We start from the raw sequence: 67,810 nt of genomic DNA, 5'->3' as shown, positions 1-67,810 counted from the left end.
GCCAAAAATAGTTGATCTCTTCTTCGGGGCTTAAATTAAAATAACTACCCCATTTACATTTCCAAATTTGATGTTTATTGTTCCATACACGACAAAAACTCTTAAATAAACAGCTACAAGTCACCACACCAGTTCAATTGTTCGGGATAATTATGTTAGTTTGATGATTTTGTAATTTATAATTTATTATTCATGTGTTATATATATATAAATTTATTTTTGAAAAATTTTAATCTTTGTATCATTTTTGGGTTTTTCTTTTATAAATTAAAAAATTATAAAATTTGTACTAATTATTCCGTTAACAAAATACATTTAATAACAAATACATCATCTAAACATATCAAAAAAACCATTTAAAAGGGTTACAACGTTTTACAATTTGGTGAAGTCAAAGAGAGAAAGGGGGGCTGTCACTAAAATGATAATTATTTAATTAAATTAATTAAAAAAAGGATTTTGAGGAGGGGGAAGGAAATTAATTTGCACATGAAAAAAAAAATGGGGAAAGAAATCGTGCAAGCCAAACATGTCCTTGTAAGATGCGGTACAAGTCTAAAAGAGACTGTTGTCTTTGAAGATGATTTACTCCACTTAACATTTTGTCCATGGAACATTTGGGCAGCGACCAGTGCCTGGGGGGGTGGCCTCTTTATGAAATGACATGTTTACCCTTGGAGTTGCGTGCCTCTACCTTCTTGTAGGGGAAAGGGTTGTTTTGACTCTTCCCAGCTCCTATTAGGAGGGCCATCTATGTAACAACCCAAAATTATTATGGCTTTCAATTTCTCACGAGATAAATGTACGTATCTATGGCAAGGGAAAATGAAATTGAGAAATTGGATGGTGGGCCCGGAATTTGCAGAAAGTAAAAATTTGGGAATTAGGGTTTTCATCATGCCCAAATGAGTGGTTGGAATCAAGGTATTAAGAGACAACCTTATGATTTGGGGAATAGTGTATAAGATCTTGTGTTGTGTATGTTTTCATCCGAAAAGAGAACTTATTACATGAACAGTCTCTTTTTTATATTATAAATTTATTTTTTAAAATTTTTATGTTAAAAAATATATAATATTTATATTATATTTTTTAAAAAAATTTAATGTAAAATCTATCAAAGTTAAAATTTTTATCTTAATTTCTGAAAAAATAAAAAAGAAACAAAAAAAGGACTATTAATTTTAGCACGAATTACCATTTAAATTGGATCAATATAAGTAAGTATACGTTTCCCGAAACCATATAACACTTTGATATCTTAATTAAAATTTTTGACATTAGATAATATATAGGACATTTATACAATAATAAATTATACAAATTTGTGAGCTTTTTCCTTTTGAATTTAGTGAATATAGGAATGGTGAAAGGGAGGAGGAGCTAGGCAGGGTTGAGTTTTGAGTTAAAAAGAAGGGTGCGTGTGGGTGTGGGTGTGGGTGTGGGTGTGGGCGTGGGGTTAGAAAGGTAAGTATGAGTTGTTGAGTTTGAGGGACAAATGCACACGTTAAAGTATTATAACACATAAAATCTTCCCTCTTTTTTTTTTTTCTGGTTTTTTTTTTCTCGTCCCAGAGAAAACAAAGGGGGAAAAGAGAAAAGAAAGATAGAAAGAAGAAAGATAGAAAGCAAGAAAGGAAAGGAAAAGAAAGGAAAGGAAGGGAAAGGAGTAGTAGTAAAAAGGAATCAAGTCCCTCAAAACTTAATTTACTTTTTCTTTCTCATCTTTTTTTTTTAGCCCTTTCTCGCCCTAGTACCCTACCCCCACACGTCCACAAATGAATACTACTCTCTCTCTCTCTCTCTTCGTCTCTATAGTCTCCCTCAAGTGTCATTTTCTCACATATACTTCACACAAAAGAAACAACCATTCACTTCATACCTTGTCATTTCTTTCTTTCTCTCTCACTTCTCTCTCTCAATCTCCAATCTCTGCAACTACTCCCTTCCCAAAAGAAAAGAAAACTTGATCAAACCCCATCTCAGAGAAAACCCCAGAATTTTTTCACCTGAAAGGTACCTTCAAATCCTTTGCCCTGGATCACCCCTTCTCTTCGAAGCTTCATATACATATATTATATATAAATAAGACCTAATCCTTTTCGTGGATATATACTTCTTATCACATCATCAGTACGAGGAGAGCACGCAAGAGTAAGGAGGAGAAGGAAGGAAGAAAGGGACCGAAGGATATAAGCAGAGGGGGGCCTTCGAACAAAAGGTGTTTGTCTGGCTGTTAAAGATGGAGCTATTCCCAGCACAACCAGATTTTCCTTGCAAATCAGCCCACCAAACAGCAAACCTTCATCTACATGGAGGAGAACAGAAGAGGATATGGATTTGGGGTTCTGGAAGAGAGCTCTCGACTCGAGAAACTGGTGTCTTCAATGGCGAAACCTGATAACTGCTTCGAGCTCTCTTTGTCGAATCCGAGGGTTCCAGAATCCAACTCCAACACCATTCACCTTCTCCAAACGGTGGCGCCAATTGCAATGGTAATCTTTTCCACTTATCACCAAAACAGTTCCCTCACCATCACAACCAGCTGCAGCACCCGGTACTGTATCAACCCCAGCAGCAGCAACAAGGGCTAGGACAAGAGCTTGGTTTCTTGAGACCCATAAGGGGAATTCCTGTCTACCAAAACCCTCCTCCACCCACTCCTTTCCCATTTGCTCAACAGCCTTTGGATTCATCTTTAGCTTCCTCTCCTTCTTCTTTGGTTACTAACAATACTAGTAACACAAGCTTGAGCCCCTTTCAGTCTCAAGGGTTGATGAGATCAAGATTCATGTCAAGGTTTCCAGCTAAACGAAGCATGAGAGCTCCACGGATGCGGTGGACTACTACACTTCATGCTCGCTTTGTTCACGCTGTTGAGTTATTGGGTGGTCATGAAAGTATGCTTCATTTCTCTTTCTGCCTTCTTTTCTTTCTCTACTATTCACTTTTCGGTCTTTTTTTCCCTTCTTCTTTCACCATTGCTTCCTTTGATTTTCTAGCATCTTTGGGAACAGGGAAAAAAGAAGGATATCATTATGGTTAAGAAAATTGACTTACATATAATCTTTCTCTCTTATATATTTACTCTCTTTTGGGGTTTTAGGAGCTACACCCAAGTCAGTTCTTGAGCTAATGGATGTCAAAGATCTTACCTTAGCACATGTTAAATCCCACTTACAGGTAAAACAAACTTTCTGATCCTCTCTGATATAATCTCAACCTGGTTTTCTAGCTTTTCTACTTGCAGGGGTTTCCTTTAAAAGAAAATAATCTCGAAACTATTTTAGTTTGAAGTTTCTGCAACTCTGGGTTTCATCTCCTTATTTTACATCCTCAACTCAAGCTAATCATAGTACTAGCTTGATGCAGCGTTAATGGCGGTAGTAAGCTGAATTTTGCATATTTAAACAGCCTACATTACCGGAAGCTGTTAATACCATAAATTACAAATTCCAATGTTTCCTTGCAGAGGGTCTCTCAAATCCTCAGCACTTCTTTTTCTACTAGATCTGATGATTCTGCAAGCTAATAAACAGCTTTTTGCTTGGAAGAATGAACCAGCCCATGTAAAAGAAAAACAATTCAATTAAAGAGAGAGAGAAAGAGTAAGACAAAGCCCAAGGAATTCAAAAAAATGAGTCATAGCCAAGCCGAGACAAGTTTTTCACTCGGTTCCATTATTTTTTTCTTTAAAAAACTATTTTCTCTCGCACTCAGGGAGAAAAGTAAAAGGAAAACATAAAACCAAGTACAAAAACACTATCATTTCTCAATGATATCTTTACTCAGTTGGGTTTCTTTTTAACCTCCCTTCCTTAACCATGGTTAAAACTCCTCCTCCGATAGGACCTCCATTTATATTTTACTGCTCCTCAATTCCCGTTTATACATACATAAAAGCTTCTGTGCGGCTGCATAGTGTTATCTGCCTTTTTTTTTTTTTTTACAATTCGTACTTGCATGCACTGTATCTGTATCACACCTTGTCTGTGGTACTGAGAGAACAGTTTATTATTGGTCTACTTTCTGCTTGTTTACTTTATTTCTCCATCTTCTTTTGCTACTCAAAGGGCTAAAAGAATTGATGCTAATTAAATTTATTTACCCTATACTTAGCTACTCTAGCGCCTTCTTATTTGTTCTTAATAATATCTCTTTTTCCATTTTTTTCCCCATGAATTTGCTTGCAGATGTATCGAACGGTGAAGACCACAGACAGAGCAGCTGCATCTTCAGGTTAGTACAGCAATATTCCTTCATCAGGTTGATTTTAAGTAGTATACTGCATATAAACATTGTGTCCAATTACATAAACTTCATTGTTTAAGCAGGACAATCAGATGCTTTTGAAAACGGATCATCTGGGGATACTTCGGAAGATTTGATGTTTGACATTCAAAACCCAAGAAGATCTGAGATATCAGTTCAGCAGGGAAGACCATCATCAAATGCTCATCAAGACAAGGAGTACCATGGCCTCTGGAGCAATTCATCAAGGTTAGTCTGCTGTACTAACAATAACACTACTACTACTACTACTACTACAACTACTACCACTAATGGTTTGGCTTGTTTATCAGGTGTCTGTCCTTTCTGTTTCATTTGTTTCCTTCCTATATATTCCGTTGTTTGGTAACTCAGAAATTTCTTCTTTTTCTAAAATGAAAATAAAAGGACAAACGAATGATACTGGGATCGATGTCACAACAACCACATATACCTAATGTAGTACGATCCTTCAGTTTTGTTTTGATTTATCATCTAGGTTCCCTTTTGTTTGATCGTTTGGCATTGCATTCATGTATAAATGCATTCGTCGGCACAGTCCTCTAATACAAGAATTAGATAACAGTTTATATCTTACAAAGTCGTATTCACATTGGGAACTTTTGCTTTCTTGATGTAGTGCTGCGGTGATAGTGATGAGAATGTTTGTATTAGAAAACTTCCATATTGTTGGTTTATAAATTAAAAGACCCTTTCTCTCTCTCTTTTCTCTCTCTCTCTGTGGCCTTGTCTACGCATTCTTTCTCCACGATCACATGCAAATATATATACAAACATAGTTACATGCAAGAAAATCACAAAAGAGGGGTAGGAAGTGATTTGGATGCTTTGTTCTGTCTGTCGACGGCCATAGTCCCAATACAAACTCAGAAAACTCCATGATGGGGTAATTATAATACCAGTGATGGAGGTCATGATTTCCCATGGGTGGGTGAAGGTAAAAAGGGAGAATCCCGGGATGACAAATCCACCTAAAAAATGGAGATATCTCTTTCCTTTGGATTTTGTGGGCTCAGATATAGGGCAAATAAATGGGACCTACAAATGGAAAACTTAGTGTCAAAGCTAAAACCCTGTGATGGCCCCATTAGTGGAAATCTCGGTATTAAAGCTACACCCTTTGAACCTTCTTTGTTGTGGTCTGTTGTTATGGGTAATGGGCAATCACATGGGGTTTTTTTCTTTCTTTTTTTTCACTTTATTTCAATCAGGGCATAAAATGTAAAGTGTGAGCAACTATAAATAAGACAGCAAAAGATGGCTTTCTTTTCTCAGTTTGCTTTTTTCTTCTGCATGGCTTCCACTGATAGGAAATATTCTCTCATTGTGTTGGTTTCTAACAGGGAAGCTTGGTTGCATGGGAAACCAAAGGATTCTGCTGGAAACTTACCATCTCTCGAGGTACTAATTTCAAACTTTTATTTCCCCAAATAACCTTCACTTTGAAAACTTTTGTCCAACATTCTGATGCTAACAGTGATAGGATTGAACCGAATCAAAGGTAGCAGTAAAAAAAAAGAAGAAAGGAACAAACCACTTTTTTTTTTTCTGCTCTCTTCTTTCTTCTTCGAGCCATGCACCTTTCAAATTGCCATTATTATTTCCTGGAATTATGACCTTTAATTTTGAACAAAGCGAAACAGAAAGCAAAACCCAAAAGCTGGTTTAGTACTAAAACTGATTCACAGAACTCAACCATGTGGGCTGTTTAGGCATTAGCTTGAGAAAAAGAAAGCGTATTGTTTTTTTTGGCTCTTTAAAGAACCCTCTCTCAGGCATCATCATCAATTTTTACTGCACTTTTTTCTTTATTATACCTTAAAACCTAATCCCTTGACCCATCAAGCTCACTCCTTTGACCTTGTAATAGATTCATGGTTGTAGATCAATCAGTTAGTAGGGTCAAAATGATGGAAAAATGCAGCAGAAGAGGTCATAATTTTAATGCTAAAGGAATAATAATGGAGAATAGTCTTGGGAGTAGCACACAGGGGTATGGACTGTAGCAGGCTTTCAAATGCTGTGCTCTAGCTAGCAATGTCTCTTTTCCCATTTTTTTTCTAACATAAATATTCTATTATTCCCTGAGTCAAAGTGTCCTTTGATTCCGCCATATCCTCTCTCTCTCTCTCTCTCTCACGCACACACACAGTTCCCTTGTGGCTACTGCTCATGCTAGTAATAATTTATTGTCTTTGCCTTTATTTTTCTTTTCTGCAGAAGGATATGGATCCAAAGTTCTTGAGTTATGAGAGAATATCAGATGTAAGCTCATCAACCCTTTCTGGGACAAGCCCCAAGAAGCCAAATTTGGAGTTCACCTTGGGGGTGCCACATTGATATAATTAAACATTTATAATTATTATATCTTTGTGTGTTGTACTACTCATTTTGAAATGATTTTATCTCTGAAGAAGAGGAAGGAGGGAGGGAGGGAGGGCAGCCGGTGAAGAGAATCAGGTACCCTCTCGGAAAAATCAGAGAAAAAAAATGGAAAAGAAAGGAAAAGAAAAAGAAAAGGAAAAAGAGAGAGAGAGAGAGAGAGAGCTAAAGAAAGACAAGGAGACAAGAAAGACAGAAAGCAACAAAAGGGAGAAGGGTAGGAGAAAGAAGAAAAAAAAGAAGGCGCACGTCCTTCCTATCAAGCTCTTGTGAGAGATTCAAATCAACATATTATATTCCTACGTAAATATGAAATCTAATTGATTTTGTATGTTTTGCACTTAGAGACAGAGAGCGAGAGAGAAGAAGAAGAAGAAAAAGAGAAAAAGAGAGAGAGTGACCTTTAACTATCTTTTAAAGTATGAAGTGATCCTTGGTAATTGTAACGGAGCACTTTTACATTTATAAAATATTTTTAGCACATTTTTACCAAAGAATGAGTTTTTTCCTTTCGTTTCTTTTCTTTTTGCTCTCTATTCTTTCCTAGGCAATGTCACATGCTTTTGCAACTTTTGTGAACGAAAGGTGAAAAAAAAATATATATATATATATATATATACTAAAAAGGCTCAGAGAATATGAGCTTAGGGGGAAAGGAAATAAAAGGTAAAACTATTACCTTAAAAAATTAATTGGGTAAAATACAAAAAGAAAGAGGAAAATGAAAAGCGAAAAGCTTTCAATTCCCTTTCTAAGAAAAATCACATATCATAAAGAAAAAAAAAATCTTGTTGAAAGCAAAATGAGAAATTAAAAATTAAATAAAAAACCCTTTGTTGATTTTTTAAAATACAGAGTAGAGTAGTATTAAGATAAGTGATCTTTTGAGAAATTCTCGTGTTGTATTCTTTTAGTGTGTGGGCAATTTCGGTGTTGTCTTTCAACAAAGTTCATTGCCTAGAGTATTTCCGACGAGAAATTTTTTATTCAAAATGTTACAAATTATGTTTCTGAAAATTTTTTAGGGTTAGATCATGACGAAATTCTAATCCTTTGAAGGAAAGCAATATTTCTCGTAATCATTGCCCTTTGTCATTGCACCTTAAATTTAAGAATGGATAAAGCTTAGACTTTGATGTTTAGCTTTTCGAAAAGATGATTTGAAGCCTTGTAAGTTGCCAAGAGAATTGCCATGTCTCTGTGCCGAGGGGGAAGCTTCCTTGAAAGTGTAGCTAAAAACATTGTTGTCACAATAAAGGAGAATTAATGCTTTAAAACTGCTTTTAATCCTCTCATGACCATGATCCTGGAATTTTTAGCAGTATGATTCCATATATAGCCTCTGGCATATAAGACAATCCTGCATGTTTTGCATGGAGAATTAATTAATTTATAAATCTTAGAATTTTGGGCAAGCCAAAATTTTCGTATCAAGTTGCAAAAACATAAACCCAAAAAAGATATATTTTTTGAAAAAAAAAATAAATAAAATATTTCATTTCAATCATATATCATATTATATTACGTAATTCAAAATTTAACTATTAGTCACGGGAGTTATCCATATATATAAATTATTATTTCGCCCTTGCTTTAATAAAATATTTTTTGTTCCTATTAGGACTTAACCAGTATCATATGATCAATTTGAAGGAAAAATAAATTTTATAGGTCGGTTTTTTGTGATTTTTCGGGATCGGAAAAAATTATATATAAAAACAAAATAAACTTGCCTTAATTAGGGTTCCTTTTACAAGTATATATTGAAGGACTGGTAAGTCTAAAAGCCGGAAAATGTTGAAATCAACAGGGAGTGAAGAACCCCACAAAGCTCCTTTAAACACAAAAATCAAACAGAATGATTGGAAAAGAGCCGAGAAAAAAGTATATATAGAGAAGGATAGGGAATTTAAGACAAGAACATGTAGTCTTTCTGTGTAAAAAGATTCCTACCAAAAATTTGTTCTCTAGTCAGATGTTTCCTTCTATAAGCACAAAATTTTATGCCTTTGGCTTATACATTATTAGGCTGAATAATTTTGTTTTCCAATTTGCGAAGGAAAGCCCCCTCATGTTATAATGTTAGCTTTATCAAGTTATGATTACCAGGTAGCAGAAGAATGGGTCCAAATTACTTGTTGTTTGGTCACAATCGAGGGTGAAGGACCGCACCATTGACGTGTTAAATGACTAAAGTACCCTTAGAATCGAGCGAGAATATGGTGAGATGGGATTCTTTACCGAGCTAAGTTTGTGGTGAGAGATTAAGGGGTTTTAGGTCAGTTGGGGCAAAGAACCAAAAATTGATTGCGCCCCCCATACCAGTAGGTCCACGAGATGTTGCTAGTAATCTTTCAATCTCCTCCGGAATTTGTCAATCCTAAAACAAGTAAAGGCTTCAAGACTGGCAGCTTTCAGATGTGCAGGATTAGTGCAAGACAAGGTGACATCACTGGAGAAACCATGGTGGAAATTTATGGTAAGTTACATCCACACTTTCATAAGAAAGAATGCATGGTCCAAAAGCTTGAATTGTACAATAATGACATGCTTTTTTCCTTTCAACCATTATTCCCCTTACTACAAAGACCACTCATGGCCTCAATGAGAGCAGACCTTTTGCCAGGTTTTACTATTAGACAAACAAAATTATGTTAAATGAAGCAAACACCATTAGAGTAAACGCTTTGCTTGGATTTTAATTAATTAAAACATCTCCTGAAAAAGGGTAACATGTAAATCAAAAACTCTTGTAAACTCTAGCCTTAAACTTTCAGCTACATGAGCAAATGCCTCAGCCTTTTTGAGGGATATTGCATATAGGCTTACAACTTTTGTCTTGGAGGCAAAAAGAGAAAGGAAAATGGACAAAGTAAATGAAATCTCTCCCCCCTTGGGGAAAATTGGGAATAATTCTTTTGCCTTTGCCTTTGGTAGGTTGGTTGAGGACTTTAAGCTTAGCACAATTGGGTGAGGGAAGAAAAAGTGATTTGATGAAAAGCACCAAAAAAAAAAAAAAAAGAAAGGAAGGTGGGGGAGAGAGGGTGTTAAAATCCAGGAGAACAAAAGAAGGAATAACTTTTCCTTTATTTTTGTTTTCACTTTTTATTTGCTTTGCTGAGGTTTTACACAAAGGGGGGGTTTGGCTAAAGCTTTGCTGAGGCCCCATTGACACACACGAGACACATCCATCTCTGCCACTTGAAAGCCTTATGTATAGCAGCAAAGATGTTAATGGAGCAGACAGATTAACAAATCAAATTAAAGTATAATTATTAATTGATCATAAAAAAAAAATTCAAAACTGAGTAAGAAGAAAGAGACATCATGGGGGACTTAACTTTAACCAGACAACCCATAAGAATCAAATAAAGTCTTGGCCAAATAATATAAAAGCAACCAAAAGTTATTAGGATTTTTAATAAATTTCAACCGTGCAACCTATAAAACATCAATTCATGCTATTTTTACCAAGAAAATTTAAAGTGAATGTCCTCCCACTCACTCTCTACTATATATCTTTCCCCTTCCCACTTGTTTTATATTTTTGGTAGACCCCACATATTTTAACTGCTCTAAATCTAATTAAACACCTGTAGAAGATTTAGAAACCCTAGTAATTATCTTATAAATTACGATTATAACCAAGCTGGCCAGCTCCATCCGATAACCTAAAACTCAAAATTATTACTAATATAATCACTTTGTTCTTAATTATTTATCTATGTAATTAAATTTTATTTATCTGTACTTAATAATTTCAATTTAATGTGTGAAGAAAAAAAGACCTTAAATTCAATTATCTAATGAGCCGAAATTCATAAATGATGTTCATATTATGAATGATGATTAATCCAAGCAACCCCAATGCATGATTAGATTCAAAATTGACTTAATTACTTGAAAGTTTGTTAGTTAAAATTAATAATCAAACTTAAACAATAAGTTTAAACAGGCAGCAACCCTAGGAAACAACTCTGCACAGAGAAAAAAAAAAAAAGAGATTTGATTCAAAGAAAAAGGAAGCAAAAAGCTTTTCATGCAGGCCAATGCCTGCGTAGCATGGAATTTAGCTTTATCTTTTGCTTTTGCATGGACAAGTGAATGACTGAATAACCCACTTGCTTGACATAATATTTCATGGAAAAAAAAGGGGTTTTACTAACAACTAAGAAATTTTGTCAGTCTTTCCTTTTCAAAGTCATATGGGACAATAAATAAACCAGAAGGATGGACCCCCCATTCCCCTTCCCTCTCGTATCTCGGCCCCCCCTCCTCCCAGGCGCCTGCAGTGACTACAATGGCGCGTGACGGGTAGGGAGGGGGGGGGGTGTCTTACACCTTTTGTAGTGGACAGAATGAAACAAAGGAAGAACCGGCTGTCTTAATTTGTAACGTGATGATTGTGCTGTTGCATGCCACGTTGCTATATTACGACTCCTCGCTCCCCTTCCCTTCTCCCTCTCTGCATGGTACCTTTTTAGCAATTATTGCCGTCATGATTACAGCTCTCTCCCCCCCTACTTTTTTTTCACTTTGGGTTTTCCTTTTTTTAAGGGAAAATTATGGATAATTCTTGTTTTACTAATAAAATAACTCAAAATGAGGACATCGAGCTTGACTTTTGAGGCTCGAGCTGGTCTCTTTTCACAAGCCACATTGTTGGCTCGAGGCACGTGCGAGTGACATGTTTAATACTGCTAATTAATGGTTAAGTTGGGAATTTTTTAATTTTTAATTTTTTCATTTTTGTCAATTTGACTACAAGGTTTCATGTGTGTCCAAAGATTTATTAGCACATGGTTCTTTTGACAAACTAATTTCTTGTTTTTTTTTTTTTGTTTTTTGATCAAACGAAAAGAAAGAATATATGCATGCAAGTTAAGATTTTCAAACCGTTAAAGAGATAACGATACGAGAAATTGACATTTAAGTACATAAATTCAATCGATACTTTCAAAATAATTTAATGTTTAGAAAAACGAAGAGTTTAAATACCGTCATTTTTTTTCATTTCTTTAATTTTTAAGTACTGATCAGACAATAAAATTTGTCAAATATTGCATTAATTAGAAGAGTAATTATCTCAGGGTTGAACCTAGTTACGTGTAGCTAGGTTTTTCCATTTTGTTGACTTGTTTTTAATATTTTAAACTCAATGGCTATTTATTGTTTAGGGTTTAGGGTTGATTAAGTGGTCCGGGGTTTGCAAGTGGGATTGTATTTTGTTTTTCTTTCCTATTAATTAAAGAAAAATGAAGAAATTTGGAATTTTTGGGCAAATTGGACTATGCATGATTCTAAAGTACTCCCAATATTGCCGTACCTCACACAAGGAAATTTCAGCATTATGCTGCATTGTGGAAATTGTGTATAAACAGTGTTTTACACCACAAACGACAGCAAAAATTGGAAGCATCTAATGCTTGAAAGACAATTTGCAAGACTTTTTTTAAACACTAATCAACTTGATCGTGGCAAATCAAACAGCAAATCCGTAATTAAAAAGAGATTAATTAAGTTAATTATATGCATAGTTTTCCATAAACATATGGTTCTCATTTTGCTAGCGTTGAATTCTTCCCGACACAATTATGAGGGGAATTGGCAGTGCCATGCTTACAATTATCAAACGTCTCGTGCATTTCACATCAAGTTATATGAAGCACTAAATTATCACTAATCAGAAATCCCACCAATGAAAATTCAAAGAAACCCTCAATTGTGTAGGGGGTACTCTACTTCCATTTTTGCTATGTTTTCCTTTATTTTGTTTTGAAGGGTATTGAAATTTTTATTAGGATAATAACAGGAAAATCGAGATTGAGATAACAATTAAACAGAAACCTTGATTTTACCGACTTATCAATGAGCGAGTTTGTCTCTTTTAATACTAACTTACAAATGTGAGAATCGTTATGGAAATCATTTCTGTAATGCATTTATATACTATAGCAAAGCATTGCAATTCTAAAGATGCATCTCCCTAAAGATTTGGCTAAAGATGATAGAAAGTTCACCTAATGATGTGTCTATAACTTTTGTAAGCTTTGGGATTGGACTCATAGCCATGATTTGATCATCCCACACTTTTTTAATTTCCTCCCCATCATCTCTAATCCGATTGTGATTCTCTGATCAGTGTGAGCCCTCTACAACCATCAATTTAAATAGTCCTTGATTTGATATTTTCCTGAAAATAGTTGAAGTTTCAGTTCATTGATGAGCATTGTGACAGAACCGCTAAGAGCCCTAACGCTGAATGATAATTAGGGTATTAATTAATTCTCTTTTTGGTGGCCATAACTAAATCAAGTTAGGTTATCTTAATTTCAAATGTCAAACTCAAAGAAAAGAGTACCTTGCTTCCGATTTAACTAACTAACTACTCCCTCTTTTTGATTTGAGGTCATGAATAAATGTTGATTAGTGATAAAAAAATTTGACAAAACGGCGAAGACCGATTTCAATTTGAAAAATAAAGAAAGAGTTCAGTGTTGGCGTACTGTCGAACAACAAAATTCGATCTGTAATGCACTCAAAACAATTTGTCTTATATTTTTAGTATGATGGAAACCTTGGATCAGATCCCCCAACAACTTATTCGATCTCAATTTTTTGAGTATTTCAATTCTCTTTTTCAATCATATGGAAGAGAATATAGACGCACACACAAACATAGCCTTAAATCTCGCGTATGTATCTATTCGATTAAACATGTCTCCAAACTCTCTCGTACCAATTATATTGCACCGGCAAGTTTGATATTTAAATGTGTGAACCCAAGAATTAACAATAATGTATACCAAAATTTTCCAACCCTAGATGGCATATGCCACACCTTCACATTTAAGTTGAAAAATATTCACCTTGAAATTGAATGCTTACAACTTTAAGGACCAAAAAACAACTAATATCCTAATAGGAGCATTGAATTAAAAGAGCTGGGTGAACCATTTTAATATAAATATATGTAACTCCTGACAAAAAAGGAAGGAAGAAGAATTAAAGTATCCTACTATTCTTTATTCTTTTCTACAATTCCCTGTTGCTGAGCTGCCTCTACTTCTGAAATGTCTCATATTCTTTACCCCCAACACCCCTCCTCCCATGGCCCCAACTATCACTATACAGGCATAGTACCACAGCATTAAGTTTCAAATTGACCAACACAATAAAGAAATGTATCACAGATTCACACTGTTTGCCGCCCCTACTAGTTGCGTATAACACAGTATAGGGCAGTACCCAATGCCCTAAAACAAAGACCAAATTCAATAAAAATGGTCATAGATGTAAAGGGTGGAAAGAAAAAGCAGACTCACCCACCTAAAAGCATAAATAAGGTAGTAGATGTTTTGAAATTTCAAAGAGAAAGGGTGTGGTGGGAAATAAAGAGAAAGTGTACAAAGACAGAGGAGCAAAGGGAGTAGTGTAGCAGTGGTACAAGTAAAACAATAGACAGAGACTGAGGCTAAAAGCCTTGAGCTACTCAAACCCATCAGCATAGGGAAGAGAGGCCGTATACTGTGCTTGAGGGGGGTGTTTTTATTTTTTTCTTTTTGGGGTTTTCCTTCTTCTTCTTCTTCTTCTTTTTTTTCTGTGGTCAGATCAGATCAGTAAATTCATTCATTCATTCATTCATAGCTGCACTGCACTGCACTCAGCACTGTCATCAGGCACATATATTCACAAAATACACACAGTCCACAGAATGTCAAAAAAATTATTTTATCATCATTACACTATCATTCATTCACTCATTCATCCTCGGTCCACGATCTTTACACGCGTCAACATCAGGTTGCCTTGATGTGGACGAGTAGAGAGGCTGCCAGCCCTCGGATTCATGACGTTTGTTTCTCGAGTGAGGGAGGCGAAAGTGACAAATAAAAGGCTGTGACGCTATGTATTGTATTCCTACTTTTTATTTATTTTTTCTTTTGAAGCACCTTGTTTTCACCTCCGAAACTAATCCCCCTCTCCAAAAGAAATGCTACCAAAAAGGAAAAAAAAAAGAGAAAAAAGAAACAAAGAAAGAAAGAAACCCAAGCTTTTAGCTTGCTTTTTTTTTTCTTTCATGAATAAATGTTTTGCAGTGATTGAGTAGCTCGAGAACTTTGGCATGAAAAAGTTGTAGCCAAGGGCCCATGTTTTGTCACACTGTCACAGCAGGATGCATGGTATATTCATGCAGTAAAAACTTCTTTTATTGCTCTTTGTAGCTTGTTGCTCTCTACAACTTCAATTGTATATCCTTAACCCACCTTCAAGTGTTCCATTTTTTTAACTTTCGTCTCACACAACAAAGTCGGGTTTTAATTACATATCTAAGAGGCAACCTATTTTAAAATTTTTAATTATTTTTTTTCATATTTAGTAATACTATAAAAATGTATAATCTTGGATAGCATAAGAAATTTTTAAAATTATATTTTATTCGTAATGCTGTTAAATTGTAATCAACTAGGGGTTTTGATTAGTACCCCAAATCGACATGGGGGGGTTTTCTTTGTTGGTTACCAAAATATCTCTTCCTTCTGACCATTAACCAAAATAGCAAAAAGGCTAGAATCACTTGGAAATCTCAAAACTTCAAACAAAACAAGTATATCTAAATTTACTTCAACAATATAGCTAGTACCTTCTTCTCATCAACAATGTCATATCAACAAAGTAGTAAAATATGCAATCCCTTACTTTCATACTTTAATTAATTAAAATCGATTCAAAAAGAATGATCTTGGGTTTTTTTCACTAGTGCAATTGACATGAAATTAGTACTCATAAAGCTCAATTTTGAAAAATAAATTTACTTTTTATTCATTTAGAAACGCGTATATCGGTATGAAAATATATTAAAATTAGTATCGTTATTTGCAATTGATGTATGAATAATTATAATTAATAAAATGTAATTCCGATGCAAAAGTCAAAAAATGGTAACAGTAATGAAAGAGTATCAATTATATGGTCAAAACTCGAAACATTGAATCAAAATAATTGACAACAATCCCAAGAGTTTGGTATCCTAATACATTTATTGTAGTTAGAAAATGTAGCTATATGTTAGGCTTAGAGCATATTGGTCCAACAACAACTTTATGTGTCGGATTTTTTTTCCAATTTCATCAAGCATTAAATAATTTTGACTTTTTCTTTGGATGCCAGCAAATGTGTTGTATCTCGAAACTGGAAAATTAGCTGGACTTATAGATATCTATGCTTTTATTATTCCGCACAGAAATTCAGATAATATTTTGTCGTGAAAATTGAAATCTCGAATGAATGATTTAAAAATATAGCATACTTCTCGAACTACAAATGAATTGATTCATAGATTTGGTAAGGATAATATTTTTTGTTAACAGAAATTATTGTTAGTGATTAATTAGATTAATGATGTATAAGCGCGGGAATTTGTGGAATATTAGCCATTGATGCCAATCTTGAAGTATAGTATATATATATATATGTGTGTGTATTGAATAAAATAAATATAAGTGAAAAAAGACAAAAATACAAGGGAAATCATACAAATAAGAAAGTAACAAAATCTCACAACAAAGGAATATCATTCTCTCATAGGAAGTAGGTTTTTTTTCTTACAACACAACGAATAATAAGGCGAGAATCTCGCGGGAGCCAACGGTATCATCATTCTTCTTCATGAGAGAACAAAAGGCATGTAATAATAATACAATACTAATATTCCCATAAAAAGATTTCCTTTTATAAAAATTTATATATACACTTTCACACGTGTCAAAGGAATGCCATGTGGTTGGACCCACACGGCGAGGAAGGTAGGGATACGGTCAAAGACATACGGTCACTGTCAGGACCAATAGGAAGTAGAGAGAGCGGAGAGAGAGGGAAAAAAAAAGGGGCGCGAGGATTGAGGTAAAATCATTTTGCAATCCATTGCTTTATGATTGACGCCTCGCTGACAGCGCTGTCAGCGTAAGCAGAAGAGTCAGCTGCCAGCAGCAGCAGCAGCAGCAGTAGTAGCAGAAAAACAGAAGCAAGAAGCTGACGGGCGGGCAGCGGCAGCAGCAAAAGCTCTGTCGTTTCATTCATCTACTAACGGGCAGGACGGGCAGAATGATGGCGACCATACTTCCACGTTTCGACGTTTGCTAAGGGCAGTCCTGTCTTTGTCTGCCCGGCACTCAAGACGGGCTACTACTATATCCCATGGCTTTGCTCTAACGTTCTTATGAACTAAATATAGATCCCCACCCTCCCCAACAATCTTTGATACAGTCAAGAAACATTTCTTTTCCTATTGTTTCGCCCACTCTTTTTCCCCTTTTTTACTGCCATGAAAACCCATTTTAACTGCTTAACATCAGTAAAAAACAATACCCTTTAAGCTATATTAATGATATGGAATAACAATGTTCTCTTGTCCCATAAAACTCTTTTCGATGTTGTGTATGTACCTAATGTTAGCATTAAAACTCTTTAATTGCTATGTTTTTTGATTTACATGTTCCTCATGCTGACAGCCAAGAGAATATTCTCAAAGGAAATACTATCTACATTTGACAGAGGGTGATATCCTCTTAGCCAGGTAAAGGCAAAAGGCAAAGAAAAAGGGGGTATTATTTTTCGAACTGCATTGATGATACTCACGCCATAAATAAACGACACCAACTTTTACTATGGAGGGATAAATACCAATATACCTACTCGGTCCCTTTTGTTGGCAATAAAGTTTCATTGATTGTAAGGTGCTATTAACCACCAACAAAATCTAAAAATTGGGAAGGTATGAATCAGATGAGAAGAAGGAAGGTTTGGGGTGTGTTTTTGAATAATCTGAGAAGAAGGGGGAAGGGGGAAGGGGGAAGTGAAGACGTCAGGAGAGGGAGGGGAGGGCACTGAAACCTGATTCAGACTGGGAGTTTTTCATTTTATCTTTTTATCCGAAAGTCTGAAATGAATCATTCATTCATAATTAGGTAGCTTTTAATGCATGGTGATGGCATGATGTGACTTAGGGTGAAACATTTTATCTCTGGTGGTCCGGGGGACTACCACAACCACAACACTCTCTCATTGACTCTCCCACCACAGGGACAGGACCATTCTCTCTCTCTCTCTCCCTTTTTTCCTAGTATTTTTGTTATTTTCCCATCTCTTTTTGGAAAAAAGATATTCATTTTGATATCAATAGACTAGCTGCTTGATTCTTTTGGTCTCTGTTTGTTATAGATTTCTTTTCCTTTTAACTGTCCAAGAAAACCTTTATGAGTAAATATGGATATTTGCACCCATCTCTTACAATATGACTCTGAGATTATCTATTTTGCCAAAGACTTTTCTAAACCTAAAAAAGGTGCAAACAAACAAGAGAATCTCTCATAGTTTACCATGAATGTAGATAAATAGCAATTGATTTTTTTTGGCATTCTTTCTTTACAGTTTACTCTCTCCCAAACCAACAAGGCAAATCTGTAAAGGTGCTTGCAGAAAGTTCTCTGTTCCCTTTCCAAAAACAAATGATTTTTTTAGTATACACTACATTCTTGGAAATACTTCTTTCTGAAGATGGCCAGATACTCTCCTGGTCAATAACCAAACCCCAAAACCCAAATGAGGTCTACCCATTTTCTTTCTTGTCCCACTTCCGGTCTTACAGACTGAAGTCCAAAGCAGTTGTTTGGGTTGAAGGTCCAGCCCATGGTTAACATGTTTTTTAGGCAGAACCCCAACCCGGGAACCCAATTTTGATTTGTTGGATTGGGCTTATTACCCCATTAATTTTAATGAAGTGCTGGTAACACTTGTTTGCTCTGTTTCTCTCTCTTCATTTCTAGATCAGATGAAGTAAGCAATGGCTGGTGCACTTGCCAGCGCCAGTGCCACGCTCTGCTTCTCATCGCAAAACCCTATCAAAACCCTTCATTTCTCTACCAAAACACATTCTTTTTACTTCCCAAAACCCAAAGTTTCTGCCTTTGGATGGAACTCTGTGAGACCCATCAGCCCACTCCATGGCTTCTCCTACAACTGTTTCTCCACCATCTCCGCCAACACTACCCACTATGAGGTAAATTTTCTTTGAATGTATTTATAGGCATATTTTAGCGGTCTTTTTTTGGCTCTTTCTTTCTTGTTTTTCTGATAACTAGATAGACTAGGCCAATTAATTTAATTCAGCTTGATATTTGAAATTGTAAAGGTTTTTCTTTGTCCGATGAGGCTTTTGATTTTGGTCTCAATTTTCAATTTTTCCCTTATTTTTTTGGGACTCTGATTGTGTAATAATCCAAATAAGAAACCCAGATTAGAATCTGAAGGTTGTTTACTTGTATAGAGTTGCAATTCGTCACTAGAAAAGCAGATTCTTCTTTTCAGGAAGAGAATGTTATGAATATAGTTATCAATTGAACCAAATAACTATGCCAATGTAATTCTATCAATGCCATTATCTGTTCAGATTCATTTGTTGGATTGAAACTCTGCCCCCATGTATGCTAACACTAAACTTGTGACAATCTCTTGGACTAGAAGGAAACTTTCCCAAGGCCATCCGTCTATACATAATTCATGAATTTGAGAATGTATTCTTTTGATTTTCCAGTCATTTTTATCATTTGTGTTTGTTTTCGGGCCATACTTATTCGATGGAGCATGTTACAGTTCTCCGATGAGTCTTCTGAAGTGGAACTAAGGTTGCAACTGGGCGGCCAAGATGTTCCAAGTGCCAAAGATATATTTGTGGATGTGGATGGTACTTCTCTAACTGTAAACGTACGGCAGGCTGGGTCCTTCATCACACTTATAGAAACTGACAGTCTCTTTGAGAAAATAAAGCCTGCTGAAACAATATGGTTCGTGGCACTGAGTATTAATGAACTTAAATCTATTAAGATTTTTACACGTTTAGATTTACGGTCTTGTCTTGAACAGGTATATAGATGATGATCGACTCGTTATTAACTTAAAAAAGCAGGACCCGGAATTGAAATGGCCAGATATCGTGGAGTCATGGGAGTCCTTATCAGCTGGTTTTATGCAACTCCTTACAGGAACTTCAATTTACATTGTTGGGGATTCCACTGAAATTAACCAAAAAGTAGCTCGCGAACTTGCTGTTGCTCTTGGGTATTTGATCTACATTTCACCAATCCCAGTTCTCTCTTTTTTGCCTCTTGTTTCTTGTTACATACCTGTTGATTCTTCTTCTTGATACTTGACTTTCTCATTACATGTGTTGTTACTTGTTATTGTGAATCTTCATCTTTCTTACATGTTGTCCTAATTTCAGCCGATAGAAAAAGAATAGTTCTTGTTCCTCAAGTTCATGACCTTCATTGACATAGTCGTAATCTAGGTTAAGTCATTAAAAGCCAGAATTGTATCATACCTAACTATATTGTAACTTGATTTGCTTATAGATTATTACAAACCAACTTTGATTTAATGTGTCCTCTGATGATTTGATTGGTTGAAATGATTTCAGGTACACACCACTTGATACAAAAGAGTTGTTAGAAACTTTCACCAAGCAAACTGTTGATTCATGTGAGTACAATTTTTTTCCCTTTTCAGTGAATGTCAATTACTAGTGGCTGCCCCTGGCCCAAAGATATACACATTACTGGACCTCAATGTCCTCCCTTGCTTTCTGTCGTACGTAGTTACATACATTCATTCCTTGTCTATAGTACTATAAGTCAATATATTTTCCTCCAGAAGCACCTCAAGTCTGTTTTACAATTTACTTTGGATGATGTCACGCTTATATATGTATGTATATATATTTGGGGGTGTGTGTGTGTGTGCGCGCATGTGTAATGAGTCACATTGTATCGACTCTTAAATCTGTGTACCATTGAATCACTAGTTGTCATTCTTGATATTGCCTCGTGCATTATAGCCAGTACAAATCCTCATCAGAGATGAACTCTTGCACACCTTTTTCCGTAATGAATTTCCTAGGCACTTGCCTTGACATTCTACATCATAAGGCAAAAGAGATGCACTATGATCTACTTCATATCTTGTCAATGTCATATGACTTAAAGAGCCAGTGCTCACAAACTCGGAGAGATTTCTGTTAAACAGCTTGCAGCTATTAATTGGTGTGATTTTTCCAGGGGTGCTGGCCGAAGGTTCTGACTCTGTGGCTGAAGCAGAAAGTGCTATATTGGAAAGCTTAAGTAGGTAAGGCATATGCCTTATATTACTTATTTTAATTTGCTTGTCACCAAATACATATTGTCATGCCTTCCTTTTGCTTGCTTGTTCTGGCAGTCATGTCCGGGCCGTTGTTGCAACATTAGGAGGGTCACATGGAGCTGCTGGAAGGGCGGATAAATGGAGGCATCTTTATTCAGGGTTTACTGTCTGGTTGTCACAAACTGAAGCTATAGGTACAGTTTTGTTTGCCCTTTATCCATTAATTAATTTTAGACAAGCTACTCTTATCTGTATTTCTCTTGATGATAAGTTGTTTCCAACAACTTTGGGACCAATAGATTTGCACATGAATATACTAGGTGTAAGAATCCCTTAACTTTGTGCAACCGTAATGTCAACAACCCAGGCTTCACTTTAAGCTATCATGATATATGCTTTGGGTGCATTAAAATACATTCCATGTATATCATTTTAGCTGGTGATCCTTACTTATAACTGTAAATAGTCCTTTAGTTATTCTGCGACCAAGTAGTAGATGCTCCACGAGTCAGGATAAAGTGCCTGCATACCTAATTTCAGGTTAAAGGTACAGATAAAAAGCAGCTATTAAAATGATTTTCAGTTAACTCCCGAAATCCCAATGCAGATGAGGATTCTGCAAAGGAGGAAGCCACAAGGCCTGTTCAAGACGGGGGTCTTGGCTACTCCAATGCAGATGTGGCTGTGAAGCTCCAGGGTTGGGATGCTGACCATGCCAAAAGCGTAGCGCAAGCATCCTTAAGTGCCCTCAAACAGTTAATTCTATCGGACAAGAAACTTCCAGGTATTGCCCTTCATGTGTAGGTAAGAGGAAACAGATGTATAAACAGACATTACCAGGTTAGGGGGGTGAGGAAAGGGAAGGTGTTAATGTGAAATTGCAGTAGGGCATTCAATTCTAACCAACCTGTTAACTCGCTATTGTTTTTGTCTGCTTTGTGTTTGAAGGTAAGAAGAGCCTCTATATAAGGTTAGGATGTCGTGGGGATTGGCCAAACATCAAGCCACCAGGGTGTGATCCATCAACTCCAACTGATGGACTACCTGCTACATGGGAAAATTGATTATTGTACAGCTAGAAATGCGATTTGTGTCTGGAAATTTACTGCTTGATTTCTTTTTGTAAAGCTACCTAGTTCAAGCAGAAAATTTTCTTATAACTTTCTCTACATTTAGCACATTTGAGGTTGGGATTCGAACACAGACATAAACGCACCTTCAAACACTTCATTCAACTTATGACCAATTCCTCAATTACACAGTAAGGGATATTCTTCTTCGTGTTCGCAATTGTCACCACTTAGCCGCAACAGCTGGTAAAAGAAACTGAAAATAGGTTTCTTGTTTCTTTTCAGTGGATTGGGGTGGGGTAGATTTGGTTTGAATTTTGAAGCTTCTCCGCCCTCTTCAGTTTTTGAATAGAAATATGGGAAACTCAACAAGCGCCGGGTATCAAGTATTGATTACAACGGTCCACATTAGGAACAAGTACCGTAAAAACAAAGTACCGTAAAAACAAAGTACCATAAAAACAAGTTCAGAGTGAAATCCTTCTCGCTACTTGAGAAAATTACCTAACAATTACACGATGATAACAAAAACCTAAGCCCTACAGTACCTTCATGTCGACACATTTTAACCGACAGTCCCCGCACATCACCAAACTGAAGGCCTCCGCAAGGATACAAACGCAGCAGGCTACCAACATATAAAATGATAATTCAGAGGCTGCCAGGACCCTTCATGTTCTGCTTCGCCACCTGCAAGTCCTGCCTAGATGGTATCTGCAAATCACCAGAAAAACCGGATTAGTATATGGTTAAATCATACCAACCTATTCTAGTGCTATTGCATTGCAAAGCCATTAAATCATGCCACAAAGGTTTTAACTCATACCTTGCATTGCAGAGATGTTATTGTTGACCTCAGCAAATTATCTCCAACTATCAACCTCAACTTCTTCACAAAGTCATCACGACTTATCTTCTTTGCCTGATGAAGCATCCAAAAAAAGATAACACAGAAGAATCAGAAAACTTTAATAACAACAGAGGGAAACTAACAATTAAACATATTATTGAACATACCCTGAATAGTTCATAATGATTAGTAACTTGGTCCATATCTACACGACGAATTTTAGTTGAAATAGCAGCAAACAACATCGGGAAAGGCATCCAGGGGGATTTAGGGGTCTTTGAAGTGTTTGAACCCAGGCTAGTATCATTTTCTTGGGATCCCCCTGAATCTGAAGTTTGGTGAGTAATACTCCCCTAAATGACAAAAGAATCACCAGTTAACATAAGCAAATCTCACCTAAAAAAGTAATATCAAAACCCACACATATATCCCAAGTACAAAGGTTATCTGAGTTGCTGTACAGCAGAAAACATGGGCATAAAGATTGTCTCATGATGCAGAAACTGATAAATTACTCAGTTCCATTCTAAATTTCTTCTAAATGTGCGCCTTTCCCTCCACCAGTTTTGCTGACATAAGTCAAAATTATTTATATCATATAGATACTATAGAAACATGTCACACTGAATCACACAAAATAATTTGTTGCATCTACCGCTCCAGAATGCAGATTTCAAAGCGTTAAGAATCTGATTGCTCAAATAGCAACCACCTAATGAACACTGTTGCAGGACGAAACAGCAGACCACATATATTACTCACCAATTCACCAGCAGATGACACTACTGGAAAACGACCCTGAAGTCCTTGCAAAGATGCAGTGATGCCTGAAACAGCACGATTAGTCTCACTTCCAATCAAATGCCCTGTCGGAACAACATAAAGTTGAAGAGCTAAAGAACTGAAAATATTTCAAAAAAGGAAATATATGATAGCCATACAGAATTTGCAGAAGACACAGCCAACTAACTCATTGAACCAGTAGTTGGAGTGATGAGTGATCTCTTGAATGAAAAAACAAAAAGCCCCACCAAGAGGAGATATCAACGCATCATGGAAGAAGCCTTGTTTCTTAAATTAACAAACTTAAAACTTTTGCCATCCAAGTTTGAAATGAAGATTGGACCGTTGAGGTCGTTTAGTTGATTGGCAACCATCAAAATTTACTCGCCATGTTCCATGGGTTGCGTAGAGTATCCAATTTGATGTTAGATAAAAGAAATTAAGAATGAATATATTCATCAAATAAACATTTTAAAGGAGAAATGTACCACCTTTAGCAATGGAGGAGAGCTTGAAACTAACAACAAATTCTGGATGTATGTGAGTGTTGATATTCATGTTCCAGATTATATAGTACTTTGGATGCTGAAGATCATCCACTCCACTATCAACATCCTCACTGCTAGGAAGACATTGTGTACTTTCACGGCAAAGAAGCTCCATCTTTCCCATTATTACACGACATAATACCATGTATTGTATTCCATTTTCGTCAACATCACAATACTTTGCGCTGCACAAATAAGTAGTAAGTGTTCAGTCCTGAAAATCACCACAGTATGGAAAATAAACTTGAATATTTTATATGAGATGAATAAGGAAACGTTTATCTGGTTGGGATTCTTAAACACGTGGCAGATAAAGGAATCAGTGAAGAAAGTAGACAACCACTACCCAGTAGCAATTAGTGCTTAAAATATTGACGAGATCAATGACAAAAAAGAAAAGAAAGTAACTTTTTTTTCACAAGAGTAAGAAGTATGCATTCAGAGTGAGCCTGACAAGAACATGAATAAAAAGTTCAACAAAAATATTTTCCCTAAATTTCAATAGAGAAAACTATTTATGTGGAACATAAGATAATGTACTTTTGGGACACTTCCAACAAAGAGCAGAAGAAAAAGACAGTAACAAAACAGTTCTATTCACTACATTCTAAGCACCTAAACAGACAAGTGTCATTATAAGGCAAAAATGTGACTGATAACTTGTTCATTTGCCGTGAATTGGAAAAAAGTTCATGTTTACTTACTCTATTTCTGAAAAGTAGGTAGCTCAAACCCTTTTGTAATCACAAGGGCCTAAGCATTTATCTTTGGAGGGCAAGAAGAAAGGAACTTCTCTTGATATACAAAAAATTACTCAATTAACAAAATTACAATAGAAGCCTTGCAGATTTTCTTCGCAGAAAATTTAAAAAAAAAAAAGCAAAAGAACTTGCATATTCGAAAGTATTCACACAGAAAACACTGAAACAAATCTCCAACCTGGCATTAGCTAATTTGGCTGCAGCAAGATGAACACCAGCGCCATATAAATGTGGAATTGCAGACAGCTCAGAAAGCCCAACCCCATGCATCCTGATGGTAGACAGTGCATCTTTTGACAAAGCAAGCCAAGCATATTGAACATTTGCACTCCCCCGATACTTCTCCAAAATTTGAACCTGCTTCTGGAAACACTCAAATCGGTATTGCTTTGATGCACTGAAGCAGGTTTCCACAGCAAGAATATCCACACCTCCACAATGCTGCATACCCATAAGAAACATCTTCTTAACCAACTGTTCCTCCAACTCTACACCTGCAAACTCCTTTTCAGGTACTAAGTTTGTCCTATCCTCCAAAGCTTTGCCGGGTTTGCCATCAGCATTCCTGTCGCAACTGTCCTCAACTTCTACAGCACAATGGCTGGATGCAGGTTTCTGAGCAATTTGAAAATGTCTATCAAAAGAACTTGACTCCCCACTACATTCCTTCAACTTTGATTGCTCAACACCATTAATGTCAATCTCAAGCTGTAGCTTGATCTCAGGGGGGGCATACGATTCACTAAACATGGATTCTTTATCATTCTCAAATTCATGCTCACAGCACTGGTATGGCTCATCCTCACCAGCAAATGTTTCTGGGAAGAAACAGCCACCTGCTTCATCAATCCAAGCAATCGGATGTTTCAAGCCAGTTTTACAGTCCAGTCGAAACATATGCAAAAAATCAAGCAAAAAAGATTGACCATCCTTCTCAAGCTGAATAGCTGGTGTCTTTGCGTCAAGATCTTTCCTAATTGAGGAAATGTGATCCTTGGGAAAATCGTTCCATTCACCATTTTCAAAGAACATTATGCGCTTTGGAATGCCTGTTTTCCTAAAATTTGAATAGCAAAGCAGCAAAGATCTTTTGGAAGGATAACCACAACTCACAACTTTTCCATTGCAATCCTCTAATCTCCTCCGCTTGCCATGTTTCTCGGGTGATAAATTCAAACTGGGCAATTGTGGTAATATCACATGCGAAGCTCCAGGAAAATATGTTGCTTGCTGCACTGCCCGTTTTCTCTTCATGCCATGAAGAACCCCAGGTTTACTATCCAATACCATGGCGTTCTGTGCTTCCATTTCTACCTAGATCAATCCCTACCAACAACTTTAAAACCAAAACTTCTAGCGTAAAAACGAATATGAAATCTAGTCACTACCAATCTGAAAGAAACTGCCCCCTAAAAGTTGACATGCAAATCCTGTAAAACAAAAAAAAAAAAAAGAAGTCAGGACATTAATAGACACAGATATAAGTTAAACATAACTAACAAAACTTCAGACTTAACAGAACCAACTAGTCAAACAAGTGGCTCAAAGCATATCAAACCATACTTATTAGAATCACTGTGCCGCAAGAGGAACGCATACCTAGAACTGCAGTTAGTGTCGATCCTGTACATGCTCATGTTGCACATGTTCCTCTTCATTTTTTTTTTACAAGGTTAATTCACAGAAGAGAGAGCCACTTCCTTATTTACTCTACAGCATTAAGAAGCCCTGCCTCCTATTGCATCAAATAACAGCACCTAAAAATATTGTGGCAAACAAATTTCAAAATTATGGTTCAACAATTCTCTGGATTCTTGTTTTCTTTAATAAGTTCAAATGAATAAAAAATGTACAGATTTCTTCAATTTTTTCCCCTTTTCTTTCTTTCCTTCTTTTGAGTTTCTGAGCAACAAATTTTACAGATCAAACGCCACGTTGACCTTCAATAAATCACACGAATTTTCACTAAAACCACAATCCTTACTCGGATCGGAGTAAATATTATTAATCACATAAATCTTGAGACACCAAACAGCGTTGACCTGAAAAAATGAACAAATTTTTTTAAAAAAAATAACTACGAAAATCTGTAAATCAACAAAATGAAACCCCGTTGACCTCAAACCGCAAAATGAAACAAGCAAAATTTATTCCGAAAATTTAAATCTTACGATGAATCCTGCCGAGAAATCAGAGTAAAAAAAATCAACAAAACCAAAGAAATCAACATTCAGAAAAACCGGTAAATTCTCGCAAATACTTTCAGTCTCGAGATCAAAAAAAATTAAAATGGAAAAATAAAATAGAAAATCAACCTTAAAACATATTTTCTCCAAATTAACAAACTAAATATTTTCTTTAAAACTAAGCCAAAATATCTATAAATAATATTTCAGGAATTCTTGTAATTTCACGTAAAAACGGCGAGATCAGGAAAATTAAAAAGAAAATAGAAAACTCAACCCAAATTAACAAACTAAATTGCTTTCTTGGCTCAAAAAACTGAGTCAAACAACGAAAATTAGGAATTTAAGAAATCTTGTAATTTCTCGCAAAATCTAAGAGTATCCTTCTTGATCCTCCAAAAAAACAAAATATTCACAGAAATCAACCTTCAAAAAAATTAATTATCCAACAAAATCAAATGAACGCCCAGCAGAAGCCAAGATCTGACCCGATCTAAGCGATCCGGACTCAAAAATTAAATCCAACCAAAAAAAAAACCCACAGAAACCTAAAACTAAAAGAAAATGAAAGATATTACCTGAGGATGAGATAAATTTGTAGTGATTCTTTTATGATATGAGAGGGTTTTTCATTTATTTTTATTTGTTTTAATTCTCCTTTTTATTTTTTGGGAGAAAGATAGTTTGAGAGAAGAGGGAGGGGGATAGAGAGCGAGAGAGAGAAAAAAGAAAAAAAAAAAGAGAAATTTCGAAAACCCTAAGCTCAAAATGAGATACGACGCCGTTAATAAGAATGAACCTGTCTCTTATCCCCCAGCGTTGACGGCGTTTCCAGAGTCGGCGGTCTTTGCACCTTTCTGTCTCTCATTGCTTCCCCGTGAATTCTTTTTTTTCTCTCTCTCTCTCTCTCTCTATCACCCTTACTTGGACGAAAAGCAAGGGCAGATCCAACCATCCAACGTTAATCGCGGGGGATTGATAAAGTTACCAGCTGTCTGTCACCGTGTCGATTTTGATTGGACCTTCGGTTTGGTTGACGCAGAAACTACACACGGGAGGAAAGACATTTGATCAGTTTGGGTTGAAAAGGGTCATTTTCGACATTCAAAAAAAATCTCCTAAAGGCGGTTGTTAGAAACATTGTTCTAATTCTTATTACATTGTCATAAGCATGTCAGCATGTCATGTTTATGTAACTTATTAATATTTATAATATATGTTATCACATGATCAACTTATTTGTTAAATAAATTAGAGTAAATTTTATATGATATAATATTTAATAAATTTATTTAAACACTGTTAATACAAATCTATTTAATAAACATCATAAATAAATTAAATTAATCTTATTAATCAAATTAACATAATTACATCAAAATTTCAGAAAAAAACATAATTACATCATAAATTAAACTTATTTAAAAAATGAATACAATAACCTTAAATTCAAACTCACCCCAAGAATATTCAAGAATTATCGAGTTTAATTAAGAAGGGTAATTTTGCAAAATCAAAAACTTCAGTGGGGTACAATCGGGAAATCAGAGAACATACTGTTGACTTGATATGATTTTGTTTGGTATGCAGGAGTGGAATAATTGAGAGGGTGGGACCCAATTGCTAAAGAAGATAAAGTTCGTGAGGTTCGCGTCAATCTTTAATATTTGGGTGCGTGAGAGCACACCAGCACAAGGCTTGTCTCTTAGCCAAAGTGGGGCCCTTTTGTGTAAATACCAACTAAGTGTTTATTTGTTGTTATGGTACTATCCTTATTGGTACTTAAATTATTTGGTAGCAGTGGGAAACTTCCTCAACCTAAAGAATGCAGAAATGTTTTGCACATCAACTGCCGGATTGAGACTTGGTAAATGGAAACTCCCTTTAACGCTACTTGCTGGAGAAGGTGATAGTAGTACTACAACTTCAACTACATTATTTCTAAGTCATTAAAAAAAACGAGACACGATGACCCGTTGCTGAATATCAATATTTGATTGATTTAGTCAGTTTGATTTTAAAATTTTAAATTTTGAATTAATTGAATTCGTGTGAAAAGCAATTGGAATAATTGATTTGATTAATTATAAAATAACTTATATTTGAGAACATTATTAATGGTTGATTTTTTTATTGATTTAATTGTAAATTATAAAAATCTAAATCCGACTCAAATTATCTAAATTCAATAAGATTCCATGAATTGTTTTGTTTTGAGCCGATTAATGCTCACCCTGATTATTAGTGGTACTTAATTTATAAAATTAAATCTCTTTTATTACATTTTTTTTCATTTAAATAAGTCTCATTAATTAGGTTTTTTTTCTCAAAAATTTGAAGAACTAGACCAAGATCACTAAAACTCTTGATTCTTTATTTGTTTATTGAAAATTTAAAATAAGAAAAATACTTTTGATACTTTGGAACATATTTAAAAATAAAAAAAGGGGTTATTTTAAGAGAATAATGATTTGGAACCGGTTGGGTTTGGTCTTAACAATCCAAGGCCAACAAAAACTGGGCCGAGCTTGCATTCCTATGTGGAAACCCAAGCCATAAACAAGGCTGCGGTTGGTGTACGCCTCTGTGGGAAACATTTCCATGTTTGGCTGGCGGCAGCAGGTTCCGGGAATCGGTAAGAAAGTAGTGAGAAAAGTAAAAAGGCATCTGATTCGATCAAAACGTTAAAATTCCAACACCCAAACACTGTCTGCTTGGATCCTAGTGCTATGAGAATAACCTTAATATCAGTATATTTTCTTTACCGTCCCCAAATTCAGACTTCCCCTATTAAGTTCTGTTTTTCTATCTGCCTTTGGAATCTGAATTTGCATCAAATTTAAAGAATTTTTAAGTTATTGGGATTCATCCGCACCAAATTTTTATTCTCGTTGAACTCAGTTTAAGATACTTACGTTATCTTTTAATAGACATCTTATAAGAAATAGCATCTAAATATATTCAATTTAATAACCAAGAATTCATGTAGAAAAATCGTTCTTATCAAAAACGTGCACCAAAGATGAATTTTGGGTTGTATTGGAAAAAATTAGAATGAATTTGAGTTATTGACTAGTAAATTACTATCTATTAATTTGCAGATTGAATTACTCGGAAGATGAAGAATAGATACTGTGTTTTTAATTGATTTATTGAATTTGATTAGGTAAAGATGTAGAAGGAGGCTTTCTTTTCCTGATTGGAAGATTCCATGGACAATATTCAGCATCAATAACTTGTTGGCCAAGTAGATGACTTCTGCGCCGGCCATGACTAGGAATGAGCATATGATTTTATAAAGCTACCAAAGAAAGTATGAATGTTGGTTTGAAATAATCGAAGAATAAGCTATTTTCTTCAAGTGTCTCGATATGCCTTTTGATTTTAGGAAATGGGCGTGGGGTCTGATTCAATCGCTTATCTTTTTTTGCTTTTTTTGTTTTTTTAAATTTCTGGGATCTTTCTTAGAGCATTGGGCCTGAAGATTTATAGAAACTCCCTCCACTCTAAAGTAACTCTTGCAAAAGGGTATTCATACTACAGCTAGATTATGACTCTGCTTTGATCTTTTCAAGGTTATCAATTCAATAACATGACCAAGTTTTCTGTCCTTATTCCTCTTTTGATTGGGACAAAAAAACAAAAGCATACCAGGTCCTGCTAAAGAAAGACTTTGTGTTATTCATTCAGGAAAGCATGGCAAGAGAAGCGAAAGAGATGTACATATATATATTGTTATTGAAGGGAAAGGGACAGAGGGAAGCAGCACAACCCAAAAATCTGTGGGTGCAGGCATATGATTGATTGGTCCAGTCTTTCCTCCCCTTTTAAAAGCGAAAGTGAAGCTGTGACTTTTCTTTGCCGCAGAGCCAATAAACAAGGCGTTCTCCTTTTCCACTTGACCTTAATTTATGGTCTTGGTCTTCCAACTCTTTCTTTGTAGGAAGAAGAAGCTTTCTAAGAAAAACAAATATCACCAAGCTCCATGCTAATTGTCACAAAGCAGTCAATTATGTAGTAAAAGATGTACCACTAAGCCTCTTGATGCATAAAATCCTTAAGTTTACTTAGTCCCAACACAGTCATCGAGCTCTTCATTCAACCTACCGTTATGCTTCATTTAAATTTAAATGATATAAATATATGCACATCAAAAGATATTTAAGATAATCAAGATGGTTGCTTTCACTTTTAATCTGTGTTGTGCTCAAGTACACTCGTTATATTAGTCACCAATGCCTCTTCATAAGTTACATAACTTACTCGAACATAATAATGAATAAATTATTATTATTATTCTTATTTTTATTAATTATTTATAAACTATTACCTCGAACTCAAAGAGATAATTATTTTTCTATTTAGTATTTTAACTTGAAAATGCCATCTGTGGCCCTAAATCGGAAAATGGCATCGCTGCATTGGGCTAATGGCCGGGTTCAGACTGGAGCCCTCCGGTGTTCGGGCTTTCTTTAACATGTTATAGTGTGCTTGCTTTGGGGTTTAGGCCCAAATGAAACAAAACTGGGGAAGGGTTTTAGTTTTAGTCCCCGTCTGGCTGTCCCTCCACTGGTTCTAGGAACCGGGGAAATCCTTCGACAGAGGAAGAAAACATGGGCAAAGAAGGTGATCTTTGGGACGACTCTGCCCTCGTCGACGCCTTCGACAGCGCTATGTCCAAATACAAGGTTCCCTTCTCTCTTCTTGACGTTTGATTTTGTTTGGGTTTTCTCAGTTTTCAGCTGCAATCAAACTTTTTTAAGTGTGTAATTGGATTTTGTTTAATTGTTATTTGCATTTTTGTTCTGCAGAGGATGCATGGCAAGAAAACCAGTGAGGCAAATGTCTCTGTTGTTGTTGATCAATGCGGTGATGAAGCTATGAAGTAAGCCTTTCTTTCCCGGTTTTTAGAGGTTATGAATATTAGTATACCTTTGTCTCAGAAATGCAAGTTTTGTGTAATTTTCAGAAACTGTTGTTGAATGAATATGCTGTTGACGATGGGATTTTTTTGTTTTAAGGAAACTGTCATGGTTTCTATTGCTGATTGAATGAATCGTTTATATGAAGTTCGATTTTGATGATTTTCAGATATGTTGTTTGAGGGTAGAATCTTGTCATCTGCATTTTCTTTCTGCTTCTTTACTGTTATTCAAGTTTTCTTGTTTCATTGTTGGCCTGAGACTTGAATATTAAGTTTTTACTTTCACTTCTTCTGCTTCATGAAGACACAGGGATGCAGGAGAGAACAGCAATGCTACATCAGATACTGGAACAGAGTCGGCTGAGGCAAAGGATCTTCAACCAGATGAAGAAAATGATAACATAAATTCGCAGATGCCTGAACCTTATATAGAGTCATCAAATAATCTGCCAATGCAGGATAAGGAAGATGGCCATAAAGGCTATTCAGATGTGCAAGGTACAGAAGACTATAACCAATTGCTTAGCCAGTATTACGAGGTTGAAGAGAAGAGACAAAAGCTTCTGCAGCAGATGCAGCAATTTGGTAGCTGGAATTACCAACATCCTGCTGAGGGTTCTAGTGCAGCTGCGCAATGGGGTACCTCTTGTACTTCTCAGGAATATCCAATTCATACAAGTCAAGCTTCACACTCAACTGTCATCTGTTCGTGTTGCCCATATGTATGTCAATCTTTGGTGACTCCATGCACATCATATCCTTGCTGTTCCTTGGGTGGGACATGTGTTGGTAAAGCTAGCACTAACCCAAATAGTGCAGTGGCTCGCGGAACCTTATCCACAGCCATAGACTGTGACATTGTCAAAACAGCTATGGGAGCTGCAGAAAGAGCAATATCCTCCATGACGAATAAAGCTTCTGTTAATCCTAATATAAATGAGGGTAAGTATGGCTTTTCCCAACTGTTCTTAGGAGTTATCAGGCAATTGTCTATTGTTTGAAGCAGATTTTTATGCTTGTCAATTTATCATCGTTACAACTAAACATGTAATTGATAATATTATGCCTATAACTTTTGCCTGATTTGATGATCATACTCTGCTTGTAATATTCTTTGATTATGTGAAATTTTTGCTTAGCACATTTTAATGTCCTTGTTCAAATTTCTGATTGATTTACGTTTTCCTTGAGTGCAGACAACAAGGAGAAGAAAGACGGTGAAGGGGAAACGAATCAAAGTACTACCTGTGAAACTGATCTCACTGTACTTTTAAATGCATGGTATTCTGCAGGCTTTTACACGGGGAAGTAAGTAATTCCGTTATGCCCCTTTTTCTAATGATTATGGTAAATGAGCATCTATGAAAATATATCTTTAAGCTGAGCCAGCCTTTTCCTAATCTAGTGCTGATTGAGGGCTCACAAGGATCAGGCATATATAAATTTGTCTTGATGGGCTACCATAAATATTTGTGATAAAAAGCTAGAGGCTAATTCATTAAGTATCAGACATCCAGTCTAATGTGATCTCTAAGAGAGTATTGCCTTATTGGTTATTTTCATATGTATATTCCTGCTGGATGTTTCATCCATTTCTTTCATGTGAGTTATGCCTACACATTGCCTTTCATGAGACTGTATTAAGTAACTTCTGCTATCGATATATCTCCGCAAGTATGCCTTTAAATTTGTATATCAAATAATGAAGTTTTATTGAACGCTCCTGATCATGGGAGTTTGACATTGAGGTGCAGGTATCTTATGGAGCAGAGTATTGCAAGGAAACGGCAGTGATAAGCATTCTTCTGCAATGAGGAACAGAGCTGTTCCAAGTTTTGCTCATATAAAAACAAATAATCTGGCGTGTTGCAAGTTTTATAGACTGTATTTTGACATGGCTTACAGTGACAAAGTCACCCAATCACCGGTTGCTTTGTATCTCATTCAGCTCTTGCTGTATAATTGCTTAAAATCTAAATATATCAAGTTTTTATTTGTCGAGAGATAGCTGTTTCCCTTCCTCTAGGGCAAGGAAGGGTTGCTGTAAAACCTTTTATGGTTAATTGCTTCTTTTTATTACTTCAGGACCTTTGGGGTTTGCTGCCTTATATTTTAAAAAATATTTTTCATGAATAAATTTGAAACACTTTACAACAGCTTAACTTTGTAATTAGTCAATTTGAACGATCAAGGACAACATGAAGGATGTTAAAACAAGTATCATTTGTTATCCAGGTCCTGTATATAGGTTACTAACAACTAGTTTCATATATTTAAGTGATTCAAGCTTTCACTTTTGCAGCAGCTTCCTTGATTTGTTCAATTGTGAAAATGCCGAAGAAGTCGTCATCTTTTACTGCATTTATGACTGCGTATGCAACATCATCTACACTAACAGGCGGAGCCAAGAGCAGATCAAATGCTGGAAGAGAACTTAAAGGCTTGGTGAAGTTCTCTGTAGCGCTAAGAATTCTCTCCAGTGGCTCCCCAACCAGATCCAGCGGAAGCTCAAAACCATCCACTCTCCTCTTTCCATATATGATACCTGGCCTTAGGACAACACCTGAAGTCCGAAGTAAAAAAAAGTTAAAAGACACTTAGTAGAGAAGGATGAGTACGTTAAAAAGAGGAGAAGCAGAGGGTGTTTGATGGTAAAACAGGATCAGTTGAAAGGGTTAAAGTTCAACAAAAGAATCCACACATGGCATTAGGTACATGATGTGCATTTGAACAGGTATCGATCATCACTCTTCTTTGGTAATTCTCGCTTAGATGCTAGTGAGTTAGCTAGTCTCCCCTTTTCCCTTGCCTTAGTGGGACTAAGGCTTGTTCATCCTGAAGTGACTTTTGACATAACTGACCTCCCCTACCATTGTTCGCAAGAAATCTCTTTCTTGCTACTAGTTTTAAATCGTTAGACAGGCATCTAAAATATCTTCCCAAACATGAGAAAGAGCCAATAAGGTTAGTCATTATAGATTACCAGAGTTTGGATATTTCGAAAGAACTTCTGATTCAGCTTTCCTCTTTCCTGTGAAGTATCCAGATGATAGTAAAAATGATGGTAGGTTGTAATCATGCACTGAGATTAAGATAAACTTGGGAATCCCTGCAAGGAAAAGGGAAGATATTACAGAGGATATACTCCCTGCCAAAATCCTTTAGCAAGAATTCAAGTTAAGGATTTAAACGACCATAAGTTGATCGTTAATAATCCTTACCAAAATCCTTCGTAGCATTTACAGCTGTGACATTAGCCTCGCCGTTAATTCTTTTCATCTGTTCCTCACTGCCAAAACCTCCAAGAGTCGAAACCACAGCTGTAGCCCCAACAAGTATTTCATCCCAGTTTGCATAGAAAACATCTCCTGTGTAACAACTAGATAATTCCTTATATTGCATTCAGAGACAAATGAGGATAAGTGAACTAAGACTAAGATGAGCCGAACAGCAAAGAAAGATTTTACATAGACCAAAATCTAACATCCTGTGGAGTGGCAATAGTCTACTCAAAGGGTAATAGGACCAATGCACAACCTATGCAGCAACAATGGAGACATATAGCTCTCTCTTTTCAGTTGAGAGATGCAACATTTCGAGAGATGTTACATCTTGAACTTCTAAACAAGAACGTGGCTAACTGGTTATCAACAATCACGCCATCCTTGCTATATTAGCTATCCATTCCAAAAGGAAGAAAAGTTCTAAAAGCAAATTCAGAACCTGACATTCAATGTTATGGCAAATTCTAAGTCTACAAGCAAGAGAGTTTCTCCACTCTATTGTTGTAAGACTATCTGCATTACAGAACTTTAATAAAGATGGATCTATTCAAAGGAGAACAAAACATGCCTGATATCCAATTAACCTGATTCACCCATGAACCTGGGTAAGTAGGGCGCCCTGACCTGAAAGAAATAATCAAAAAGTTCAAGTTTCTAAACAAATTATTAAGCTCTTAATCACTCACAAAAAAGGCAACATAAGCAAGTCAAATCAGTTGGATAACTTTCAGACCTGCTAAGGCTTATAACCTCTATGCCCTTGGATACCGCAGCCTTGCATATCGCAGAACCAACAAAACCACTGCCTCCTAAGACAACAACCTAAAAAGGAAACCATGTTGGTGAGCAATCTGTGGTTATTAACAACCCAAACACGCAGAGTTCAAACGATAATACCTTTTCGCTCTTGACATCAGCCACGACATCTATGGTAGGGGATCTTGAGTCATCTTTGATTCCTGCTTCTGCATATCTACAATTCACACCAAACTTGCACAAGCTGCAATCATATTGAACACAGAGAAAAACCCAATGTCACACTGTCGAATTCGACTTCCAAGTAACTAAGAAAGTGGACAAAAGATTTCAATTTCCACCCAAAACAAAAAGAAAAAGAAACATTCCTCAATTGACAAGCCGAAACAAGGCAAAAATTTTGTAAAAGCAAGAAATTGAAAAACAGATGTATTTGCTTCGACATGCATAAATTCGGATTGATAAAGGAAATTACATGAATAATTATCCGTTTTATTGGGGAAAAAAAGACTACACATAAATACTAATATATCAATTTTAGTGTTTAGGAAGAAAAAAAAAAAATTGTGTGGAGAAGAAAGGAGAGGACCGGTTCTGAGGAAGTGAGTTGGGCCGAGTTGGAAAGGAAGCGGTGGTGAGAGAAGAGAGAGGAGCTGTAACGGCAAGGAAGGCCCGAAACGACGTCATTTTGCCGCGAAAGGAAATGAGGCAATCAGCGTCACCGGTGAGGCGGTAATCTCGGAGAAGACGTTGCTGGCAATCAAATGGGCCGTCGCGCGATGTACATGTGGCATCAAACTCCTACCGTCTACAGGCTTTAAAGTTTTTGATGCCTCAATTTACCATTCAATCCTGTTTTTTATTTGCAAACCTCTATTTTTCTGAAAAAAAATGAAAATGCTAGTTTTTTTTTAAATGGACTAATTTAGTGGCTGCTAAACATTTCTTTCCATTTTTCTTTAAAAAAAATCTAAAATTTTTAAACTTTCAGTTTTTTTAATTTAAAAAAAGAATAAATTTTTTGAAAATTACTATAATTAAAGAAAAAAAATTAATTATTAATAATTGATTAATTTAATTTTGATTTCTAATTTTATCACTTATGACGTGAATTAATGAGTTTATATGTCATGTGGATAAAAAAAAAATAATTGATATTAAAAATTCGTTTTATTTTAAAAAAATAATTTATTTTAATTAAAATAAATTAAAATTTTTATTAAATAATAAATATAATACAAAGTTCTTGTAAACTTTATATCTTTAATATTTTATTTTGTTTGTTGCAACAAAATAACAGATACTCAACACATTGTGCTCCGTGCATTTGGGATGGTTGAGATTAGGAGGTTCATTTGTGACCGTTGATTCGTGAAGGGTTTAAAAATAAAAAAGAAGCCCTTCGAACTTTATCGATCCGACGGGGTTGTCGAGTCAGGGTTTTTTCGTTCCCTCGAATCTCTCTCTTTCCCGCTTTTTTCTTCCGTCTCTCAGCTCACTCGCCTCCCTAATGGAACGACTGTTATGGTTCGAAGAAGAAACGATCGCGGCTTATAATGAAGAACTTTCATCATCATCATCATCATCATCCAACGGCTACAAATTGGTGCCGTGGTTAAACTGGGCCGAGTGGGAATCCGTGAGAAAATCTCTCTTCTCCTCTTCTCCGGCCATGATTTCCTCTGCTCTCTCAAGAGTAATACCATCTCCTCTATTTGTTTTCCTCTTTTCATTTTTTTGTTTACCGGAAAATCTTTTAACGTTCCCGTAATGTTTTCTATGTTAGGTATCGGCGTGGCGTAGCCGAGGTTGTTTACCGGTTGTGATTGATGTCACTGCTTCAATCATTGAAATTCAGCAGACCGACCCTTTCTTCCGGTAACCACGATTTCTAGTACTATTTAGTTTACATTTAAGATTTCCCCCTTTTTTCCCCGAAGTAGTTATGTTTTCCTTCTAACTGTAGAGGCGACAAATCGAAGGATGATTTGCATTCGGAACAAATGCTAGCTATGTTGTATTGTATGGCAATCTTGAGGTAATTTTCTTTTCTAGTAATTGGGAAAATCTTGGGAGTGAAAAATGGAAGAGTAGTAAAACAGTTAGTTTATGTCTAAAGGTTTTACCTTTCCTAGTTTTATGCTTGTCATGTTTTTTGTGTTGTCTTTTAAGGCTTGTTAACTGTGTGGTTGAGAAGACACGCAAGAGAACAGGGATTTCCATTGCTGATGCAGCTGACGCAATCGGTATTCCACGTAAGCTGATTGATGTTCGTCATGGTAAGCAGCTTTAATCGTTTTGCAGTTCATAAGTTATTTTCTTTGATGTAGACTTAGAACTCAGATTGCTTTGTTTCTTGATGTTGGTTTGATTGCAGAGGGTTCTCACCGGGAACTCCCAGCACTGGCTGTTGTTCGGGATTCCTCAATTGTGGTAAGCTCTTGATTTATTTTCTTATTCTCTTCATCATCCTTATCTTACAAGCTGTTATTTTTCTTTTTCAAGTTTATGAATTTTCGTTTAATCCTTTCTAATTTTAGGCACTTAATTGGCTGAAATCCTATTATTGGGAACCTCAGAAGGAGCAAATTCCATTTCAAAGAGATGGAGCTATTAATATTAGAAAAGAAATCAAATCCAAACTCCGTGAATTGGATTTCTGCATAAAAGCTCAGCAGAGTCCTGAACTTGGATCTTTCCTCGTCAAAGGAAAAGGTGCTTGTGAAGTTTTTCCCTTCTCTTCAATAGTTGTGGAGAAGTCAACATTAGAGCTTTTGTCTCTTCTTTCAGTTGTGATTATAACCCAATAGTTTGATGCTAAAAATTTGATTTTTTTTTCTGTAACTAATATAAGTGTAAACAATATATTTCCATGGATTATTTATCAGACAATCTTTCTGACTTGCATCAAATATGGCATGGTTTGGATTATATGTGTTGGGCCACATTATCTGGTGCCATTTCGTAATCTTTTCCTTTTTAACCTTTAGGGTCTGTTCTTCTTTAAATAGCATGCATCATTATTTCTTAACAGGTAGCAGGCAGTTCAATCACCTTTGCGGCCGTAGTAAATTTTTCTCACTTATGGCAGGCAAGGTCCATTCATCCCAATCTGGAGGTAAGATATCCTCCCTGATTGTTTTTGTTTGGTACATGTGGGGATGAGTGGGAATACTTAACATGTTGGGATACTGTTACATTTGATATGAATGCTCTATCCAAAAAAATATGAAGGGTGTATATTGTATGCAGAATTTACAGGTTTTCTCTCTTTTAGTGTTCTGGCTTGGGATATTGTTGTGGGAAATTTACGAAGAGACATCTGTTCATGTCTATATTAACATTATAAATTTTCTGATATTTCAGGTCTTAAGAAACAGATTGCTAAAATCTTGAAAAGTCTTGTAAGCTTTTATTCTACATCATCCTCAGAAGTAGTATCAGTTTTATTGGAATTCTTGCTGAAGGCTGTAGATTCCTCAAGTTTTCTGGACCTTGCTAAAGATTCCAAAGCAGGCCAAGATAAACATGCTTCATGGGATGATTGGGAGCTTGTGATAACAAAATTCTCAAAGAAGGAACCAGACTTGCTTTTGGCCCTTCTTCAGAGGGTTCTTGATATGATTGGGACAAAGGAAGCATTGAAATATCAAACGGGTAAATATGTAGTTATTGACTTGGTTGTACCTCCTTTTGAATTTACTCTAGGTCTTTGCACACTGTCTTCTAGCTTAGTGAAAGAGTTCAACCTCGGTCTACCTGTTTTCATTCTCTTTTTTGCCTTTCTCTTTTCCTGATTCTTATTGAGAAGGGCATCTGACATCATCAGACCGTAGCGGGGAGGCTTGCCAAGTAGAACATCTTTCATCTTTGTTTGCATGGCTGGTCAGACATCTTTCGGAATTAAAGCCTGCCAAAGGTTCTGGAGGGAAAAGCATGTCAAATGAAAATTTCAAAGAGCTCCTTCGTAAATGTCTCTTGGTGTCAGCTTTTGGTAACAAGCGTCTCATGGATTCTGCCCTTCATCTTGCACAGCTGGTTGGAAACAGTGTGTTGATGGAGAAACTCAACAAACTTTGGTCACTAGGTTTGTCAAGTACAGTGGACATTGGAGAAAATTCTTCACTCGAGATTTCGAAAACTGTTAGGCAAGAGCAGGAATCTGATAATCAAGCTGCTAAGAAGCTAGAACTGGTTAAACTCCGCCAAATGAAGAGCACATTTGTCAAAACAGCTGTTGATGTTAGAAATTCAAACAGATGGGTTGTGGCAAAATCATGGAACCCATGTCCTCTTGGTATGTTGCCTCGTGCTCTCGGGTCTTCAGGTTGTATGCCAGTGCTTGACTGTCATAACGACTGCCTAAGGGATACAGAATTAGTGGAAGGGAAGGAGAACGGTGAACTTAACCTTTGCAGTGGCAAGAGAAAAGCTAGTGATGATATCCGGTTGCTGGATTTGTCAAGCCCTAAGAAGGTAAAGGAAACAATAGGAAACCGCGAATCGGGTGGTGAAGATGTTTCTTCACCAGACACCTCTGGCCTTCTTATGATGGATGGTCTTTGGAAGAAGGTTGGGCAAACAGAGCTCCAGGCTCTATCATCTGCTGTAAGGATTTTGGTGTAGGAACTGCTTAGTGTTTAGTGTTGCTCTGCTTATATTCAATTGTATTCAAAACTGTGGCTGGAACAGCCATTGCTGTCAATTTTTTCACTTTTTTTTTTGTTTTATTAAATCCTTTTCCAATCCTTCTTTAAAATCCATGCGTACATTATACTGGTTGGCACCAATCTAAGTACCAATAAAATTAAATTCCCAAACTGAAATTAACATGTAATTTTTTTTTATTTTATCTCATTTTTTGGGTTGGATTCAACATCTAAAGTTCAAATTTAATTACTTAACACCATTTGTTAATTGTTATAAATTATCATCAAATTAAATAACTTTTTATATATAATTTCTAAACTCTTCCGGTCTTTTCTTTTTATCTTTTATTTTCGGGATGTATCAAAATAGATTTTTTCTAACACTTGATCTTTTACCTTTTTATATTATAAATTTATTTTTCATATTAACAATTATTAAACACTTATAATATAATAAAATTTCAAATTTTAATAGAAATAAGGGATGAAAGGGCTGAAATAAGACTTAGATTGAAATGAACGATCGAGATTCAATCCTGAGATCCAATCAATGTTGACCCGATACAGTATTAGACTCAGACGACTCGTTAGAGTTAACCAATTTAGCAGTAGGAGACATTTTAGTTAGCGAGAAGTGAGAAAGGAGCCGAAGCAAATCGTGAGAGAAAAAGAAAATGGGGAGATCATCATCAACCAAGGACGCTCAAGCCCTTTTCCATTCTCTTCGCTCTGCTTACGCCGCCACTCCGGTCAATCTCAAGGTCTCTTTCTCTTTCTCTGTCTCTTTCTTCCCTCTCCTATGAAGTACCCGTTATTTCTTGGAATTATCCGAATCTGAATTTCTAATTCTTTCTGTTTTGGGGGTTTTCTGTGAAACAGATCATTGATCTATATGTGGGTTTCGCGGTCTTCACAGCTCTGATTCAGGTACTTCCATTGATTTTGAGAAATCTGTGTTCGTTTTTGTAAAATGGGGTTTTCAATTCTTTGATTTCTTTCTATAATTACATGTTGGTTGGACATCCTGTACTTTGTCATTAGCAGAAGTTTTGATTAGAAATGCAAGTATAGATTGAATGAATTATTGGGTTTATAAGTAATAGTAGTGAAAATTTTCCATGAAAACTAGTTTAGAATAGAATGTGAATAAGACTACTGACTATTTAACCGTTGGATCAAGGTCATGTATCTTTTGATTTTTGCTCTGTTACTCTTAATGCTTCTCCCTCCACCCCTGGTTGCAATCCCATTTTTGTTCGAGTAGTTGTAGCCAAATTTTGTTTAATTTGGTTGCATATATGATCCGCAGGTAGTGTACATGGCTATTGTAGGATCATTTCCTTTCAACTCATTTCTTTCTGGAGTGCTTTCTTGTGTTGGGACAGCAGTCCTTGCTGGTAAGTGGACTTTGTATAACTCTTTGTTAGGTTAAAAGACGTATTCTTACACTAATTCGGATTGGTTTCATTGGATACAGTTTGTCTTCGTATTCAAGTGAACAAAGAAAACAAGGAATTCAAGGTAAGTTTTTTCCATATTTTCTGTCTTGTACTCGGGTAGTTACCGAGGAAGGGGAGAGAGAACCAAAATCTTTTGAAATTCAGATGATTTGAGTAGTTCAAATCTCTCTTACAATGGTTTTGAACTGCCTTAAACCCTACAAAAAGAGTTATTTTTTCTCTTTATTGCCCTGAGGATGAGGTGGGAACTGGGGTGTATACAGGCTTGAGCATCCTCTGCAGGTTAAATCCTTAACCTGATAATGTTCATATCAATTGCAGGATCTGCCACCTGAGCGGGCTTTTGCGGATTTTGTTCTTTGCAACTTGGTGCTCCATTTAGTGATCATGAATTTCCTTGGATAAAATCGTGCCTCCAGGTTTGCTGGACTGCAGTTTTCTCAGTTTCTGGCAATGATTCTGGATATAGCATGAAACTAAGTTCTTTGGTCGTTATTATGAGCCTATGCATACAGCATATGTAATGCGGAACTGTAGTTGATACTTTATGTTTGTCTTTGTCTTAAGGGTTTTGAAATTACTTGGAGGGAAACAGAAGACATTGGAGTGTCAATTTGCTTGTTCTGATTACTTTATGTGTTTATTCTTTGCACAAGGCATTTTAGATTTTGGATCCCTCTACTGATATTAGTTTGCAAGTTCTACACGGAATTTCTAAAAGTAAAATTCAGTTTCAACTTAAGTTCCGCATAAGTTTACCACTCCCTAGCGCTTGAACTTGATCATATCTAGGAATATTATTCTTCTTCTGGGTAAGAAGCAGGGGGAAATTGAAGGCATTCCGCATAAAGTTCCAATTGCTTTGAATTTACTTATCTGGCTAGGGTAATTAGTTGGTGTCAATAATGGCCACAATTGTGGTTAGCATATCGACGGGGATGACAATAGAGAAAGTTGATTGTGGGATCGAAGATGGTGGTGGTGACAGTGGCAACTGCGAGTATGGTTGCAGTGTTGTGCGGTGGAATCAGGAACCAAGTTATCTACTTACATTTACATATTCACGTGATTGAATTGTTGTCCCATTGTGTCAAATCTTATTTGAGCCTCTAGGGAGCTGGAGTCTCGTGAAACTTGACGAGCCGGTTTTCTGATAATGTTGGGTTTAAATAGAAAGATCATGCACTAATTATTGAGTACAAAACAAGGATCATTGCTATTGCAAAGAGTCACCAAGGAACCATTTGATTATCCCTGGAAAAATTCCATAAATACTGCGTGCATTAATCTAAATGAAAGAGTTTCATGGAAGTTCAATTCCTAGTCCGACTGTCACTTACCGCTAAAATGCTCAGTTCGGGCTGGTGAAAGAGTAGTTGTTGCAACTTCAGAACCAGAAAAGCAGCCTATAAAATTGGCCGAAAGGAGCAAACCCGTCAGAAAATTAGGAGCTAGGAGTTGCCTCTGTTTTGGATAAGATTGGGTTCCATGTCAATGACATGGAACGATTGAAGCATTTATGACAAACTTGGCTCTGTATTGAATATCTTCCATGACTCTTTTTGTTTTTTAAATTTTTACCAAAATTAAGGTAAAAATTTTGATTTTAAAGTATTTTACATTAGAATTAATTTTTTATAATATAAATCTTCAATATTTTTAATATAAAATAATAAAAAGTCATGAAAAATATATTTGTAATATCCAAAAAATGACAACGGAAGTATTTTTCATGATGTTAATTAGACTTGACAATAAACAAGGGCTGCTTGGATGGACCCAAAGGCATATGCACATTTCCAAGCTTTAATTGTCTCTTCCTTGGAAAAATAAATAAAAGAGACAAATACAGTGGCTCTTGTCAAATCCAATTTGTAATGTACTACCACTACTACTATTTCTTTGCATTTTTCCTACCATATGCTTTGTTTGTATAATTTTAAATAGTATGGGTCGAGTTAATTTATTTCAACATTTGTCTTCCTTTTCTCTCATCAATGTAATGTCTTGTCCCATAAGTATCCTCACATTTCATTATATAAATATAACATGTTTTAAAGACTATAATTTTGACTTTATCGATGTATTTGAAATTCATTTGACTTTGTCAATGCATTTTAAATTCATTAATTGCACCGAAAAACTCAATAATTTTCATTAAACATGTCGCATGAACATATAGAGAACATGCAAAAATAATTTTCATAGAGATATACACAAAATACGAGCATTCAATGTAATAAAATATCATACATTTTATGCATATAATAGTCTAGATGATCAAATATTTATACCTTATTACCAATTTTTTTCTCAGTAAAAAAGAAAGCATAAACAAAAATTACCCTTTCATAGTTTCATCGACAAAATATATATAAATATATATATTATATATGAAATAAAATACACCAGCCCAACTGAGAGAAAAGGGCTTTTTTCCATAGATAACTCATAATATAAATACGCCGATCTTAAGGTCCTAAAGACCGAATCTTTTCCAATTTTTTTTTTTAAAAAAGGAAAATCTTATAGGATATACTTGGATAATTGAGAACAGAAAAAAATAAAAATAAAAAAGGTTTGTTAACATTGCTGACACGCGTCCCGGTAACCCATCCCCTTGCCAATCCATATCCGTACACGTCAGCAATCTGCATCTATTCCCCTATTCGTCCGCTCTTCGGGCGATGTAAGTCACGTGCTACAAACACCCAAACGGAAAATATATATATATATATATATTTATAAAGGGAAAAAAATGAAATTCCACATTTCCACTTTCAGAGGGAGATAACAGAGGAGAGGAGGATTTTCATATTTTTCCGTTCTTTCTTTTCTTTCACTCAAAATTTCTTTCTCTCTTTTTGCATTCAAGAACCAAGACACTAATGTCTACTTTGCCTCTTCCATTCTTCAGCGGCACTTCCACCAGGGCTCCATTTTCGTTCACACGCAAATCTTCTCCTCCTTCTGCTGCTTTTTCTTCGTCTTCTTCTTCTTTGGTTCCGTTTCAGCGAGTCGAGCTCTTACGATCTACTTCCAGAAGAACGACGAGGAGTTTCTCTTGCGTGTTTTACTCCTTGAAAGCTAAGGCAATGGCTGAGCTCGTTCAAGATAAGGAATCGGGCGTGGCCGCCACTGGTAGTAGTGGAGGCGGGAGGCCGGAGGTTGAGCACTCCCGTACTTTCCTCGAAGCTCGCTCCGAGCAAGGTTCGTTTTCTTTTTTAGCTTTTTTTTTCCTTCCTTTTTCTGATATTTATTAAACAAATGAAGTTTCGAATATTATACTCTGCATATTATGATGCTTTTTTTTTTTTTCTTGTTTATTTGCAAAAAGCGGAAAAAGGTATTTTATGTATATAAGTACAATTGTTTCTTATTCTTTTTTTTTCCCTTCTGAGGAAGGAAAAGGAATTAGTAATTAAAATTATGAGTTGTAAAGAATTAGAAATCGTAGAGATTACGTGATCCGTCAACTGCTTTTAGTATTTAATTAACGCTTTAATGGATTACGTTAGTGCTGATACTGTATCTCTGGTTTTAGATGGTTATATGCAGCTAAAATAATGATTTAATTTGAGCTTGTTTTTATTTAGGATTAACGGTAAATCTTTTTATGGTTTTTCATGAAGCTTGGACTAGAACAATTTTGCTTATTTTGAACCTGTTGCTGGAAAAAACGAAAAAATAATTGAAATAAATATTAACGCTCAAAAGATCTTCATGTGAAAAGTTTTCTGCAGAAATGGATTTTGATGGAATCTGTTATTGATAAGAGCTGTTCATTCATCAAGAACATGATTAATTATTAGAATTGCTTCAATTAGCCAAATTGTTGTTGTTGGTTTTGCATTAATTGGTGTGAAGCATAAGATATTGTAGAAATCAAAACTGTTAATTTCTTCTGTTGGGATATGGACCAGCCACTGCAAATAGAATTTAAAGAAATCCAATCTTTCAGTTAAGGCCCATTTTCCCTGATTTCTGTCAATGGGGAGAGACAGCAAGCACTTGCCCTGTTAGTTGCTGCATTCATCTCAGATTCCTAAAGCTGTTAACCTTTGTTTCTTAAACCTACAATGAAGAAAGATAACCATGATTAAGTGGAGCTGGAGTAAGGTTCTTATGAACCTCTTAAACCTGGAAGGTTGATTAAAGGATAAGTCTAATGCAACAACAATCAAAGAATGAGGCAAACCGTTAGACTTTAAGACTTTAGGAAAAGAATGCTGGGCCATTGTCTTCTCTGTGTTGGAATATAATGAATAATGTCTTGAAGGTTCTGGAGAAGAAAAATAATCGACTCAGTATTTAGATGGAGGATGGATTGGAAAGGAGGGTTGGACATGGAGAAGAGTTGAAAAGGTTTGGTTTATTGATAGAATAAGTGACCATGAAATAAAAGAAAACATTTCATCTATTTGAATACATCCTGCTGTTTACTTTTAACTACAGCCTTTTGTAGTTCCAAAGTTAAACTGGAGGACTGGTTTAATCGTCTCATGCTGCCTTTTTGTCTACAGAACTTCTATCTGGAATTAGGAAGGAAGTAGAAGCAGGAAGGCTACCTCCAAACGTTGCAGCAGGAATGGAAGAATTATATCAGAATTATAGAAATGCAGTAAACTGATATACTTGAACCCTTACTTTAGTGCACGTTAATGTATGTTCAAGATATGATAGGTTCTCCTCTGTATAGACTATGTTCGTTTAGTTGGCTGCAAAAATCTTCTTCTAGAAAATGTTAACAGTCTTTTATGTCTTTATAAGCTCATATTATTAGATCTACCATTATCTATTTTTAAATCTTTGTTTTTTTACATTCAATGCATGATTTATGCTGGCATAAGATACATTATTTGTTATGAGAGCCAGGTGCATACTCTTCAACGATGCTAAATAATGTGATATTCCTTCTTTATAAGTTCTAGTTTTTCTTTTTTTGTTTAAAAAAAATGTCATTAATGTTTAGGTCAGTTTGAACCTGAATTTTAAAAAAGAAAAAAAAGTTGTCCGCACTTAAAAATCTTGGTGCAAGAAAGCTATTTTACTGAGTATTCTGTCTAACTGCATGGTTTTAATATTTTACCACTTAATAAATGCAATATTTGCGCAAACCTTATCACTTAATGTTTGCATTTTACCATTACCACTGAAAATTTAAAGAGAAAAGTCACTTACTTTAGCACTCTATTTACATATTCTACATGAAGGCAAAGAATTTTATTTCTCGTTTTAATCTACGGTAGTATTCTGGCATCTGACATTCTGTATAGCATCTTTGCTTCTCTTTGGTTTATCTGTTATCCAAATTGAGATTTTTTATTTTTTTTTCATGTGGCAACATTTTAGGTTTTCCAAAGTGGAGATCCCTCAGCTGTTGAGATTGTGCTGTCAAACATGGCTGTTGCATTTGACCGTATGCTGTTGGATGTGGAGGTAATTGTACTACAATGCTCTGTCAAGATGTGTAACATATATGAACTTCCATTTTCAGATATTGCATACAGATTATGAGTTTTTATAAACTTCTGCATGAAATATGACAGTAATTTTTCAGGATCCTTTTGTCTTTGAACCCTACCACAAAGCTTTGCGAGAGCCATTTGACTACTACATGTTTGGCCAAAATTATATTCGGCCATTGATGGATTTCAGGTGAGTGGATGACTCCGCACTATCCTCTTATTCTGGTTTCATTACTTGTACCGATTTAGTTTGCAAAAAGTTCCCCTGAAAATTCAAGATGTGCTTTGGTGAAGGAATTTGTAGTTTTTCATTTTCACAACATTTTTAAGGTAAACTGAGATGCTAGATTTCTAATTTAGTGGTTAGGACATATATGAATCCAATAAGGATTATAAATCAGTTGCTTAATTATTAGTTTCTTTTTGAGACCATCTAATCTTATGGTTGCTCTATGTTTCTTATTTTTGGCATTTTGTTTGGTAGTCTATTCATAAATGCCATGAGGGTCTCTTGACCAGCTAGTGATTATTCTATTAGAATGAAGTAATATTTACATTTAGAAATTGTGAAAAAATGCAAAGTCTGCTCTGCGACTGGATGAAAAGCACCCCAATTGTTATGGGGTCTCAATTAGTTTTTCTCGTCTTCATGTTTAATTGTTTATCATCAACAATGGAGAGATTCACTCCCTTTCCCCTTCCCAGCAACATCTTATTTTGCGTGTTGCTTGCAGTTTAATTCTTATCAACTACCTCATAATCTTTTAATTCATTATTGGTAGTATTTGGATGTGCTTCATATAAAATTTATGTTACTCATATTTCAACCACCCCAAAGACAAGTTTGGTGTACTGGGGATTTTTTTTCCAGACTTCTGATACTTCTCGTAACATCTCTCTATCATCTCCGTTGCAGAAATTCATACGTTGGCAATCTCTCTCTTTTCTATGAAATAGAAGAGAAGCTTAAGCAGGTGCCTATGCTCAGCCTTTTTCCCCCCTTTCCTGGGATTCTTCTGCAATTACTTCTGAACATAACTGAGTTTTGCTCAATCATTTGTTTCACAATGATGCAGCTGGATGTTCTTATCATGATATTTGAAAAGACATACTGTTAAAGATCATAAATCCATAATAGAGCTTGGTAGGAAGTTGAAGAAGTTTTTTCTTCTGACTGCTATAATACTTATATGCTCTCTGTTTAATAACTAATAAGAGCATGTACCAAGAAAAAAATACAGATGACAGGGTTTTGTATGTTTAAATTTTTTTTATTTTTCCATTTTCCTTTTATTTCTTAGTTTTCATTAGTTTTAGGTCATTATAATTATAATAAGCAAACAAAGCTGAACTTATTTCACAGTGATCACATTCATTGGGAACATTTAGGGTGTTTACTTGCAATTGTACTGTTGGCAAGCTAAAAGTGGTATAACTAAGTTTTCAACATTCAGGAGTTTTTGATATGCAACTGGAATTTGACAAGTGCCAGTGCTGGCTAAATCTTTACATTTAGGTGGCTTTTGTGGATATAATTGTTAGCAACTGGTGCAGGGTCACAATGTTGTACTTATATCAAACCACCAGACTGAAGCTGACCCAGCCATCATCTCATTGTTGCTTGAGAAAACAAATCCACATGTTGCTGAGAACATGGTGATTCACCCTTAAATTAATTTTCCATTGGAGTCTGCCATAGTTGCCATTATCTATGCACTTAATCAAAATTTATGTTTTATGCTGCAGATCTATGTTGCAGGTGACAGAGTCATAACAGATCCTCTTTGCAAGCCTTTCAGCATGGGAAGGTACTCAAAGAGTTACTACTCGTATTGAATTGATTATGCCAAAATATGCTCAAGGATCACTTAGGAAAAATGTTTTACCAATTCTTTTTAGGAATCTTATATGTGTGTACTCCAAAAAGCACATGTATGATGTTCCTGAGCTTGTTGAGATGAAAAGAAAAGCAAACACCCAAAGCTTGAAACAGATGGCTTTGTTGCTGAGGTACCTTAATGTCCTTTGGCATACTTTTAGAATGATAACTTATATTGACATGCTCAAATCTGCATGTGTTTTACTATAATTGGCAGCCTTAGGCCAAAATTTTGTTTCAATATAGGGGTGGATCAAAAATACTATGGATTGCACCAAGTGGTGGTAGGGATCGCCCAGATCCCCTTACAGAAGAATGGTATCCCGTAAGTTTTTTGTAGCCTTTCTCTTTAATTGTTTACCATTAGTTTTGAAGAAGTTCTATAGTTAGTCTTATATCAATTTCATCTTGTAAAATAAGGAACTGTTAGGCATAAAGCTAGCTATGGGTAAAAAGCTGCTTTCATTAGCTTATCTGAGCCCAATTGAGACACTTAAACAGGACCTCTTATTAGTTTAACTATAAGAGAAATTCTTTGGATGAGCCAACCTTAACAACGAGCCTTTGTAGTATCCATTTGGATTTGAAACCAAACATTTATAGCTTGACTAGAAGATAGAATCACAGAATCTTTTTGCTACTCTTTTAAACATTCATGGCTACATTGAGATAGAGAGAGAGAGGTGACGGAAAAAACTGGAGAAACATAGGTATGCCATAGTCTGCTACTGTGTTTATATTAGATCAGATAAACACATAAAGACTAATATGCCCTTTAACCTAAGTCCTTAATACTGCCAATCACTTCATATCCTTGCAGCTTAATGCCTGATTTATGATCAGTTCAAAGTTTAAGTATGAAGCTTTATTCTTCTTTATGAGTTGACAGCAATTGGAATCCTAAATAATCTGGATTTGCATGCATGCCAACATATTAAGTGTATCTAGACAGGGTTGGTTCTCTGAATGAGGTTATACTCTTGGGAATCAACATTGGAGTTGACCCTTTTCCCTGCTTTCTAACTGTTTAATTTTTAACTCCCTATGTTATCCTTTAAAATGTCTTGAGGAGGTCAGATCTTCAGCTTTATGCACAGATATGATTGGCACGTGATGCTGTGGGTAACAAAATGAAGGAATTGTGTTTATTGGCGTGTTCTAGGTATTACATTGTTAACTGCAGAGTTTATTGTGTAGATTGGGAGATTTTATTTAGCCAACAAGTAATAGTGATTCTTCTGTTAATTCTGACTGTCTTTACTAGATCCCCAAAAATATCTGAACCTTTTGATTGCACATATGCTGTCACCTTATTTTTGTGATAAGCTTGTGTTCATTAATACTAATATAAGGGGGGTCAGGCACCCTTTGATTCTTCTTCAGTGGACAATATGAGAAGGCTCATAGAACATTCAGGTGCTCCGGGGCATATATATCCCTTGGCTCTATTGTGCCATAGCATCATGCCCCCTCCACCCCAGGTGTGTCTTTGTATGTCCGTTTCTGTTATATGAATTTTTTTCCTCTTGTGACTCAATGGTTTTTTTCCAGGTAGAAACACAAATTGGAGAAAGAAGAATCATCTCCTTTCATGGGGCTGGATTATCAGTAGCACCAAAAATCTGCTTCCAAGAAATTGCTGCTGCTTGTGAAAAGTCTGAAGAGGTTGGTTGTGTTATGTTTTATACATATAGTTTCTGATACTTTACCACAATATGGTATTTGAAAAGTTAATCCAGTTCTCTAAAATTAGAAAAGTAATATCTTGGCTGTGCATGATATAGCATCTCATCAGTGCAGACTTAACTTTATCACTATGATTTTTACACGAACTTTTCTATCATCTATGTTAGATGATCCACCACACTTGCAGAAATAGACTGTCACATCAAAGTTACTTCATGTTGTTGAAATGAATATACCAAAAACACATTCATAGTTATGTTTGGCCACACCATGTATGTCTATGGGAATATAAATCTTTCATCCAGCCACAACAACTCTTTGCGTAAAATTAGCCAAGACTTTCAAACCTGGCTCATACTCTCTCATCAGCAATGGTCTTCGTCAGTTTTAGTAGAATGTCCATTGCTATGTCACGTATATCTGTACTTGTTTATTGCTATAGTATGAGTTGGCTTTCCTTTTGTGCAGGCTAAGGATGTATACTCACAAGCTTTGTATAAGTCTGTGACCAAGCAATACAATGTCCTCAAATCTGCAGTACATGTCAAACAAGGGTTAGAGGCATCAACTGCAGGTGTCTCTTTGTCACAGCCATGGAACTAGTCATAACCTTTCCATGATTTCAAAAGCTGCTAGTTGGTAATCTCTTAATTTTGTGGTGTATTCAGTGTACACCTAATGCTTTTTGCAGTGTTAGAATGAGAACCTCACGATGTTATACTTTAGTCCATTTGGTTTGATTTGCTGCAGGCCTAGTCTTTTCCTTGCAAAATTTTTGACTCCTTAACAAGAAGCCATCGGATTCATAGATAGAAGAATGCCCTGCAAGAGAAACCCTATTTATTGATACATATTGATGACACCAACAGTGGATTACAATCATCTTCTCTTTTTCTGTTTATGCCTTTAATGGGAGCCGAATCCATCAGAAACTGAAGCTATCCCAAAGATTCTGCTTCAGGTTTGTACTGTACAGATCTTATTTCCTAGAAAGACTTAAAGCCAGTAGTCCATAGGCGATTTTTATGTGTATACTATCTATTCAAATTTGATGTTTCACGTCATATTTAGTTGTTTAATTCCAATTATTATTCATTCTATTTGAATGAAGATGACACAAATAACCAATTTGCCTGGGAACTATAGGAACAGTGTTCCAGAAGTAAATCAAAAGAAAGACTCGGGCCAAGTAGTCCATGCCTTATTTCCGTAACTGTTGCGTATTTCAGTGAACTGTTTAGTTCCATTGCTGTTTATACCATAGCTGTATGTCTGCTCTTCTGTTGATTTTGCATTCAACATTGTCTTTTATATGTCTACATTTCACGGGTAAGTATGGGCAGCAAACATATACGAATTCGTAACAATTTCACTACTAACATCTCAACTGTTGACCCTCCTTTTTTGGTTTAAAAATTTTAGAGACAGATAGGCTACTCCAACCTTCAGGTTAGGATGCAGATGTGCAGTTTTCCACTTGTTTCGTCGGGAGCTTACATTTTGGATAGCATGAACGAGAGTTACTGGTACTTGAACCAAAAACTTTTTAATATTAAATGGATCGAATAAAATGATTGAAGGCAAATTTTATCAATTTGCAAATTCTTCCTCAATTAAAAGAATGATATTGGCTGATATTATGACGATACTAGATAGCTTAGATATCATTACGCGAGAACTTGTTTGGTTAGAAAGTAAAATATCTGTACGAATACAACAATGTATCCGTCCTTCTACCAGGAATAGAGAAAGATCCGAACGGTTCTCTTAGGAAACCTCACATACAAACCTAGATTCATCAACATTGCGTTCCTCTTCGACAGATCTAGGGAGGTTTAATGTTTGATAGGTTAGTTAAGTACAAAGAGAACTGACGTGTAATGTACTTTTGCATCTGTCTCGTGTTTCTTTTTTATGTTTATTGTTTGTTGTGCAAAGGGGGAAGATGAAGATCTCAAACACTTTCCCCGCTGCATCTTTTCCCATTTGTTTAACTGACTAAAAATACAAAGCACGAGAATGCTTTCCTCTGTCACTCTTCTTGTGTTTGTTTTCCATGTCGACTACAAACAAGTGGAAAGCCAATTAATACTAAACTAAGAAACTCTACTTCCCCCCCTGTCAAGGCACGCCTTTGATTTTATTTACTTATCGTTATCTGATTAACCTTTTATTTTTTTTTTAAACCATTTGATTATTGATGCATGCACGAGGTTTTGGAATCATCTCACATTCTTAGATGGCCAAGATCTCTTTGTTTTTTGTTTTAATTGCATATAACGATACTGAGACACAGCATTTCTTGTAGTGAAGAGTGTGCCGGTGAGTGCTTTACCAATGTTTTAAAATTATGCTAGTTTCTTGGAAATTAAACCTAATTTATGATGTCGTCTCTGGTTTTTTCCTTCACCGTCAACGTATTATCTGATCGTCTCCGAAGAAAACGTTACAGCTTGAGCTTAAGATTTTTTTTATAAAAAAAAATATTACAGTTCGAACATAAGATATTTATCTGTTTCTTTGTACATTTTCGATATTGATGTTTGCATAAAGTTGCTAGAAATTTAGCCAAAGAAAGGGATAGAAATATGGTATCTCTTAAAAGTTGCTGACCGGACAATAATTTCCAAATCCATGTAACCATAATTAAAAGTATAGTACTACACCAGGAAAGTATGGGAAATAATTTTTATTTTTTGGCTTTTAGGCATGCACGCGATGCTATTACTACCAATTAATCCTTGTTACTCTTGCAAACTAATTATGTCCTTTACAAGGACGTGAACTAATTGTGTCCTCCACCATCTCCCTCTTTTATTTTTTTTTCTGTTTTACCTTAATTATGATTATTGATTATCTCCTCCTAATTTGATTTACACCCAAAGCTAATCGTCCTTTCTTTTGGCTGTTGGAACCGGTATTTCTCTTGCAAAATATCTAATCTTATGGTTAATTAATTAAATTATCATTAATATTAACTTATAATACAACTTATTAATGGGTTTTCTCTATACCGATACACCAGAGAAATTGGTCTCTCTTTTGTTGTTTTCTTCTGACGGGGAATAATTTCATTCCCTGATTGTTATTTAAAAAAAATTAATGGGTTTACCTTTTGTTGAATGATTTTGAAAGGATAAGAATAAGATCCTTGCTAAGCTAGTGCTAGCTACTTAAAAAGGTTGGGAATTCCTGGCCAACTTTGTTATTATTGCAAGGACAGGCTCGATCTTATGGACGCACGTGGCGCACAATGATTGGTAGGAAAGTGGGGTCTCGAGAGCCGTCAGATGCACAAAATGTGAAGTTGGGTGAGGTATCACCATCGGATAAGCTGATTGTGGTCCCTTTTGACTCGGACTTTTCCCCCAAGTCAAACGAAAAATCAAGGTTGGGATTGAAACCCCCTCCGGATGGCAACGTCGCCTGACAAGTGGGATGTGAGCCCACGCGCCACCCTCCTCTCCTCTTATCTGCCCCTCCACTGGGAAACCAGTGCTGCTTTCAGGTGGAGGAGCTGTTGAGAAATTATCAAACAACACATCATCACAAGGTGGCCCTGATTTTGGGTCCCAACTTTTGTTTGATTTGCCACATTTGGGGTCCCTCTTTCCTTGTGATTTTTTCCTCTCAATAAGGAATAGGATGGGGAAAGAATGGATATAGGCATGTACTTATTTTGTGGATAAAATTCATGATTTTTACTAATTTGTTTTAATAATTCATTTCTTTATTTCATATTTTCTTTAATAATTGAAAAAAAAATTATCCCCATAGAACGTTCAGGGGATGTGTTTTGTAATTTATAACACGAACATTACATCGGTTTTAAATTAAAAAGTTAAAGATTCAAATAACATTTAAAAAAAATAAAAATTTAAAATTAACATGAACTCGAAATAAAAAATTAAAGACATTGGAAGCAAAAACGTAATTGACAATCTCTTGGAAGAAAATCAAACAAATGAATTCTCATAAATGCATTGAAACGTTGTATGTTTTTTTATGGTAAATGTGAGCTTTTACCCCCATTTATAAGCTTTGCTAGGCACTAAATTGTTTCTTTCAATTTGGGTAGGTGGGAGTAGTCGAGTTGTACTCTGTTTCTCTGGTGCACCCGCATACCACCTCATCTCACCATAGTAATACTTAAAAAGAGTATCACAAAGTTCCTTCTATCACCAAAATTCAGCCAGTTTTGGCACATGCTATTAATGTTTTTGCTTTTGTTTTTCAATTCCATCCCAAAGAGATTTGATGAAAAAAATTTGTGGGTTCATTTTTTAGGAATCGCGTTAGTTTTTAACTTCATTTTGAATCGACATTGTTAAGCTCTTATGAAAAAATCGAAAAAATATTTAAATATATTAATGAAAATAATAGTAAAGGGTTAGATCCAATCCAAAGCAAAGTCATTATTTTAGTATAGTACTATTTACTAAGCTCCACAGGTGTGAACTGAATTTGGGTTCAAAGCATAACCTGCATTGAAATTCAAGAATCCCAGGTTTCAATAAATTAATGGTAATTAGCCTAAATTGATTTTCCAATCTTTAATGATTCAGGCAAATAAAAGGAAGAAAAGGGGTTGGTTTCTCTTTCACGAGTTCTGATACATTGCATGCATTTTTTGACTTAATTGGCAGCTAAAGTTCACTTTTACATGATTATGTCTTGAAATCTAAATGCATTTAAAAGCAAAAAGAGAAGAGATTTTATGTCTAAAATACTTAATAGTTGCAACTATATCGTAATTTCATGTGATTAATAATGTAATTCAATTTATATTAACTATCACGTAATTTCGTTAATTATCACATTATATATCTCGTGAATAGATTATATCGACTAAAATGAAATTTGATTATTGTTAATTTTTAATTATATTACTGGCCATTTGGAGTAAGAAAGCATGGTGTTTTTATATATATATATATATATATATATATATCTTTATCAAAGTTAGGCCAAATAGCAGAATAAGCCATTGAAGTTGTGCCAATTTGCATGCAAGCCACCATTATCTATCTAGCAGCTTAGTCAGAGACGTTCAAAAGAAGATTAAAACTTTGCAATTGGGTCCAAAATTACGGACCAGTCTGAGCTTTGGCCTTTTGGAAATTGAGACCTGATGACAAAGCTCGGAAAAAGCGAAGGGCAGCTCATAAAACAGCCAAAACAAAAATTTGTCTTGTAGCACAGATAGAGATTTGAGTATTGACCCTTCCCTGTATTGTACCACTGACACGCAATGAAGTCATGCACATACATCGCCTCTGTTTTTTCAGAGGGTTTTTTCTTTTTTGCTTGTTTTTTTGGCTGAGAACCTCAGTCAGTATTGAAAATCAAGGCAAAGCAAAGCAAACCCATTTTTCTCTTTCATCTTCTCTCTCTCTCTCTCTCTCTGCCCTTCCCTAATGAAAATTTTCCCATGGAAAAACAGTTTCCTCTCTTCTTCTTTTGCAAACACTTTCCAAGTCCTAACACCCTCTTAGTCTATTTCTTTGTAGTACTTGGCTGCTCCCTTACACTCTCTGTCTCACTTCAGTTGCCAACTCATACACTTTGCTTCAGCCAAACAGCCTGGAAACTCTCTCTCTTTCTGCTTGAACTCTAATGTATCTGCAGAATCTAACGCCCCACACCCCCCCCCCCCATCATAAAATTTTAAAGCGAAACTGAATGATTTTAGACAAATCTAGCTAGGCAAATAGAAATTTTATCTAAAAAATTTCACCTTTGTTTACCCTGGCTCTTCCCATCACTGCTTCTGCACTGTAAATAGAGAGAGACCCCATTAAAAACACCCTTGCTGTTCCTCACCCCCAAAAAAACAAAAAGAAAGAAAGAGAAGGATAGCTCCTCTTTCAGTTCCTTACCAAAAGACTGAGAGACCCCACTTTTCCTGTCATGCACTCAAGTTTGTTCCTTTTTCAATGAGTTGGGGTTGTCTTAGCTCTTCTTCTTGGGGGGTGAATGGGGTGTATGTTTTCTCAGCTGGCTGCGAAGTTTGCTTTCTTTCCACCATCTCCACCAACGTATCAGATCAAGAAGGGTGACAATGGGAAGCTCACGGTGGTTTCATCTTCTTCTTCAACGCCTACTCCTGTTGCTGATGATACTTCCTTGGATGTGCTTTTGATTGACACCAAACGTGGGAACAAGATCGTCGCTTTTTACTTGAAAAACCCATGTGCACGCCTTACCGTGCTTTATTCTCACGGCAATGCTGCTGACCTTGGCCAGCTCTATGACCTCTTTGTCCAGCTCAAGGTCAACCTCAGAGTCAATCTTATGGGGTCGGTATTTTTTTTTCTTTAAAATTAATTTCGGTCACTTGTACTCATCTGTATTTTGCTGGTGTAAGTTGGTAGTTTTGTTCATGTTGTTTGCTTTTGGTAAATATCATGTTTTTCACGCCTCTTGAGCTTTCATCTGGGTTTGTTTTTTATGTTACCTTTTTTTTTTTCAAAAAAAAGTTTTCTTCTTTTCATGTTGTGGATTTTCTAGTCTATTTTTTACAAATTTCACCTTTTTTATTTTTTTTTCACCTAACTTTTTCACGCATGTAAATGTTATCTTGTCATGGGTTCCTTTGGTTTTGATTTTCTGGGCTGTCTTTTATCATGTTTTCCTGTTTTGGGTCTACATGGTCTTAGTTGGCTTAGATCTGTAATTAGTACTCGGAGTGACTCATCACTCATGTTTTACTTTGAGTTTTCTCTTTCTACCTAATTACTCTTTTTCAAGGTATTCGGTGGGTAATTTGTCTCAGGGTTTTTCCCTTTGTAACCATATAATAAAAGGTGGAAGTTAAAATGGGTTAATGGTTTGTAGTCATTACCACTTTTTTCCTCTTCTGCAGTCACTTTTTAGTTTCTCCCTGCATAAAGTAATTGATTTTCACTCTTGGACTTCTGTGCCTTCTGGGGCTCTGTGAAGTGCATCTCTTCATTTTTCTTTTTGAGAGATCTACATTCGTTTGTCACTTCAGCTTCCATTTTTCTACAATCAGGTCTTGAGGAAATGCATATGCATGCACTTTATCTTTCTCTAATCCTACAGCATTGATATTATTTCCATTTAAGATTTTGGGTCTGATGTTCTCAAGTTTGTGATTGTTATTTCTTAACTAACATTTGTCATAGCCACCCTGATTCTTGTATCTAGCATCGGATGTAGTGTTGAATCTGGTGGGTCAAGTTGATGGATTTTAGCTGTAGTTCCATTTCATGTCCTACTACTTTATCAATTGGGTTGATTTTTTACCTTCCATGCTGAATGCTGCACTGCAGGTATGACTATTCTGGCTATGGAGCATCTACTGGTAAGGTAGGTCATTATCTATATAATGCAACATAATTCTATTTTAATGTTTTGTGTTGGGTTCATTTTGTAGCAGTGTACTGATTTACTCATGCATATGAGGGATGGTCGTCCACTATTTGATAGATGATCTTTTCTTGCTATTACCTATTTTCTCTGTAAAAGTGTGGTAACTAGATTCAGATGATCTTTGCACAATTGGGGCATTATGAAAGGATCCAAAGTACTGTGAGAAACCGATGGTAGGCAAAGAAGTTGATTACATGAGCATAAACCTAAGAAGTCTAGGAACATTGAAGTGAAATTGACTTGCATTATCTCTTAGACTTGAAATCTGTGTTTTATCTACGTAAGTTAGTCTATGTAGAGGAGTGTGGTATCTTTGCTTATGTTTTATTTTATGATTTCCAGCCAAGTGAATCAAACACATATGCTGATATAGAGGCAGTGTATCAGTGTCTTCAGACACAGTATGGAATTAGCCAGGAGGACTTAATTTTATATGGACAGTCAGTTGGAAGTGGGCCAACATTACATTTGGCAGCTAAACTGCCGAGGCTTAGAGGCGTAGTTCTGCATAGTGGCATTCTTTCTGGCCTTCGTGTGCTGTGCCACGTTAAATTCACATTCTGCTTCGACATTTATCAGGTACTGGTCTCTGCCTTGTGAGGAAGATACCTAAAGTTATTGATTTTGACAACAGTATGATGATTGGCATCTTAGCTTCTTGATATAATGATACTTTGTTGGTTGATATCATAATTCATAAGAAAGCCTACTTGGCCAGTGAACTAAATTTGAGAACTGTGCATGTGTTTATGCTATTTCTGCAGCAGTGGTTGAGCTAATTAATGTCCTCATAAATGCAGAATATCAATAAAATACGAAAGGTGAAGTGCCCTGTGCTTGTAATACATGTAAGTATCTGTCAAAAACATCGAACATTATAAATCTTGTATTTCCAAGTATGCCTTGCCTTCTTATACTTGTTTCAAATCATGACCTCAATATGAAATTTTTGACAACTCTTGAAGTCTTAGGGAGTTATGAAATATTTTATATTCCTAACTGAATAATATAACATCACAAATAAGCAATTATCACTTCTTGTTCTATTGCTTAAAATAAAAGTATGAAATTGCTAGTTGGATAGCTTTCTATAAGCGTGTACAGTTGTTTGGAATGATTTTGTTGCTGGGCTTCTATTTGGGTGACCGCTGTTAATAAAAGCTTGAAATGATTGACAATGTTTATCATGCATAAATAAATTTTTGGAAATTATTTAAAAGAACACCAAAGTTCTTGATTTCTTCTTTGAGAGGGTGGGGGTCATGGGTAATATCACATATATACTTGATTGATAACCAGGGTCCTAGAAGTTGTTGTATGCTGCCTTGTCATGATAATCAGGGTCGTGATCTAGAGTTTCTGAGCACTGATTACATGCTGTCAACTTAGGTTCAATATATGAACTTCCTTTGATAGACTTCTGTTTTGTATTAGCTGCATGGTTTTCCCCTGTATGATCCAAGCTGCATCATCCTTGTCTAATAATTCTTCTTAACGTCATTTATTTTTATCATAATTTTCTGTTAATATCAAATTTTTAAGATGGTTGAATCGATATTAATCAGGGTACAGAAGATGAAGTTGTCAATTGGCTGCATGGAAATGGACTCTGGAAAATGGCGAGGGAGCCATATGAGCCTTTGTGGATCAAGGGAGGCGGTCACTGCAACTTGGAGCTATACCCCGATTACATACGCCATCTTTGTAAGTTCATTTATGAAATGGAGAACATGACAACAGAGATTCGCCTTAAAAGGATTCGTCAGAGTCTCCGTCTACCAACAAGGCCAAACACTACTACTTCCTCGGTTACTAGCAATGGGTGCTGTAAGATTCAATTATGCCAACCCAAATGCCCCAGATGCCCCAAATGTCCAAAACCTAGATGCACTAACTGTTGTTGCTGGTGGCCTAAGTGCTCTTGTTGCTGGAGACCCAGCTGCCTAAACTGTTGCAGGAAACCAAAATGTCCAAAATGCTTGTTGGGTTCCTGCTGCTGTATCAAATGTTCACAGTGGAGATGTTGTGTGGATTCACATAATGAGTTAAATGGTAAGCAGGAGGGCTAATGGTGGTAATGTGCTTGTACAGATTGCTGAACTTGCTAACACCCCCCTCTCTAATCATTGCCAGTAGTGTACAAAACAAGAGCAACTAGTTTTTCTTTTTTCTGATAATATTTAGGGGAAAAGAAATGATTGAATATTTTCATCATTTTGGGTATTCTTAAAATTGTGATTTTGTTATGGTTCAAAAAGAGAAAAAAAAAAAAGAAATCTACTTTTCCTCTTTACTGGTGCTTTCTTATTATCGTACATGAATGTGGTCAGCAGGTTGAACTCAGAAACAGAGCACCCCTGTAGCTGTGAGGGGGATGGATCCAGCCCAAGACCAAATTCTGGAATTAGGTCTTCGTGGCCCAAATGAAACCTGGCTAGCAGAGGCTACCATGTTTACAACTTTTTTTTCTTTTATGGTCAGTGGACTTATTGTACTTTTAATAAGTGTTTAATATTTAAAAAAATTAAGTTGAAAGTCAGGCAACAGGGCATGAACAGTGCATGGTTCTAGAAAAAAAATTTAAAATTCTTTATATTAAAAAAAAGAAGAAGGGAGAAATAGAGAAGGTAAATGTTGTGGGAGTGAAGGGTCGGTGATATATTTTGACATTTTCATGGGAAACATTGTCAAGTTATGTTTCAATCAATATATTGTTTAGATCATATTGATATTGTATTTTACTAAGTCATAATTTATTATTAGTAGGATTAGGTCATGCAGTGTAATTATTATTATTATTATTATTATTATTAAATGACAAAGACGAAGACCGGAGTTCATTACGGTTAGGTAAGTAGACGAATTTTCAAAAAAAAAAAACACCATGTAAGTAGATGATTAACACCGTAAATAGCTTGAAATTAGTAGAAGTAGATTAGTATTAATGTGAACCAAAATTGTCTCATGACTTTGGAAGCATAGACGATGTCTTTTTTGATGTAGCCATATGCATGCCTCTATTAGTTAAACAGGTAAACCCACGTGTGAGGAAAAAGATATAAAAATATGGTTAAAATTTGACACTTTTAAAGCAAAAAATAATTTAAATTCGATATAAAATTTAAAATGGAAAATGTGAATACTAAAATAATTATTATTTTTTGTGATGTTCGATCATAATCTTAAAATAAACTTTGGATGCAATTTGGTGTTCACCCCACGAATTTGATTTTTGTTATGGAGGAGAAATTTTGAAACCTTTGCCAAAAATTTTTGTTTCTTAATAAGTTAGGTATGAAACTCACATTGACATAATTTAGTTTGATAATTCAACTTCATCGGTCAAAACAAAAATTGACTTTTTCACAATAACGTAAATTCAAAATTTTAGTTGAATCGGAAATGTTGAAACTTATAATTTATGTAAAAAATTTATAGTCAATACATTAATAATGTATGATATTCACACACTATCAATTGAATTAAATGTTATCATCTCGTTAGTAAACAAATTTTACAAAATACATATTCATTAATTTTTTAAAAAAATTAAAACTTTTATCTTTATATATTTATACAATGATATTTTATAATTAAGTAATAATATATCAATGCATCAAATAAAAATCTATTACTAAGATAAGAAAACCTGACTAAGACGATAAATATATATTTATATATATATATATATATTTATATATATACATATGAATTCAAACGTTTTCACCCACCACAGGAATCAGAAAAAATGGAACCAAAGTCTTTTATTATTAATCCCAAAACCAACTAATACCAAACTCTCTGCATATTTTGAACTCAAGGGGTTTTGACTAAATTGGTGGGTTATGAACCATGGATCAAATTTACCCTAAAGGAGATATTGTTTGATTGCTTGTTGTAAGGACTGATTGATCTATGCTTCAATCATCAAGCCATGGAAGATTTGGGTGGTGGAGAAGTAGGTTTGGTTTTGTTTCTTTTCTAGTATTGGGGATTGAATGCTCCTTTTCGCAATGATTGAAAGCCATGAACATTTTTGTAAAGGTGTATATGTTAAATCAGAACAAATCTAACACGAGCTAGGACAAGAATATCATGTGAACATAATCTAATGGAAAGAAGGGGTTTCACACTAAACAATCGATTGACTGAAGTTGGATGCTCTCATGGAATGCTTGATTGCTTCGCCTCCCATTTGTGTTTGTCATGTCAACCTTGATATTGCCTACAAAGTCCTAATCCTATCATTCTAGAGAGAACTTGGCATTTTTGAGTTTAGACTTCGGAAATGAACATAGGGCATAGCAAGTGGTTGCTTTCATATTGAAAACAAAATTGGGGAAAAAAATTAAGGATAAATTTTACTCATTGTCTTTATGGATAAGTTTTACTTGTCTAATAAATTATATTATTATTTTTTTACTAAAATTATTAAAATACTATTAAACTTAAACAAATAGATTAATTTTCGAATTAAGGGTAATTTTACAGTTTTATTAAGTGAAATTATCTATTGAGAAAAGTTGAAACTAAAGAAAGCATAGGTAGAATTGATTCAAAAATTAATAACAATTAGTGTTGTTTGCTTTGATGCATATTGGAAAGTTTAAAAAGAAGATGAGAGTGGCAAAGTCAACTAGTGAGAAGCAAAAGTGGAGTAAAACATAGAGGAAGTACCATCTTTAAAATCAGAGAAAGCACTATATATTATAAAAGTAAGCAAAGGTTTATTACAAAAAAATCATAAATAAAGGAACTATTATATGATTTAAAAAAAAAAACCGTAAAATTGAACTCAATTTTAATTAATTTTTAAATTAATATAATTTTAATTTTGATAATTTAAAATTCAACACCTAAAATAATCCAAGCCCAAACACAATCAATCATTATAATTAGAAGTTTAGGAATCATGAATTGACATCTATTAATCCAATGATGCAAAAGAAGAAGAAAAGCAAGCTTTGTGACACGTTATGAATGTATACATATATATATATATATATATCTATATGTAATGAGGAATTACTTTTGGAATTGAGTAGTGGGGGGATGATTGAGGCCACCATGCCCCGGGCAAAGACTTCCCGTTATTTCAGGTTGAGAAAGGAAAGAGAAAAAGCTTTCCACGATTCCCATCATTCACGCCAACAACAGAAAAAGAAGCACCAAAAGCTGACGGGGCTTTACGGTGAGCCCCACGCGGTGCACACGGGGCTGCGTCGTTCAAATCTTTTGTTTGGTTTCCACGCACGCTGCCCCAAAATTCCCCGAGCATCGTAAACTCATTTTCCTGAATTCATTGCCCGCGTTTTTGGTTTCCAATTTCCCGAGTCTCGAGCTACGCCAAATAAGTTTGGATAATTAAAGAGTTTGACTCAAAGAGGGGTTTACGAGTGTAGGAAAAAAATCGTTTTCTTTTCTTATTTATTATTTATTAAATGAAATATTATTATTTCATTGATTAAAAAATAAAAAAAAAAAGTAATTTTATCCTTTGGCTGAGCCCTTTTGTGTACATAAAAGCCAAATTGGTGAGGCTCACAAATGTAGAAAAATGTTCCACTAGCTGGTGAAATATGTAAAATTTTTTGTAATGGAAAAGGATAGGTCGGAACATTTCATGTCACTCCACATGCCAAGTCTTCAACACTTTTTAATTCTCTGCTTTACCGAATAATTGCCGGCTGAAGATAATTAAGAAGCACGAATGTGAATGTAATTTGATAAACAATTTTGGTTTTGTAGTTAGGATCAGTCAAAGAATTCTTCCAAACCCGTCCAATTGTCACTGCGGAATTAGGTTTTTAATGATGACACCATGGAACGAGTAAGACTCAAAGTTTTGTTTCAAAAAAAGAATTATATTGTTAATTCTTTTTAATAAAAATATCTTTAAAAATAAATAAAACCGATTTATGAAAATTGTGAAAAATATTTTAATAGTTTTATTGAATAAAACTAATTGTGTAATTCTTCTGAGAACATAATTGATTTATAGGAAAGAGAAGTAAGGAGAATTTATTGTAAAAAAATATACATACTCTAAGAGATAATTTAAGATACAATTCTCATATGTATTTGTGTATTAATTGTTGACACGTCCGGAATTGAATAATGGGGCGGAGCGGCAAACCTGCAAATCTAAACGTTGTCCGGCTTGCCGAACCAGATCTTAACAGGAACGTTACATAAGTTTCCATGGACATCTGGCTATTGTTCCTTAATCCATTATTCCCACATATTTGATTTGAATATCCATGTCGGGGAACAAAGCACATTGGAAAGACAACTAGACAGCAACTAATTCAATTCCCAACATGCCTGTGTGCTTATCCTTAACTTTCCACAATCCTCTCAGCATTTGGTATTTTATTTCCAAACAAATGCCCCTTTGATCAGCCTCTCTTTTTATGTTTATATTCTCTTATCTTTTTATGAAAATTAAAATAAAATAAAATAGATTAATTTTTGAATATAAAAGAAAAATAATGGGAGATGGGATAGAAGAACAATGAGAACAAAATTAATGGTCTTTGGACATGAGGAATTTATTGAATTTGGTATGTGTGCACATGTCCATGTAGCATGCCTGCTCTGACTCACTCAAACATTGGCCTAATTTTGGTGGGGTCAATCAATTTACCTTAATGGATATTTAGGTTTTATTAGCCTAATTTATCAGATTAATTTAGGTTAATTTTTTTGAATAAAATATTTCCAAATGACAATATTATTAAACAAATTCCAAAGTTTTCTGATATGGTACTTAAAAAACCAAAGTGATTGAATTAATTTCGGGGAATGAAAGACTATTCAAATCAAATATTTTTAATACAAAAAAATATGTATTAGTGAATGAATCAAATGTTTCTGTATATATATTTTTGTATAAAAATTTTATATGATTAATGTGGGTGGAGTTAGATCATTTAAAGCATAATCATTAATTATTGGAGATTATATTTGGTGAATGAATCTATGATTATCCTCGTAATTATCAATTAGGATCTTATATTTATGAACTTTCCATATTTCGTCCAGAAATAAAAAACACCACTGCAGCAACTAAGAATTAAATAAATGAAATAAAAAGAAGGCTTTATTTCTTTGTCTCAGACGCAATTCACAGCTCATATTTTTCCAACGTCAGCACGTGGAGTCCACTAGAGGTTGGGATCGTCTGCAGCCGATCCCTTTGGCCATAAAGGGAAAAATTGGCAGGCATAGAAAGAGTCAACGAAATAAATAATCCTTTCGTTTTCTTTTTTTAATTAAAATTCAACAGGTTTACAGGCTCCAACGTAAACTCACTTGCAGCGGAACTAAGCCTAAAAACCGCGTAGACTGCGCTTGAATCAAGCCGTTTGAATACCCAAAATAACCTCCATAAATATTCAAATTTTAGCTTCCGCTGTCTTCTCATTCTCTTGTCAACCAAGGAAGAAAAGAAGAAAGAGAGCCCGGGTTTTCCGCAGTATCTTGCCATGTCTGGATATCTCTGCAAACCTACTTTCCATACTAGAATGTAGTGTCAACGTTGTAAATTCACTCCACTTTCTTTCTACCAAAGATAGTGCTCAAACTTTACCTATTTAATTGTTTCAAAACCTTCTATGTAAGATTTGGCCATTGCCTCAGTCTTTTTTCTCTTGTTTTACTTCTCCTTGGTTTGATGTTTATTTTGGAATAAAAAGGAAAAAGACCCTAGTTTTATTATTTTGGGTTTTTGAAGAAAAAGAAGATGATGGTGGCTTGATATTGATGTTTTTAGACTTGGTCGTTTCTGGGTTTCAAAGCCTCTTGGTTGCTTTGTTCAAAGGGGTACGCTTTGGAATGTCTCTTTCCCTTTTAATTGTCTTATATTATTCTCTTTTATTACATTGCATTCTCTGTTTATATGTAGGCACTGATTGGAGACAGAGGGGCAGATAGAAAGTTCAATTCTAAAATACAAGAGCTTTGGTCACTCTTTGATCGAGCTCTTTTTTCTTCTCCCTTTCTACTGAAAACTTTCTGCGAAATTTTGAGAAAAATAAAAGGGTCTAGTTTCCAATAAACAAAATACAAAATTGGAGAAGGTTCTTTGTGTTTTGACGAGTTTCATGCAGTTCTTTAAGGTGTTTCTCTGTATTTCAGGTTCTGGGAGAAGAGTTTTGTTCTTTATTTGAATAGGAGAAAGGCAAAACGATGGCGAGTGAATCACATGTTACTAGAAGAGCACCCACAATTCATCATATAACGAACTCGGCGGGTGATCTTGAGAATGAAATTGGCGGCGTAGATTTTGCTAGGTATACAGTTCATATTCCTCCTACACCTGATAACCAGCCAATGCCAATGGAAATTGCTATGCAAGTTGTGGGAACCGAGGAACAAAATGTTTCGAATTCCATGTTTACAGGTGGTCACAATCGTGTTACTCGTGCTCATTCTAAGAAGATCATTGATTCCGGGACGAGCCATCCCCCGACGGTGGTTGCAGAAGGGTCGTTCTGTGAAATACCTGGATGCAGTGCCAAGATGATGACTAATAGGCAGGGCATAGATGTCATCCCCTGTGAATGTGGTTTCAGGATTTGTAAGGATTGTTATAGAGATGCAATGGGGAGTGGTGATGGAATTTGTCCTGGATGTAAAGAGCATTACAGGGGGTTGGATGAGTCTGAGATGGCGTTGGCTAGCCAACCACGGTTGTCTACATCAGAGAGGAGGTTGTCGATGGTGGAATCAGAAGAGTTCCTGATGAAGAGTCTGAGTAATGAGTTTGATTATACTCAATATTTATATGAGACGAATAGGAGTTATGGGTTTGGAAATGCTGTGTGGCCGATGGATGGTGTAAATGGGAGTAAGGATGAGATTGGTGGTGACCCTAAGGTATTTCGTGAGAAGCAATGGAAGCCTCTTACACAGAAATCAAACATACGTGCTGCAGTTCTTAGTCCATACCGGTATGAATTTTTGTTTTGTTAGTGTTCTGTTTCTACTGATCCGCTACATTGATTTGCTTAACCATCTTCTATTAGTACTTCGTCTGAACAACAAATCGTCTGTATAGATTTTTCTTACGACATGATCTCTATGTCATTTTGTTTCTATATTCTGTGATAACAAGATTGTTTTCATCACTGTTCTGAGCCTTGGTTAGGATTGCTACAATAGTCACTTGAGTCATATTGAGCTAGAATTTTTAACTTTTCGATAAAATGGTTTCTTACTTGTCAAATGGCTTGGAGATTGGAT

General features: G+C 35.5%; 9 protein-coding genes across 19 annotated transcripts; 7 read left to right on the top strand and 2 right to left on the bottom strand.

The window, feature by feature from the left end:
* Window positions 1–1,835: 1,835 nt before the first annotated feature.
* KAN2 (Homeodomain-like superfamily protein) lies at window positions 1,836–7,188 on the top strand. The gene is made up of 6 exons (XM_021437812.2): window positions 1,836–2,900; window positions 3,107–3,183; window positions 4,194–4,239; window positions 4,335–4,500; window positions 5,634–5,691; window positions 6,511–7,188. Exons 1-6 carry the CDS (start codon window positions 2,777–2,779, stop codon window positions 6,628–6,630), a joined length of 591 nt encoding a protein of 196 aa, XP_021293487.2. The 5' UTR covers window positions 1,836–2,776; the 3' UTR covers window positions 6,631–7,188.
* An 11,291-nt stretch (window positions 7,189–18,479) lies between these two features.
* SKL2 (shikimate kinase like 2) lies at window positions 18,480–22,148 on the top strand. 2 transcript variants are annotated; one of them, XM_021442186.1, is made up of 8 exons: window positions 18,480–18,730; window positions 19,324–19,514; window positions 19,594–19,788; window positions 20,147–20,208; window positions 20,784–20,850; window positions 20,941–21,059; window positions 21,473–21,649; window positions 21,814–22,148. In XM_021442186.1, exons 1-8 carry the CDS (start codon window positions 18,515–18,517, stop codon window positions 21,927–21,929), a joined length of 1,143 nt encoding a protein of 380 aa, XP_021297861.1. In that variant the 5' UTR covers window positions 18,480–18,514; the 3' UTR covers window positions 21,930–22,148. The 2 variants fall into 2 exon arrangements, with proteins under 2 accessions (XP_021297861.1, XP_021297877.1); XM_021442202.1 differs by having other exon boundaries at window positions 21,473–21,669.
* A 149-nt stretch (window positions 22,149–22,297) lies between these two features.
* Window positions 22,298–28,013, bottom strand: LOC110426835 (inactive poly [ADP-ribose] polymerase RCD1-like). Of its 7 annotated transcripts, none has more exons than XM_021442166.2 (9): window positions 27,863–27,936; window positions 26,862–26,919; window positions 26,477–26,634; window positions 25,056–26,307; window positions 24,060–24,301; window positions 23,548–23,651; window positions 22,953–23,138; window positions 22,762–22,857; window positions 22,298–22,649 (listed from the first exon to the last, which is right to left on the bottom strand). In XM_021442166.2, the coding sequence occupies exons 4-9, from the start codon at window positions 26,183–26,185 to the stop codon at window positions 22,587–22,589; spliced, it is 1,821 nt and encodes a 606-aa protein (XP_021297841.1). In that variant the 5' UTR covers window positions 26,186–26,307; window positions 26,477–26,634; window positions 26,862–26,919; window positions 27,863–27,936; the 3' UTR covers window positions 22,298–22,586. The 7 variants fall into 7 exon arrangements, with proteins under 7 accessions (XP_021297841.1, XP_021297815.1, XP_021297832.1 ...); XM_021442140.2 differs by lacking the exon at window positions 27,863–27,936 and adding an exon at window positions 27,642–27,844; XM_021442157.2 differs by lacking the exon at window positions 26,862–26,919 and having other exon boundaries at window positions 27,863–28,013.
* Window positions 28,014–31,484: 3,471 nt separating this feature from the next.
* LOC110425385 (uncharacterized) lies at window positions 31,485–34,143 on the top strand. Its single transcript, XM_021440290.2, has 5 exons — window positions 31,485–31,751; window positions 31,875–31,948; window positions 32,292–32,929; window positions 33,184–33,295; window positions 33,742–34,143. The coding sequence occupies exons 1-5, from the start codon at window positions 31,677–31,679 to the stop codon at window positions 33,779–33,781; spliced, it is 939 nt and encodes a 312-aa protein (XP_021295965.1). The 5' UTR covers window positions 31,485–31,676; the 3' UTR covers window positions 33,782–34,143.
* Window positions 34,144–34,193: 50 nt separating this feature from the next.
* LOC110425394 (NAD(P)-binding Rossmann-fold superfamily protein) lies at window positions 34,194–36,903 on the bottom strand. The gene is made up of 7 exons (XM_021440300.2): window positions 36,617–36,903; window positions 36,169–36,271; window positions 36,005–36,093; window positions 35,840–35,895; window positions 35,209–35,355; window positions 34,971–35,096; window positions 34,194–34,550 (listed from the first exon to the last, which is right to left on the bottom strand). The coding sequence occupies exons 1-7, from the start codon at window positions 36,712–36,714 to the stop codon at window positions 34,270–34,272; spliced, it is 900 nt and encodes a 299-aa protein (XP_021295975.1). The 5' UTR covers window positions 36,715–36,903; the 3' UTR covers window positions 34,194–34,269.
* A 523-nt stretch (window positions 36,904–37,426) lies between these two features.
* On the top strand, window positions 37,427–40,786 carry LOC110414095 (las1-like family protein). 2 transcript variants are annotated; one of them, XM_021425169.2, is made up of 9 exons: window positions 37,427–37,723; window positions 37,814–37,905; window positions 37,994–38,065; window positions 38,200–38,306; window positions 38,405–38,460; window positions 38,568–38,742; window positions 39,062–39,145; window positions 39,394–39,684; window positions 39,857–40,786. In XM_021425169.2, exons 1-9 carry the CDS (start codon window positions 37,538–37,540, stop codon window positions 40,651–40,653), a joined length of 1,860 nt encoding a protein of 619 aa, XP_021280844.1. In that variant the 5' UTR covers window positions 37,427–37,537; the 3' UTR covers window positions 40,654–40,786. The 2 variants fall into 2 exon arrangements, with proteins under 2 accessions (XP_021280844.1, XP_021280837.1); XM_021425162.2 differs by having other exon boundaries at window positions 37,428–37,723; window positions 39,839–40,786.
* Window positions 40,787–41,262: 476 nt separating this feature from the next.
* On the top strand, window positions 41,263–42,805 carry ATDAD1 (Defender against death (DAD family) protein). Its single transcript, XM_021444850.2, has 5 exons — window positions 41,263–41,437; window positions 41,556–41,603; window positions 41,986–42,073; window positions 42,154–42,197; window positions 42,458–42,805. The coding sequence occupies exons 1-5, from the start codon at window positions 41,351–41,353 to the stop codon at window positions 42,539–42,541; spliced, it is 351 nt and encodes a 116-aa protein (XP_021300525.1). The 5' UTR covers window positions 41,263–41,350; the 3' UTR covers window positions 42,542–42,805.
* A 2,094-nt stretch (window positions 42,806–44,899) lies between these two features.
* On the top strand, window positions 44,900–52,488 carry ATS1 (phospholipid/glycerol acyltransferase family protein). 2 transcript variants are annotated; one of them, XM_021444830.2, is made up of 13 exons: window positions 44,900–45,346; window positions 46,660–46,757; window positions 47,489–47,575; window positions 47,697–47,794; window positions 48,521–48,578; window positions 49,159–49,260; window positions 49,351–49,412; window positions 49,504–49,614; window positions 49,730–49,808; window positions 50,845–50,964; window positions 51,035–51,148; window positions 51,638–51,808; window positions 51,920–52,488. In XM_021444830.2, exons 1-12 carry the CDS (start codon window positions 45,025–45,027, stop codon window positions 51,770–51,772), a joined length of 1,386 nt encoding a protein of 461 aa, XP_021300505.1. In that variant the 5' UTR covers window positions 44,900–45,024; the 3' UTR covers window positions 51,773–51,808; window positions 51,920–52,488. The 2 variants fall into 2 exon arrangements, with proteins under 2 accessions (XP_021300505.1, XP_021300517.1); XM_021444842.2 differs by having other exon boundaries at window positions 51,896–52,488.
* A 3,993-nt stretch (window positions 52,489–56,481) lies between these two features.
* Window positions 56,482–61,287, top strand: LOC110422259 (alpha/beta-Hydrolases superfamily protein). 2 transcript variants are annotated; one of them, XM_021436103.2, is made up of 5 exons: window positions 56,489–57,468; window positions 58,465–58,501; window positions 58,907–59,143; window positions 59,365–59,412; window positions 60,130–61,287. In XM_021436103.2, exons 1-5 carry the CDS (start codon window positions 57,146–57,148, stop codon window positions 60,631–60,633), a joined length of 1,149 nt encoding a protein of 382 aa, XP_021291778.1. In that variant the 5' UTR covers window positions 56,489–57,145; the 3' UTR covers window positions 60,634–61,287. The 2 variants fall into 2 exon arrangements, with proteins under 2 accessions (XP_021291786.1, XP_021291778.1); XM_021436111.2 differs by lacking the exon at window positions 59,365–59,412 and having other exon boundaries at window positions 56,482–57,468.
* The last annotated feature ends 6,523 nt before the right edge of the window (window positions 61,288–67,810 follow it).

The sequence above is a fragment of the Theobroma umbraticum genome, unplaced genomic scaffold, assembly GCF_002168275.2.
Source record: "Theobroma umbraticum cultivar Fairchild unplaced genomic scaffold, ASM216827v3 scaffold_30.0, whole genome shotgun sequence".
In the NCBI taxonomy this organism is placed as follows: domain Eukaryota; kingdom Viridiplantae; phylum Streptophyta; class Magnoliopsida; order Malvales; family Malvaceae; genus Theobroma; species Theobroma umbraticum.
The sequence above is the reverse complement of the archived record's forward strand: the minus strand, read 5'-3'. Positions and strand labels throughout refer to the sequence as shown.

Bases quoted from the DNA above. Each gene is read 5' to 3' on its own strand.
- LOC110426835 (XM_021442157.2), bottom strand. From the start codon at position 26,185: ATGGAAGCACAGAACGCCATGGTATTGGATAGTAAACCTGGGGTTCTT. The intron at 23,139-23,547 runs GTGAGTAATATA...TTTGTCATTTAG, and splicing joins TGTCATCTGCTGGTGAATTG to GGGAGTATTACTCACCAAAC. The intron at 22,650-22,761 runs GTATGAGTTAAA...GGTGATTTGCAG, and splicing joins TAACATCTCTGCAATGCAAG to ATACCATCTAGGCAGGACTT.
- LOC110425385 (XM_021440290.2), top strand. From the start codon at position 31,677: ATGGGCAAAGAAGGTGATCTTTGGGACGACTCTGCCCTCGTCGACGCC. The intron at 31,949-32,291 runs GTAAGCCTTTCT...TGCTTCATGAAG, and splicing joins TGCGGTGATGAAGCTATGAA to ACACAGGGATGCAGGAGAGA. The intron at 33,296-33,741 runs GTAAGTAATTCC...ATTGAGGTGCAG, and splicing joins GCAGGCTTTTACACGGGGAA to GTATCTTATGGAGCAGAGTA.
- LOC110422259 (XM_021436103.2), top strand. From the start codon at position 57,146: ATGGGGTGTATGTTTTCTCAGCTGGCTGCGAAGTTTGCTTTCTTTCCA. The intron at 58,502-58,906 runs GTAGGTCATTAT...TATGATTTCCAG, and splicing joins ATGGAGCATCTACTGGTAAG to CCAAGTGAATCAAACACATA. The intron at 59,144-59,364 runs GTACTGGTCTCT...TCATAAATGCAG, and splicing joins TCTGCTTCGACATTTATCAG to AATATCAATAAAATACGAAA.
- ATS1 (XM_021444830.2), top strand. From the start codon at position 45,025: ATGTCTACTTTGCCTCTTCCATTCTTCAGCGGCACTTCCACCAGGGCT. The intron at 48,579-49,158 runs GTGCCTATGCTC...CAACTGGTGCAG, and splicing joins TAGAAGAGAAGCTTAAGCAG to GGTCACAATGTTGTACTTAT. The intron at 49,413-49,503 runs GTACTCAAAGAG...AATTCTTTTTAG, and splicing joins AAGCCTTTCAGCATGGGAAG to GAATCTTATATGTGTGTACT.
- LOC110425394 (XM_021440300.2), bottom strand. From the start codon at position 36,714: ATGACGTCGTTTCGGGCCTTCCTTGCCGTTACAGCTCCTCTCTCTTCT. The intron at 36,272-36,616 runs GTCCTCTCCTTT...ATATGATTGCAG, and splicing joins AACTCACTTCCTCAGAACCG to CTTGTGCAAGTTTGGTGTGA. The intron at 35,097-35,208 runs GTAAGGATTATT...TTTTCCTTGCAG, and splicing joins AAATGCTACGAAGGATTTTG to GGATTCCCAAGTTTATCTTA.
- LOC110414095 (XM_021425162.2), top strand. From the start codon at position 37,538: ATGGAACGACTGTTATGGTTCGAAGAAGAAACGATCGCGGCTTATAAT. The intron at 38,066-38,199 runs GTAATTTTCTTT...TTGTCTTTTAAG, and splicing joins TATTGTATGGCAATCTTGAG to GCTTGTTAACTGTGTGGTTG. The intron at 39,146-39,393 runs GTAAGATATCCT...CTGATATTTCAG, and splicing joins CCATTCATCCCAATCTGGAG to GTCTTAAGAAACAGATTGCT.
- ATDAD1 (XM_021444850.2), top strand. From the start codon at position 41,351: ATGGGGAGATCATCATCAACCAAGGACGCTCAAGCCCTTTTCCATTCT. The intron at 41,438-41,555 runs GTCTCTTTCTCT...TCTGTGAAACAG, and splicing joins CCACTCCGGTCAATCTCAAG to ATCATTGATCTATATGTGGG. The intron at 41,604-41,985 runs GTACTTCCATTG...TATGATCCGCAG, and splicing joins TCTTCACAGCTCTGATTCAG to GTAGTGTACATGGCTATTGT.
- KAN2 (XM_021437812.2), top strand. From the start codon at position 2,777: ATGAGATCAAGATTCATGTCAAGGTTTCCAGCTAAACGAAGCATGAGA. The intron at 2,901-3,106 runs GTATGCTTCATT...TTGGGGTTTTAG, and splicing joins GTTATTGGGTGGTCATGAAA to GAGCTACACCCAAGTCAGTT. The intron at 3,184-4,193 runs GTAAAACAAACT...ATTTGCTTGCAG, and splicing joins ATGTTAAATCCCACTTACAG to ATGTATCGAACGGTGAAGAC.
- SKL2 (XM_021442186.1), top strand. From the start codon at position 18,515: ATGGCTGGTGCACTTGCCAGCGCCAGTGCCACGCTCTGCTTCTCATCG. The intron at 18,731-19,323 runs GTAAATTTTCTT...AGCATGTTACAG, and splicing joins CCAACACTACCCACTATGAG to TTCTCCGATGAGTCTTCTGA. The intron at 20,209-20,783 runs GTGAGTACAATT...TGATTTTTCCAG, and splicing joins CAAGCAAACTGTTGATTCAT to GGGTGCTGGCCGAAGGTTCT.